Source organism: Jaculus jaculus, chromosome 23 (assembly GCF_020740685.1).
Source record: "Jaculus jaculus isolate mJacJac1 chromosome 23, mJacJac1.mat.Y.cur, whole genome shotgun sequence".
NCBI lineage: Eukaryota > Metazoa > Chordata > Mammalia > Rodentia > Dipodidae > Jaculus > Jaculus jaculus.
Genome location: NC_059124.1, coordinates 5,032,391 through 5,104,479, shown reverse-complemented (window position 1 = coordinate 5,104,479; position 72,089 = coordinate 5,032,391). Strand labels below are relative to the sequence as shown.

Sequence of the window (72,089 nt, the reverse complement as noted above, 5' to 3'; positions counted from 1 at the left end):
GCCCCTGTGCTAATATTTTTGATTAATACTGTATAACTTCTAGGAATAAATTTATCCACCCACATGGATGGGGGTCTTCCATTTAAACACGTGTGTGTGTGTGTGTGTGTGTGTGTGTGTGTGTGTGTGTGTGTGTGTTAATGTGCATGTGCCACAGCTCTGTGCACAGGTCAGAGGATGACATCCGGGTCCATCCTTGCAGATCCACACCGTTCTGCTCTCCTTCTCTGGCTGCTGGTCTTTTTGCTTTACTAGCTGAGAACCTCTGGGACATTCTGTCTCTACCTCCAATCTCACCTTCAGAGTGCTGGGCTTAAAGAAGCCTACCAGGGCTTCTGGCTTTTTCTGTGGGATCTGCAGATTGAAAAATACTCAAGCTTGACTTCCGGTTAAGATGGTGGCGTAGGTACCACGCCAAAGCAGCCTAGGGGGGGGAAAGACCAAAAAAAACTCAGCAAAATACACACTTTTACTAAAAAGTGAGGTGTATAGGAAGTTGAGGCAGCAGCGGAGAAGTGGAAGAGTTATAGAGCATCCAGAGCCTGCACAGGCGGGAACAGCGGCTCCGGGGCGGCTCGGCTACCCGCCGCAACCGCGGAGCGGCAGAAAGCCGCCGGACTCTCGGCTCGAGCCGCAGGACAAGCCAGGTGCGGGATTTTCCCCTCACACCGCGCTCTCCGCAACTCGGGAAACGTGAGGGGAGAGCGGCAGCGAGCAACGGAGGGAGGAGCAGACCGCGAGGTAAAAGCACACGTGGAGAAGCGATACAACCAGAGCAGCCGCGGCTCCCTCCCCTCCCCCACTGCCTGAACCCAGCTCCAGCCAACACAGCAGCGGCCCAGGACCCGGCCACGCCAACTTGGGCTGACGGCGGGACCCAAGCAGGAGCAGAATTCGGCAGCAACTTCAGCGGCTCCAGCACCGGTACCAGTGGCCCCAGCAGCAGCGGACCCAGGAGCGGCAGCGGTGGCAGATCCCGCAGCAGCGGCTTCGGGGGAGCAGCGGCGGTGGACACGGCAGCGGCAGCTTCAGCAGCAGTGGGGGCTCGGGGGGTGGCAGCTACAACAGCTGCAGAGGCGGCAGCAGCGGCTCAGTTTGCCCCGTAGGAAAAGCAAGTGCCCAGCTCCAGAAATCAGAACAGCAGCCCGACGACCCAGGCAGCAACTTGACTGAGACCACAATCACCCAAGGTAACTGGGATTGCACCAGGGAAGGGTCTCACTTGGTCACAAGCTGACTTGGATCCCTCAACAGACCAGAAATCTAAACCTCTTCGTTGATAGAGGATCTGGTCATTATAATAACTACTCTTGCATACATACTCGGGGCTGTTTTTGATGGAATGGGTACAGTGTTTAGTTAAATTTTAGAATCTACCAGTATATTATTCCACTCAGCCTGCTTGAATACTCCTATAGCAGGGAAACTCAACCCCTAAGAACATCTTTGTAGATACTCTGAGAGTCTTAAGAGCCACACCTAATACCTTAAGGTCCTACCCTGAAAATATATTACATCAAATCAATTGATACAGCTAAGAATACACAGCTAGCTAGAAAATCCAAGCATTAACTTAATCCAAGATGCAAAAATATATACATTATAACACAAGAAACACTAAAAAGCAAGAAGATATAAATCCACCTAAAAGTATTAATGCATCAGAAATGTCCTCCAGTGAGAAAGAGTTAGAGGAAATGCCTGAGAAAGAGTTCAAAAGAATAATTATAAATATGTTCAAAGAGGTCAAAGAACACATGAAAACAATCAAAGAAGAAATCAAAGAGGAAATCAAAGAGGAAATCAAAGGAATCAAAGAAGAGGCAGGACACCAATTTAATGAAATAAAGAAGGCAATACAAGACATAAATAGAGAAATAGAAATAATAAAGAAAAACCAGTCAGAATTACTAGCAATGAAGAACACAGTTAATGAAATAAAAAACTCTGTAGAAAATCTCACCAGTAGGATGGATGAGGGAGAGGACAGAATATCTAAGCTAGAAGATCAGGTGGCAGACCTAATGCAGTCCAACAAAGAGAAAGACAAACTTATAGAAAAGTATGAGTGGGAATTTCAAGATATTCGGGACACTATGAAAAGATCCAATATAAGAATTCAGGGCATAGTAGAAGGAGTAGAACTCCACTCCAGAGGCATAGTAGGCATCTTCAACAAAATCATAGAGGAAAATTTTCCCCAAATTGGGAAAGAGGTGCCAATACAGATACAGGAAGCCTTTAGAACCCCAGCCAGACAAAACCCAGAAAGAAACTCTCCTCGCCACATTATACTCAAACTTCCAAACACACAAACCAAAGAAAAAATATTGAAAGCAGTTAGAGAGAAAAATCAAGTTACCTACAAAAGCAAGCCCATCAGGATTACAGCAGATTATTCAACACAAACTTTTAAAGCCAGAAGGGCCTGGAGTGATATATTCCAAGTTCTGAAAGATAACAACTGTCAACCAAGGTTACTTTATCCTGCAAAGTTATCCATCCAAATAGATGGAGAAATAAAGACATTCCATGACAAAAGCAGGTTAAAGGAATATCTGAAGACAAAACCAGCTCTACAGAAAATACTTGATAGAATCCTCCATGCTGAACAAAAGGAAAAGCACACATATAAGGAACCTAGGAAAAACCAGCCATACTCAAATACCAGTTAACAGAAGAGAGCACAGGTAGAACAAGTAACACACACACACACACACACAAATGGCAAACATAAATACACACCTTTCAATAATATCTCTTAATATCAACGGTCTCAATGCCCCAACGAAAAGACATAGATTTGCAGACTGGGTTAAAAAGCAGGATCCTACAATTTGTTGTCTTCAAGAAACTCACCTTTCTACAAAGGATAGACATTATCTTAGGGTGAAAGGTTGGAAGATGGTATTTCAAGCAAATGGGCCTAGAAAGCAAGCAGGGGTTGCTATCCTAATATCAGACAGGGTGGACTTTAGTCCGAAGTTAGTCAAAAAAGATAAGGAAGGTCACTTTATATTGATTAAGGGCACACTCCAACAGGAGGACATTACAATCCTAAACATATATGCACCTAACATGGGGGCTCCCAAATTCGTCAAACAAACACTATTAGAACTAAGGTCACAGATAACACCAAACACGGTGGTGGTGGGTGACTTTAACACCCCACTCTCATCAATTGACAGGTCATCCAGGGAAAGAATAAACAGAGAGGCATCTGGACTAAATGAGGTCATAGAAGGAATGGACCTAACAGATATATACAGGACATTTCATCCAAAGGCTGCAGAATATACATTCTTTTCAGCAGCACATGGAACATTCTCTAAAATAGACCATATATTAGGACACAAAGCAAATCTTAACAAATTCAGGAAAATTGAAATAATTCCTTGCATTCTATCTGACCACAATGGAATTAAACTACAAATCAGTAGCAAGAAAGGCTATAGAGCATACACAAAATCATGGAAACTAAACAATACACTACTAAATGATGAGTGGGTCAATGAAGAAATCAAAAAGGAAATCAAAAAATTTATAGAGTCAAATGATAATGAGAACACAACATACCAAAATCTCTGGGACACAATGAAGGCAGTTCTAAGAGGTAAATTTATAGCCTTAAGTGCCTATATTAAGAAATTAGAAAGGTCGCAAGTAAACGACCTAATGCTTCGCCTTAAAGCCTTGGAAAAAGAAGAACAAGGCAAACCAAAAAGTAGTAGACGGGAAGAAATAATAAAGATTAGGGCAGAAATTAATGAAATAGAAACAAAAAGAACAATCCACAGAATTAATGAAACAAAGAGTTGGTTCTTTGAAAGGATAAACAAGATTGATAAACCCTTAGCAAATCTGACCAAAAGAAAGAGAGAAGAGACACAAATTAATAAAATCAGAGATGAACAAGGTAACATCACAACAGATTCCAGAGAAATTCAAAAAATTATAGGGACATACTATAAAAGCATATACTCCACAAAGTATGAAAATCTGAAAGAAATGGATGATTTCCTTGATCTATATGACCTACCTAAATTAAATCAAAATGAGATTAATCACTTAAATAGACCTATAACAAACATGGAGATCCGAGCAGTTATCAATAATCTCCCAACTAAAAAAAGCCCAGGCCCGGATGGATTCACTGCTGAATTTTACCAGACTTTTAAGGAAGAGCTAACACCATTGCTTCTTAAGCTTTTCCAGGAAATAGAAAAAGAAGGAATCCTACCAAACTCCTTCTATGAGGCCAGCATCACCCTGATACCAAAACCAGGCAAAGATAGAACAAAAAAAGAAAATTACAGACCAATCTCCCTCATGAACATAGATGCAAAAATTCTCAACAAAATATTGGCAAACAGAATACAAGAGTATATCAAAAAGATCATTCACCCTGACCAAGTAGGCTTTATCCCAGAGATGCAGGGATGGTTCAACATACGCAAATCTATAAATGTAATACATTACATAAATGGGTTGAAGGACAAAAACCACATGATCATCTCATTAGATGCAGAGAAAGCATTTGACAAAATCCAACATCCCTTCATGATAAAAGTCCTACAGAGACTGGGAATAGAAGGAACATATCTCAATATAATAAGGGCTATTCATGACAAGCCTACAGCCAACATATTACTAAATGGGGAAAAACTGGAAGCTTTTCCACTAAAATCAGGAACAAGACAAGGGTGTCCACTGTCTCCACTTCTATTTAATATAGTTTTGGAAGTCTTAGCCATAGCAATAAGGCAAGAGACACACATAAAAGGGATACAAATTGGAAAGGAAGAAATCAAGTTATCATTATTTGCAGATGACATGATTCTATACATAAAGGACCCTAAAGACTCTACTAGCAAGCTGTTAGAGCTGATCAAAACCTATAGCAATGTAGCAGGATACAAAATAAATACACAGAAATCAGTAGCCTTCGTATATGCTAACAACAAACACACAGAGGATGAAATCAGAGAATCACTCCCATTCACAATTGCATCAAGAAAAATAAAATACCTTGGAATAAACCTAACTAAGGAAGTAAAGAATCTATACAATGAGAACTTTAAGACACTCAAGCGAGAAATTGCAGAAGACACTAGAAAGTGGAGAAACATCCCTTGTTCCTGGCTTGGAAGAATCAATATCGTGAAAATGGCAATCTTACCTAAAGCAATCTACACATTTAATGCAATCCCTATCAAAATTCCAAAGGCTTTCTTCATGGAAATAGAAAAAACAATCCAAAAATTCATTTGGAATCATAAAAAACCTCGAATATCTAAAATAATACTGAGCAACAAAAAAGAGGCTGGTGGTATCACCATACCTGATTTTAACCTATACTACAGAGCCATAGTAACAAAAACAGCATGGTACTGGCACAAAAACAGACATGTAGATCAGTGGAACAGAATAGAGGACCCAGATGTAAGCCCAAGTAGCTATAGCCACCTGATATTCGATAAAAATGCCAAAAATACTCATTGGAGAAGAGACAGCCTCTTCAGCAAATGGTGTTTTGAAAACTGGATAAATATCTGAAGAAGGATGAAAATAGATTCTTCTCTCTCGCCATGCACAAGAATTAAGTCCAAATGGATTAAAGACCTTAACATCAGACCGGAAACTTTGAAACGGCTAGAGGAAAAAGTAGGGGAAACCCTTCAACATATTGGTCTTGGCAAAGACTTTCTGAATACAACCCCAATTGCTCAGGCAATAAAACCACAGATTAACCACTGGGACCTAATGAAATTACAAAGATTTTGCACCGCAAAGGACACAGTGAAAAAAGCAAAGAGGCAACCTACAGAATGGGAAAAAATCTTCGCCAGCTATATATCTGATAGAGGATTAATATCTAGGATATACAAAGAACTCAAAAAGTTAACTAATAAGGAATCAAACAAGCCAATCAAAAAATGGGCTAAGGAGCTAAATAGAGAGTTCTCAAAGGAAGAAATACGAATGGCATATAAGCACCTAAAAAAATGTTCTACGTCACTAGTCATCAGGGAAATGCAGATTAAAACTACATTGAGATTCCATCTCACTCCTGTCAGATTGGCCACCATCATGAAAACAAATGATCATAAATGTTGGCGGGGATGTGGAAAAAAAGGAACCCTTCTGCACTGCTGGTGGGAATGCAATCTGGTCCAGCCATTGTGGAAAATAGTGTGGAGGTTCCTAAAGCAGCTAGAGATTGATCTACCATATGACCCAGCTATAGCACTCCTAGGCATATATCCAAAGGACTCATCTCACTTCCTTAGAAGTACATGCTCAACCATGTTTATTGCTGCTCAATTTATAATAGCTGGGAAATGGAACCAGCCTAGATGTCCCTCAACAGATGAGTGGATAATGAAGATGTGGTACATTTATACAATGGAGTTCTACTCAGCGGTAAAGAAAAATGAAGTTATGAAATTTGCAGAAAAATGGATGGACCTGGAAAGTATTATACTAAGTCAGGTAACCCAGGCCCAGAAAGCCAAGTGCCACATGTTCTCCCTCATATGGGGATCCTAGCTACAGATGACTGGGCTTCTGTGTGAGAATGAAAATACTTAGTAGCAGAGGCCAGTAAGTTGAAAAGGAGACATAAAGGGTGGAGAAAGGAAGGGAGGAGGATACTTAATAGGTTGATATTGTATATATGTAATTACAATGATTGTAATGGGGAGGTAATATGATTGAGAATGGAATTTCAAACGGGAAAGTGTGGGGGTGGGGAGGGAGGGAATTACCATGGGATATATTTTATAATCATGGAAAATGTTAATAAAAATTAAAAAAAAAAAAAAAAAGAAAAATACTCAAGCTTGAGTGCAGAGTGCCTTATCCATGGAGTCATTTCTCCAACCCTAAACACTGCTTAAAATTTATATTTTAGGGCTAGAGACATGGCTTAGTGGTTCAGGCTGTTGCCTGCGGAGCCTAAGGACCCATGTTCCATTCTCTAGGTCCTACGTAAGCCAGATGCACTTGGCGGCACATGCGTCTGGAGTTTGTTTGCAGTGGCTAGAGGCCCTGGCATGCCCATTTTTTCTCAGCACATTCTAATAAATGAATAAAAATGATATTTTAAGTTGGCTTATTAAATAATAGATTTCCATATGACTTATTCACATTTTCATGTTTTTGGTTCATTTTCCAAACATCCACTTCTCTACCCCATTCCCCACCACTAACCCTGCTTAAACCTTTCCCCCACACTGTGACTCCCCTGTAAAAAGGGTGAAGGGATGGGGACAGTAGTGGAACAGATGGGAGAAGAAAGAAGAGGGACATTTTTTGTATGTGTTCCAAAAACGGGTGTCTTCACCTCCATGAGTTAATGTAACAGTGGTTCCCAGCAGAGGGCGCAATAATCTGCATCTTACGCCTATGCACCTGTGTGCCCAAATTAGAAAGTGAAAGTTATTGGTAAACCATTTAATTTCATGTTCGTGCTCAGTTCATTTCATTTCACTTTCCAGTCCCCGTATCAGCTAAGGATCATTTCCTTGTCAGTGAGTAGAGCTGCATCCCACAGTATCACGGGTCGTCACAGCTGCCGCCACAGCAAGAGAGGTAGAGGAGTCAGTGAAGTTGGCTAAACCTGAGCCTTGAAAGTCAGATGTCCTTCTGGTTACGTGCTCGGCTAAGTTCACTTAGCCCAAAACGGTGCTCCTGGGCTGGAGCGATGGCTTAGCGGTTATGGCGCTTGCCTGCGAAGCCTAAGGAGCCAGGTTCAATTCTCCAGGTCCCACGTCAGCCAGATGCACAAGGTGGCACATGTGTCTGGAGTTCGTTTGCAGTGGCTGGAGGCCCTGGAGCACCCATTCTCTTTCTCTCTCTGTCTCTCTCTCTAATAAATAAATAAATAAAAATAAAATCTTAAAAAAGAAACCCGTGTTCCTTACGTTGCTAAGAAGTTGTTTAGCTCTTCTAGTACAAAATTCAATTTGTAGCGCTTAGATTTTGAAACGTTGAGTAAAATTCTTCTTCATATTTTTGGCCAGAAGCATAACTTATTATTATTTTTTTGCAGACGTTTTTGGTGCATATGTGCGCAGTATGTGTAGTGTGTGCTCTTGTGGGTGTGCTTTCTCATGCCTTTGGAAGTCACCCCACCCCTGAACTTAAGGTGGTGAACAGCTGGGGCAGCTCTCCTTCCTGCCAGCCTGTCTCCTCGGCTCCTGTTGGCAAGCGCGGGCATCGTCCTGCATGCCTATCCGTGTCTAGCCTTCCGCAGACTGCTGCAGCCCCACACCTGGACCGAGGCCCTCTCCTGCCCTCTCCAGGTGAATCAGACGTCTCTTTCACGATGGGGGTGTCTTGCCCTGCCACAGTGGAATCAAGCCTTTCTTCCTACTCAGTCACCCCGTGTCGCTTGTCTGTGATGGTGGCCTGCATTCTTGCACGCACAGAGGTGTTCAGTCTCGGTTACTCTTGGCACCATGCACATTCATTATGGCTTTTTTTTTTGGTTTCTTGAGGTAGGGTCTCACTCTAGCCCAGGCTTACCTGGAATTCACTCTGTATTCTCAGGGTAGCTTAGAACTCATGGCGATCCTCCTACCTCTGTCTCCTGAGTGCTGGGATTAAAGGCGTGCACCACCACGCCCGGCTTTCTTTTTCTTTTTTTTTTCTCCCCGAGGTAGAATCTCACTCTAGCACATGCTGACCTGGAATTCACTATGTCGTCTCAGGGTGGCCTCGAACTCATGGAGATCCTCCTACCTCTGCCTCCCGAGTGCTGGGATGAAAGGTGTGCTCCACAACGCCTGGCTGATTTTGGGTTTTTAAATGACTTTGTAAATTTATTTACATGAGGCAGAGAAAGAGGGAGAGAGAGGGGAGAGAATGGGTATGCCAGGGACATGCGTCACCTTGTGCATCTGGCTTTATGTGGGTCCTGGGGAATTGAACCTGGGTCCTTTGGCTTTATAGGTAACTTCCTTAACTGCTAAGTCATCTCTCCAGCCCTCATCATGTTTTTTTTTTTTTTTTTTTTTTTTTGTGTTAGGGTCTCACTCTGGCCCAGGCTGGCCTGGAATTCACTATGGAGTCTCAGGGTGGCCTTGAACTCATGGCGATCCTTCTACCTCTGCCTCCTGAGTGCTGGGATTAAAGGTGTATGCCACCACGCCCGGCTTCATTATGGCTTTTTAATGGAAGGTGAGGAGTATATTGGGAAGTGTACATATTCCCTCCTATACTTGGGCACACAGAAGAGGAAAGCCCTGAACAAAGAGGTCATGTTCAATGCTCTCTCCTGTCTTCCCCAGGGCCTGCAAACGCTGCTGTTCTTTCCACTGTTAGGGACACTGACTCTGTTCTTCATTGTGAACATCACTTCAGTTCTATTTTTGGGTGCTGTTGCCTATGTAGCATCTCTCTAGTGCAGGGAAAAGATTTTATTTTTAGGCATTACCGTGTGAGTAAACTTCATTGAAATGCTCATTCTAATGCTGGCAGCCTCTTCAGTCCTCACAATGATGAGATGAAGTTGACATAGATATCGGTAACCATCTTACTAATGAAAAATTAGTGGTTGGTAACTTTAATCACTGTTTCCTAATTGTTATATGGATACTGATCAGTAGCCCTGGCTCAGCACTTAAAGACACTTGCTTGCAAAGCCTGACAGCCTGGGTTCTGCTTCCCAGCCACCGGCCTAAAGCCAGAGAGGCATCCATTTATTGGGGGAAGAGGCCTTGGACTGTGCCCTTCTATAGCACACACAGACGTGCAAATAAATAAATAAAGAAACATTTCAAATTATTTCTAGTTCTGATTTATTCACCACCTTGCTGTATGGTTCATCCTCAGTGTCAATCAAGTGTAATTTGCTCCAGAGTTCTGCTGGAACTTGGTGGAATTTGCAGAGTAAAGCTTCACCCCCAAATCATAAAGCTTATGAAGCTCATAAAAGGAACTCTTGATTACAGTGTCTAAATATCTATGAGAATGGTACCAATAAACTGAGGCCTCTCAGACATTCCAGAACGCAGGGGCAGTGCATCACCCTGCAATGGTTACAACACTGTACCAAGCAATGTCGTTGCCTCCCCTCGACGGGCATCTTCCTCTTCTCTCCTCCCTTCTCTTCCTCACTCCTCTCTTCTCTATGTTTTCTTGTCTTCTCCTGTTTTTCCTATCATCTCTTCTCTCTCAACTATAAACAAAGCAGGAAAAGTGCCTGCTTCCTTAGAACTCTTACCCTGGCTGTTAAGAAAGAAATAATAAATCAGTAATAGAGTGGATGTCATCTCAGGTAGCACTGAGAACTGGGTGGGGTAGAATTCTGGAAAATAGCGTTAGCTTGTTGCTCAGGAACAAAGTCCTTAAGAATGTGAAGACTATAAAGAGAAGTGTTTACCGGGCAGTTTGATGAGCATAGTATAAACATTTAGCCAGACAGCAGCAGACGTTATACCCCTAGGGCTCATGACTACCCCTGTTTTAAGTTTTCAGTATCAGGGATGTATTCCCTCCCATGGAGCTGGGTTCCAGTCCAATTAGAGGGCAGTTGGTTTTCACCATGACAGACGTGCCACTATTGCATCTATTGGCTCATTTGGCCTGGCTGGCCAATTATAAGGCTTTCAGTGTCCACTGTTGAGTATTTTCACTGGTGATTTCTCTCTCCCATTGAACTACATGTAGAATGGCTTCTTCCAACTTTCTGTCAGCTGGTCTACATGGCTTTGGGTAGAGAATCTTCTCTTTTCAGATGGCAGTGACCTTGGGACAACTCAGAAGGTATCATGGTGTTGGAAAGAAGTGACTGGAGTACTGAGTAATATCTCCACCACACCTTCCAAAGCTCAAGGTCTAATGTGGAAGAGGTGGTGGAAAAAATGTAAGAGCCAAAGGAAGGGTAGGACTCCTTACAACATGCTCCCTCCAGACATAAAATGGCCTGGCCATCCACGACCTCACAGTGCCTGACACTACCTACACAAGACCATCATAATAGGAGGAAAAGATGATGACATCAAAATAAAAGAGAGACTGATTGAGAGGGGGAGGGGATATGATGGAGAATGGAGTTTCAAAGGAGAAAGTTGGGGGAGGGAGAGTATTATCATGGGATATATTTTATAATCATGGAAGATGTTAATAAATATTGAGAAAAAAATAAAATAAATTAAAAAGAATGTGAAGACTGAGTGTGTGTGTGGGGGGGGAGGAGAGGAGATGGCTCAGCAGTGAAAAGTGTTTGCTGAGTTGAATTCACCCACAAAACTATGTAAAGCTAGATGGGTGTTCATTTGCACTAGCAAGAGGCCATGGGAACCCTCCCCACCACAACTATATGCAGAAATAAATATTAAAAAAGTAATGCGAAGGCTGAAGTGATGGCTAAGTGGTTAAGGCATTTGCCTACAAAGCCTAATGACCCAGCTTAGACTCCCATTACTCATGAGTCCATATGCACAAAGTGGCAGTTGCATCTGGAGTTTATTGGCAATGGCTGGAGGCCTTAGCACACCCATCCTTTCTCTGCTTACAAAGAAATGAAAGAAAATGTTTTCCCTAATCTATCACTGCTGTTATTTTTATAAAGTAAAATAAAATAGTCATTAGAGGAAATATTTTCTTTTCATTTATTTATTTTTAATTTTAGAGAGAGAGAGAGAATCGGCACGCCAGGGCCTCAGCCACTGAAATTGAACTCCAGATGCTTATGCCACCTAGTGGACACGTGCAATTTGCACGGGCCTCACCTTTGTGAGCCTGGCTTATGTGGGATCTGGAGAGCTGAACACAGATTCTTAGGCTTCACAGGCAAGAACTTTAGCCACTAAGCTATCTCTCCAGCCTGGAAATATATTCTTTAAAAAAGCAAAATCATAAAAGCAGACATCCAGCCTCACAGTAGATGCTGGCCTGATGCCAGGGTGAACCAGGGGCCGCAGAGGACTTCATGGTGATCTCAGAGGACAGGAGCTCCATGAAGTCTGGGTAAGCCCTCCTGGGGCCCGGAAGAGACCCTGTGGTGCCTTGTCCCCATCTGCGGCCCTCTGTACTGCTATCATGAAGACAAAGGGCTAGGAATATCTCCTAAGTCTGAGACTGGCGTAAGGCTGATCTGAAAGCAATTACAGCAGGACTCTGCAGAGAAATAATTTTTATGAAGATATAGACGCCCAGTTCCCTGAGCTGGGTTCCCTGTGCCGAGGGTGTGCAGGTGAGTGTCGAGTGACTAGGCCATATCCCTGCTTCTGGGCTCCTCTCAACTCCCTGGTCCGGGTAGGTGGGCAGGTGGACAGGTGTGGCATGGAGTAAGTAGGCTAGACCCCTGTTTCCCAGCTCCTCCCAGTTCCCTGGCCCAGCTTCCCTGGCTGGACCAGATCCCTGTTCCCTGGCTCCCTCCTGGTAGGTCCCATTGTGTCTTGTTTGGGGAGGTCTGGTCCCTGTGTGGGCTGTGGAATCAGGCCTTTTGCTCTGGCATCCTGACTGGCCACTTGGGTACCAACATCACTGTTCACCTGAGTCAGAGGGTGAATGGGCCAAAGGACAAAAACTTGCTTCCTCCTCAATAAAATAAGAAGTATCCCTTGGCTTAGCAGTTAAGCACTTGCCTATGAAGCCTAAGGACCCTGGTTCGAGGAGGCTCAATTCCCCAGGGCCCACATTGGCCAGATGCACAAGGGGGCGTATGCGTCTGGAGTTCGTTTCCAGAGGCTGGAAGCCCTGGCGCACCAATTCTCTCTCTCTTTCTTTCTCTCTTTCTCTCTCTCTCTCTCTCATGCTAGATTGACAGACGTTGCTCAGACTTCATAGTAACAGCGGAGTCTATAGTCAGTTAAAACAAAATAATTTGAGATGACACCTTCTAATTTCTCCACGGAGAACTGGAAATGAGTGTGTCTGCTAAGCCTGCATGCCACACTGCACCCTGTTGCCATCCATACAGGAAGCTGTAGGGCAGTAAGACTGATGCCAGGAGACCCATGGGTTCTATGACAGAAGTTTCTGAGATTCAAGGGCACCTCTGACCACCGGATTGGACTGCACAGAGAGTCGTCAGCACATGCTTGGAGGTGGACAGACAATTCTGACTATACCAGCGTGTATGTTTCTCGATCTCTTTCCTTCTGCTCTGCTCCTGTGTGTGTGTGCGTGCGTGCGTGCGTGTGTGTGTGTGTGTGTGTGTGTGTGTGAAAGGTGCTATCAAGGGAAACTCCCTGGACCCGAAAGGAAAAAACCACAACTCCCTGGGCTGGAGGCGTAGTTCAGAGGTGGTGTGTGCCTCTAATCAGTCCCAACAAACTCATATGCCAACAGATTTTAGTCCTGTGTATATTCTGCCATGTACGGTTGTGATTTTGGAAACTTTACCTATTATGCGGATTCTGTGAGCCCGAGAAGCAGCTGCAAACTTCCACAATGGGGAGTCACCCAGAGACATCCGCAGAGGCCTCCTGCAGCGTAGTTCTTAGCCTCAAGCATGATCATTTGAATGCAACTGTTTCATTGGAAAGGTGATCCAGAGGGTCTTCTCATTTCACCCATCCTAGCTGAGCCCAGCCACCTATCTCTCTCTCTATATATATTTTGGTTTTTTGAGGTAGGGTCTCAGTCTGGCCCAGGCTGACCTGGAATTCTCTACGTAGTCTCAGGGTGGTCTCGAACTCATGGCGATCCTCCTACCTCTGCCTCCTGAGTGCTGGGATTAAAGGCTTGTGCCATCGTAACTATCTCTCTTCGTAATATTTTTATTTCACTTTCATACATGTGTGAGACATTCCAAGTCTAAAATCAGCCTCCCGTGAAGCCACCCGTGACAACAGGTCATTGGAATACTATAGCAGACATCAGTTAAATACCTTGGCACCACCTCACCCTCACCGTGTTTGTCCTGAGTGGGTGACGAAGGTTTGGTATTTGAATGAAATCTTGAGAACTTGTGAGAGATGACGTATACCAAAAGAGTGTATATAGTTTCTGACATCCTTTGGCCTATTATTCATAGCTTTATACATAGGGCGTGGAAGGGAGGAGGCTAATTTGGTATAGTGATGGCCTAGCCCTCACGAAGCCCAGGTCTGATCCCATAAACCAGGCATTGCATGTCTGGAATCCTAGCACTTGGGAGGTAGAGGCAGGAGGACAGAAGTTCAGGTCATGCCCAGTTTACGGCCTTTCTGGCCTAGACACTCTGTGTCAAGAAAGGAAAGGCCGGGCATGGTGGCACACGCCTTTAATCCCAGCACTCGGGAGGCAGAGGTAGGAGGATCGCCGTGAGTTTGAGGCCACCCTGAGACTCCATAGTGAATTCCAGGTCAGCCTGAGCTAGAGTGAGACCCTACCTCGAGAAACCAAAAAAGAAAGGAAAGGAAAATGCCTGGCTTTGATTATTTTAACTGTAGAAAAATTAGACTAGAGGCACTAATGACTTCAGGGTGGAGAACTGGTAATGCCCAGCCTTGGTGGGATTAATAATTTTGTGTTTGGTTTTTTTTTTCTGGGCTTTCATCCGAGGCGTTGGGGAGTGTGCCTACCTGAATGACAATGGTATCGGCAGTGCCAGGGTCTACACAGACAGAAAATGGATTTGTAGCAAGTCAAACAGCTTTTCCCTCCAGTGCCCAATAGCTTTAAATCCGTTTCAGCGAATCCGCCCAAGTGTGAATGAGAGTGCATTGTAATTTCTTACATAGAGTAGCTCCATGGTTCTCAGTGGACCAAATTTGTCTCGGGATTATTTCAAAGATTTAGGAGGGCAAATATGAATCTAAGTTAAATAGGGAATTCCTTTTTCAGTTTGTTTTTGGGGCAGTGGCCCTAGCTGAGGCTGAGCAGAAATGTAGGCTGGCCTCAAACTTACCACTATCTTCTTATCTCATCCTCCTAGAGAGCTGGTCTTAAAGGCATGTGCCACCACAAACAGTGTTTTTTTGCTGTTGTTTGTTTTTTGAGGTAGGGTCTCACTTCAGTCCAGGCTGTCCTGGAATTTACTATATTCATTATATATTCTCAGGGTGGCCTTGAACTCACAGTGATCCTCCTACCTCTGCCTCCTGAGTGCTGGGATTAAAGGCATGTACCACCATGCCCAGCTATATTGTTATTTTTAAAAAATATTCATCTACTTACTTCAGAGAAAGAGAGAGAGAGAGGAAAAATGAGAAAATGGGTGTTCCAGGGCCTCCAGGAACTACAAATAGGCTCCAGACACATGTGCCACCTTGAACATGTGGCTTACATGGGTACTTGGGAACTGAACCTGGGTCCTTTGACTTCACAGGCAAGTGCCTTAATCGCCAAGCTCTCTCCAGCCCTAACTTGCTGTTTTGTTATGAGTTGTACTCCCAGAGTATAATCAAACCAATGTTGCTGAAATCCACTACTATAACCATTTAAAAAATGTGGGCTGGAGAGATGGCTTAGTGGTTAAGCACTTGCCTGTGAAGCCTAAGGACCCCGGTTCAAGGCTTGATTCCCCAGAACCCACGTTAGCCAGATGCACAAGGGGGCGCTTGCGTCTGGAATTAGTTTGCAGTGGCTGGAGGTCCTGGCGCGCCTATTCTCTCTCTTTTTCTCTACCTGCCTCTTCCTCTCTCTGTCTGTCACTCTCAAATAAATAAATAAAAATGAACAAAAATTTTTTTTTAAAGTTTCTTATATACTCTTTCCTTGTTTAAATGCATTGGACCATAAAAATGAGTGAGTATTGAAATCATTTCAAAATTCAACAAGAAAGACCGACTGTAATTGGCTGTGGTCTTTAAACCCTTTTGTGAACCCTGATTCGAGATTCTTTTACAAAAGCCAATTACCAGCAAGAGGGGAAAAGCTGACAGTATTGAAGCTAATATTCACTTTGTGCTCCGTAATTTAAAACATTACGAACATTGTCAAACTGCTTTTTGTTTTTTAGCTCTCAGTTTTCATGCTTCAGTTACAGAGTACTGAGTGCTGGTGAACATGTTAATCTGTCCTCTACTGGGTTATTTCAGATCAGACAACCACTCATTACTTATAGGTCTTTTCAGAGTTTGATTTCTAATCTATCAGTAAATTATGCATTGTTGGGGTTTAAAAACCAAAATATTGAACATTTTTATACCAAAATCTTTATTGCATTTGCTACACTTCAGTGATGAGTCCCCAAAAGGATGAAATAATGAGTTAGAATGCATCTCTTTTCCTGTCTTCTTCCATTTTCTTCCTTTATTGACGTATTTGTCCATTTTCTTTGAGTAAATCTTCTGTTTCATTTTTCTGTTATTTCGCTAGAGGGTTGAACCCACAGCCTCATGCTTGCTGGACAAGCATTGTAATATACTGCCCCGGCCAGCGGGGAGTTGAACAAGGACTCGGGGAGAAGCCAACCTGAATGGGGGAGGCAAACAGACACAGAAGGAGACCAAGCTAGGTATTTGTCAAGGTCTCGAAGTTTATTTTATTTTATTTTATTTTATTTATTTATTTATTTATTTGAGAGTGACAGACACAGAGAGAAAGACAGGTAGAGGGAGAGAGAGAGAATGGGCGCGCCAGGGCCTCCAGCCTCTGCAAACGAACTCCAGACGCGTGCGCCCCCTTGTGCATCTGGCTAACGTGGGACCTGGGGAACTGAGCCTCGAACCGGGGTCCTTAGGCTTCACAGGCAAGTGCTTAACTGCTACGCCATCTCTCCAGTCCTCGAAGTTTATTTTTTACATATAGATTTTTATAGGGTTGTAGGGGGAAGGAGTCATAACCAGGCCAGAGATCACAGGGTTAGTGGTTAAATGTAATTTCTTTGTTTCTTCATCAATTACCGGCAGCACCAGGAGAGGCTATCACCCAGGCGTAACGGCTCCTTCATTTCTGGTAATAGATCATTAGATGAGGAAATAGAAACTTAACTTGCTATATGGCGGTTTCTGTCAACATGGCCGAGGTTTGGTTCATAGCTCCCAACAATATACGCAATTTCCTCAGCCCCCATTGTAACTTTTCTTCCATGGGGCTTGTCATGTGACCCTCCAGGCTCAGAAACTGTGGTCTTTCTGTGTCGGTGGCTGGGTGTGTGGGATTATCAGTGTGTCACCAAAGTCTATGTGTGGTTTTGGCCACATGATTTTGTATTGTCAGAAACTCATAGGGTATGGTTTGTACAATAATAAAAAAAAAATTTAAAGAATAACCACTTTCTTTTTTAAAAGTTTCCATTGGCAAACCAATGAGTTTATTGGTGTTTCTTACTGAGTATGGGTGAGGGCTTTCTTACAGGAGCATGGAGAACCCCCAAACAACCACACTGAAGGACCTCATTGCAACATGGACAGCAACCTCCCCATGGCTGAATAAGGGGGTGCTCACCATCGCCTGATCCCTCAACCTCTATGCACTTTATCTTCTCCTTTAGGTCTACCCTGGCAACTGTATCATTTTCATGTTGAAGGCAATTGTTCAAGAGTGTGAGGTGGTCTTGACATAGGACCTTCAAGTGAGGCATGGTGCACTTTAGGCAAATGGCTTATTCATACTTAAGCCCACCTAGGGAGTGCAAATATGTTCTGTTCACATCCCTTGTAAAGGAATAGGGAAGAGGAAATATTGTTCCATAGGGCTGGGGATATGGCTTAGTGGTTAAGGCACTTGCCTGTGAAACCAAAGATTCTAGGTTCAATTCCCCAGGACGCACATAAGCCAGATACAAAAGGTGGCTCATGCATCTGGAGTTCATTTGCAGTGGCGGGAGGCCATAGCATGCCTCTCTTTCTCTATTAAATAAATTATATATTAAAAATCACCAAAATGTTTACACAGTGGCTATATCATATTACATCTCCACCAGCAATGCACAAGAATTCATATTTCTTCGTTTTCTCCTTTTAAAAATTTTTTTTATCTTATGTTTATTTATTTATTTGAAAGTGACACAGAGAGAGAAAGAGGCAGAGAGAGAGAGAGAGGACACACACAGAGAGAGAGAGAGAGAGAGAGAGAATGGGCGCGCCAGGGCCTCTAGCCACTGCACATGAACTGCAGACGCATGCGCCCCCTTGTGCATCTGGCTAACGTCGGTCCTGGGGAATTGAGCCTGGAACGAGGGTCCTTAGGTTTCACAGGCAAGCGCTTAACTGCTAAGCCATCTCTCCAGCCCCGCTTTCTCCTTTTTTTTCTTTCTTTTTTTTTTTTTTTTTTTTTTTTGTTTTTCGAGGTAGGGTCTAGCCCAGGCTGACCTGGAATTAACTATGGAGTCTCAGGGTGGCCTCGAACCCATGGTGATCCTCCTACCTCTGCCTCCCGAGTGCTGGGATTAAAGGCGTGCGCCACCACGCCTGGCCCGCTTTCTCCTTTTGTAAAGCTCTGGCTCGCATTTCCCTCGTGATCACACATCTTTTTATGTACTTCTCTGCTATTTCCGCACTTTCTCTGTGGGACTCATTAGTCATGTCTTTGCCCACCCATTTTAGTTTTATTTTCCCCTCAGGCTGGCAGTGAGGCACAGCATTCACCTTCAGTCCACCACTTCTGCAGTATCTTCTGGGTGCTGGCAGATGTGATAGAAATGAGTGAGTCATCTTGGGCCAGGCAATTGGTATCTTGTTTATCTTTTAAAATGAAAACTCAGAAAGCTGCAATAAGAAACACTCTTGAAATGAAAATTTAGGAGGACAGAAAGCATGCATTTTAAAATTTATTTTTATTTATTTGAGAGAGAGAAAAAGAGATAGAGAGAGAGAGATGAGAGAGAGAGAGAGAGGGAGAGAGAGAGAGAGAGAGGGAGAGAGAATGGGTGTGCCAGAGCATCCAGTCACTGCAAAGGAACTCCAGATGCATGTGCCAACTTATGCCTTATGCCATTTCTTCATCCCAATTTAATCTTATTAACTTTATTTATTTATTATTTATGAGAGAGAGAGAGAGAAGAGAAAGAGACATATTGGGAGAATGGGTATGTCAGGGCCTCCAGCCACTGCTAATGGAGCGCCAACTTGTGCCTTAAGCCATCTCTTCAGCCCAAATTAATCTATCTAATAAAGAGTAAGCACTTAGAATATTTTGGTTAAAAAATGTGATCAAGAATGGGGTGTTGTGGTTCACGCCTTTAATCCCAGCACTCGGGAGGCAGAGGTAGGAGAATTGCCATGAGGTTGAGGCTACCCTGAGACTACATAGTGAATTCCAGGTCAGCCTGGGCTAGGGTGAGACCCGACCTCAAAAAACCAAAAAAAAAAAAAAAAAAGTAATCAAGGCAGACTAGTCTTGGCATCTATGTTTTAAAACCTTTTTGATTAACCTATACATCTATAAGGGCTAGCATAATCATTCACTAAAGGAAGCCTGTAAACAGAGATCAATCATTGTCTCAGTCTTTGGATTGTGGGAATTGTGAGAGGTCTTGAGGACCACCCCAATGAGGGCGATTGCTGATAAGAGAGAGACGGCGGGTGGTCTCTTGGGAAGGAGACTTCAAGTCCTCAGAACCCATCTAAGCAATAGGGACTCTTTGTGAAATTAAAATGGATACATTGAATTATGAAATACAATTCAATCAAGCTTTTTAATTAAGTAGTCTTAAAGGTACGACTCTCAAGTGGAGTGGAGCAGAAGCTGGCCATTAAATAAGTCATGAGATGGACAAGGTATGGACCTTGACAAATCTGCGTTGAAATAGAGGAGCACAGGTAGACAACCAATATGCTTCAGACACAATATGGAAAGGAAATTCGATATAAATATCTTCAGCAAGTACATACAATAAAAGCTTAGAGGCTGACAAAATGGCCCAGTAGGTAAGGCACTTGCCCACAAAGCCTAATGACCCAGGTTTGATTTCCTCACACCCACATAAAGCCAGATGCATAAAGTGGGGTGTGCATCTGCAGTTTGTTTGCAGTGGCTAGAGGCCATGATGTGACCATTCTCTCTCTCTTTCCTTGCAAATAAACAAAAATAATATAAAAATAAAAACCTTATATTTGGTATACTGATCAAGGTTATTTAAAAGAAGGATTTGAATTTAGTATTTTTGTTTATCCTTAAGATATCTCTTTACTGTTGCAGTTAGGATAGACCAGCATTTTTTTTCTCTTAATGCCAAAAGCAGAGTTGAATTATTTCCAGTGAATTATAAACATGCTTGTAGCAATTTAACATCTTCTTAGGATACATCTATGTATATGTGTACATTCTCGAATCATAGATTTAGGCATGAAGTTTTTGGAGATAAAACAAATATGAAAACCTACAGGAAAAGAACATGGACACGTGGCAGTGGGTGGCCAGTGTGTATGACAGAGAGCATGTAATACCATTGAAGGTAAAAGATGCATTTTTTTCTTTACATCTTAGTTATAGTATCTCATTAAAGGGGTAACTATCTCACCCACTTCTGCAGCATGTCGTTAGGTGACAAGTGCTCCCTTGAGCAGGTGAGAGATTGACTGACAAACTCCCAGGAATAATTCGTAGTCTTTGTCTTATTCATAGTAACTGAGATGGAATGGAAGGGGTGTGGCCCAGTTGGCAGGGTGATGGTTTCGTCTTCATGAAGCTCTGGTTTGATGCCCACGCCCCGTAAAGCAGGCAGGGTGCCATGCCTGCCTTCCCAGCACTTGCAAGATAGAGAGGCAGGGTGCTTTCTCAATCAAGGTCATTCTTAGCTTCAGGCCACCCTGGGCAGGAAAACTTGTGCGGTAAAGGGAAAAAAGGGAGTAAATGTATGCATGTTGTGTCCTGGGATGGAGCATGTAGCTCACTTGACAGAGTGCTTACCTAGCACGGTGGATGAGGAGTTCAAAGTCACTCTTGGCTACATTGGGTCTTGAGGCCAACTTGGGATATATGAGACCCTATCTCAAGAAAAGGGCTATTTGGGGCTAGAGAGATGGCTTAGTGGTTAAGAGCTTGCTTATGAAGCTTAAGGACCCTGTTCTGAGGCTCCATTCCCCAGGACCCACGATAGCCAGATGCACAAGGGGGCGCATGAGTCTGGAGTTCGTTTGAAGTGGCTGGAGGCCCTGGTGTGCCCATTCTCTCTCTCTCTCTCTCTTTCTGCCTCTTTCACGCCTGTGAGTAAGGTCTTATGTGTCTCAGCTTTTTTTTTTTTCTGAGAGAGAGAGATAATGGCGGGCCTGGGGCCTCCAGCCACTGCAATCAGACTCCAGACTTACAGGCGTGTGCAAACGTGCGTGCTTATGTCACCTCGTGTGTCTGGCTTACATGGGACCTGGGGAATCGAACAAGGGACCTTAGGCTTCACGGACAAGTGCCTTAACCGCCAAGCCATCTCTCCAGCCCCCATTTTACTCGCTTGTTGCTGTGACAAAGCACTGAAAGGCCCAAGAATTCAGAAGCCCAGAAATACTATCACGCTCCTAAGGGAGCTTAAGCGGGCTCCCTGCCTTCCTCAAACTCCAGGCTTTATTCTCTGTTGAAAGCAAGTGAAGAATCCCTCTTCTCATTATATCAGAGCCCGCTCCTAATATAAAACTAGGTTAAAAGGGCATGAGATAGCCCTCAAGGATGGGAAATGAGCGCACGTTTTTAATCCCAGCACTTCGTGTGTCTGGCAGCGTGCACTTCGTGTGTCTGTTTTTTCTTTCCTTTTTTGGTTTTTTGAGGTTGGGTCTCGCTCTAGCCCAGGCTGATGTGGGATTCACTATGTAGTCTCAGGGAGGCCTCGAACTCACAGCGATCCTCCTACTTCTGCCTCCCAAGTGCTGGGACTAAAGGCGGGCGCCACCACGCCTGGCCTTCGTGTGTCTGGACAAATGGAAGGTGACTTTGTTGTGCCAAGACCCCTGACCAGGAGCCAAGTCCCCCGGTCACCCAGAGAACCGCCACAGAAGCCGAGACACTGGAATGGAAAAGCAGCAGGTTTCTTTATTGCAAGCCTCGGCCTGGGCTCCGTCCCCACAGTCTGGCACGGCGGTAGTGAGGAAGAGAGCCCCTTTTTTGGGGGGGAAAGGGTTCATATAGGAATTCGAACAAAGAAGTAGGGGATAGATACATGATTGGTTGATTTAAACAGTTCTGATTGGCTTGGGGTTTCAGCGGGCAAAGTTGGGAGCAGGAGCTAGGGGCATTCCAGGCAGATGAAGTCATCTCCATTGTCCTTGAAGTGGAGGTTCCTCAGGAACTTTAGGGGGAAAAGGCAGCAATTAAGCAAGCAAAGTTTACAGAAGCAAAAGGTCAGCACATTAGCTGGCTGGTTCTCTATCTGTCAGGCCTGGGCTTTTTACTTAAAATGGTTATATTTGGTTTCTCAACTTGTGTGTCCTTAACTTTGCCACACAGAGGGCCCCCACTGTGTAAAGCTCCCCCAGACTCACTGTTCATTTCTCCAGGGCAGACTGCAGCTAGGTCTCTACCTCTCCTCCATTCCCGATGCCCAGTCTTCCCCAGGGTCTGCTACAGGCCTAGGACCCAGGCTCCCAACCACCGGGTCCTTGGTTCCTGTGGTGGTTTGAATAGATGGCCCCCAATATATTCATTTTTAAAGTTTATTTGTAGTTTGCATCTGTAGCCACCTGGAGGTGGAGGCCTTGGATCTTAAGGTGTGGTGGTGGGTATGAGATTTCAATCTAAAGATATGCAAAGTGTGCCTAGCTGGAGTTCCCGAAGAGTGCTGTGCTGTGTGGCTTTTGGCCAGTGCTCCTCTCTCTCTCTGCTTGGTCCAGTGAAGGCAGGCCAGCTTCTTATGCCATTATGGAACTTCCCCTGGATCTGTAAGCTTCTGTTAATATCCCTTCCTCCATCACTATGCCTGGTCTGGAAGTTCATCTCAGTGAACCTGAAGCTGTCTGCTACAGTTTCCCAATCACCGTTCAGGGGTTCAGGGTGACTTGTGTTGGAAGGAATTGGCCCTGTCCTCTAATCAACTAAGGTCAGTTTAAGCTTCTGTTTCTCCGAAGTCACAGCTCTGGGAGGAACAGGCAACAATCGAAACTGCAAGTCACTCCCCCTCAAGCCGGAAGCGCTCTTACCAGGACTGTGGTGCAGTGGGCGAGGGGTGGGCGAGGGGTGGGCGAGGGGTGGCCTTCAACCCCGGAGCTAAAGAGCCTGGCAGGAGCGCTCGGGGCCAGCTGCAGAGCATCTGGGTCTCTGGTAGGCCCCCACCGCTTCTCAGCCTTGCTGCCTGCTTTGACTGAACAAATTAAAAAAAAAAAAAAAAATCCTAATCTGGAGAGATGGCTTAACTGTGAAGGCACTTGCCTGCAAAGCCTAACACCTGGGTCTGACTCCCCAGTATCCACGCAAAGGCTGTTGTACGAAGCAGCACATGTATCTGGAGTGCTGGGGGTGCTGACATGACCATTCGCTCTCTTTCTCTCTCTCTCATCTATCTCCTTGTACATAAACTATATATATATATAAATGTATTTGAAGTGTCCTAAAATATAGTATTTCTCCAGGGCCTTGACTGTGGACTGGCTAAGCACTTTGGGGAAAAACAATAAATGTAGGAATAATAAATAATAATAAAAGAAATAAATAAGTAAAAAAAAAATAAAAATGACAAGTAAATATAAAAAATAATAAAATAATACTTGTCCAGATGTCTACTCTGATGTCTAGATGTTTTTGGGTCTCTTGAACCAACCTTTTTCTGTGTACAGGACTTTTTTAAAAAAATTATTTATTTATTTGAGAGTGACAAACACAGACAGAGAGGCAGAGATAGATAGAGAGAGAGAGAGAGAGAGAGAGAGAGAGAGAATCTTTAAGATCTATTCTGTAGGGTCTCATTTTTGTTTTTTTTTGTGAATATTCATTTCCTACTCATATTCCATACTCATATTTCCAACTGCTATTTAGTGCTGTTTACTGTTCAGTATCTTTTGCATTTCTCCAGTCACAGCTCAGAGAGAAAAATGAAACAGCAAAGTTCTTATCTGGTGAATCTAAAGGGATGAAAGGTGGGTGCCACCATGCCCAGCCTGGTTCATACTGTTTTTGAACTTTGATCCAGTCCTTTCAGTGGTTGTTCTGGGCCTGGGCGGGGCTGAAAGTTTAAGATTTCCTGTCACATCCCCTAGCCGCATTTGGTACACTGTAGGTGGTTGGGACACTGGCAACAGTTTTTGTGCTCTGCGCAAAGCTGGTCCCCCCAGCACTGGTTTGCGGGGTTCAAGGGCTGAATGCGTCAGTGACAGCCAGGCCTGGCAGCTGTCATCGAGACACCAGGCAGTCGTTGGCTGCAGGAGGTGCTCGAAGCCTTCCACCTAAGAGGCTCCTCACCCTGCCTGTCTGCGCGCAGAGCTCTTGTCTGAGGCGGAGGTGAGTCCAGCAGAGCTCCAGCCAAGCCTCTGCCCTCTCTGGCTCCTCGGCTCCCCGGCTCACTCTCTCTCCTCTGATCCTGGTGGAGCCTTTGCTCCCCTAAATAAGCCTGTGCTTGCCCCTTTGGGGCTGCAAGAGAAATACTAAAATACTATTCATAGCTCACCAATTAGAAGTAAATAGGCAATAATATAGTATAATATGATATAATTAATACAATATAATATAAAAGAGGCATATTATTTAAAATTTAAAAAAGATATAGAGCTGGGCGTGGTGACACACGCCTTTGATCCTAGCACTCAGGAGGCAGAGGTAGGAGGATCACTGAGAGTTCGAGGCCACCCTGAGACTACAGAGTGACTTCCAGGTCAGCCTGGGCTTAAGAGTGAGACCCTACCTCGAAAAACCAAAATATAAATGAATAAATAAATAAAAATAAAATAAAAAAGATATAGCTATAACTACAAAATCAATGAAATCCAGATTTATAACAAGTTTGGTTCTTGTTTCTCCCCCTGTGACTAAAAATTCTTGGTACATGAGAAAAGATAATTCTGTAAACAAGAAATTTAAAATGGTGCTCTATTCCTTCTGCGATGTGAACATTCATATTCTCTCATAAACTGAAATAGCAAGTGTCATACAAAAATGATCTGACATAATACCACACTAACAGGACAGATAGAATTATTAGCTATAAATAAGTGCTACAGAAACTTAGATATTAAAGACCAACCTTGGGCTGGAGAGATGGCTTAGTAGTTAAGGCACTTGCCTGTGAAGCCTAAGGACCCAGGTTTGATTCCCCAGTACCCATGTAGGCCAGATGCACTAGGTGGCACAGGCTTCTCTGGAGTTTGTTTGCAGTGAGTAGAAGGCACTGGCATGCTCATTCTCTCTCTCTCTCTCTCTCTCTCTATATATATATATATATATATATACATACATATATATACATATACATACATATATACATATATATACACATACATGTACATATATATATATATATGTATCTCTCATATAAATAAATAATATATAAAAAAAGACCAGCCTTTCCTAAAACTGTAACTAACCACTTCATACAATGTGATTGCTCTGAAATTAAAGTGTACAAAGAAGAAACTAGAATTGCAACCTAAGTTATTTCAAACATCACATAAAATATTTCATAGGATACATGGGCTAGAGAGATGGCTTAGCAGTTAAGGCTGAGGATCCAGATGCACATGGTGGCACATGTGTCTGGAGTTGATTTGCATTGGCTGGAGGCCCTGGTGCACCCATTCTCACTCTCTTTCTGACTCTCATAAAAAAAAAAAAATCTTAAAAAAAATCTATAGGATACAAATGTATGTGGACACAGGGTTTGGTTAGAGTATTATGATCATTTCATCTGGGGGTAGAGACAAGTGTATCAAATGGATTTTCTAATCTAAAATCCTTCAAATTCAAGTCTGATTGTTTTATATTTCCTGCTTTTTCTGTTAGACACAGATGACTGGCAGTGTTGAGATCTTTCTCCACTAGAGGCTGGAGGCGGTTACTGAGTCAAGAGATTGGACTTTTGCCCAGGAGAACTGGAAATTTTACACAGGCTTTGGTTCCTCTCCGTGGTTTCTGCTTTCAGCCCCTCACGAATATATCCGCGCTGAAAAAAATGAGTGCTGAGAAGTTCTCGGCGGCAATGCTAGAGACTTGGCTGGAGTCCAAGGAAGAAACTGGTAATGTACTTCATGAAATGTGAAGAAAATTCAGTGTGCAGGGACCCAAAGGAGAAGCTGGACTTGCCACAGGTTACCTTTTCATAGTGAGTCTCTAGAGGAGGGGACGTGCTTAGGAACCTCAGGGTGGGTGTTTAGAAATGCAATTATTTTATAAGTTATCCTAAGACAGTGTATGTTGCTGAGGTATTTCTGGGACAAGAGGATTAAACAGTGAGTTATGAGACTACGAAGCAGATTTTCTCTTTCTTTGTGTTCCAGCTGGGAGTCCTGTCTTTCCCCAGGTGCCTGGCAGTGTGAATGCTCTGATAAATTTGATTAAGCTGTTCTATAGAATATGTGACTTGTAGCCCACAGTGATGGCAAACTCAAATATCAAGAGTTGTATTATTTGCATGCTAACAAAAGATACCCATGGGACCCGTGCTTGAAGATCCACCGTAGTAAAAGAGAGAAATGGAGACATTCGTGGGGAGCGTGGGGTTCTGAGGCTGAGGGCCGTCGCCAGCAAACCCTTCGGCATTTTTCAGGAATGATGAATTATGGAAAAAGAACAATAGCTAGGGACTTCCTATGTAGCCTTCAGAAACAGAATGAAACTTATCTTTTTTTATTTTGAAAAATGTGTGCATGACATTAAAAAATTCCTCTCTTTCTTTCTTTCTTTCTTTCTTTCTTTCTTTCTTTCTTTCTTTCTTTCTCTTTCTCTTTCTCTTTCTTTCTTTCTTTCTTTCTTTCTTTCTTTCTTTCTTTCTTTCTTTCTTTCTTCCTTCCTTCCTTCTTTCCTTTATTTGGTTAAGGAAACAATATTGCATAACTGGAGAAGCAGGAAATATATGAGGAATGTTAATTTTAAATAGCTTTGTATCAACTAAACCAGCATTCTTTTAGCTAAAATGTTCTCGTTTTCTCTCTCTTTCTCTCTGTTTCTTTTTACAGCCTGCCTTGTATAGGCAGGCCCACAGCACACCTAATCCTACTCCTTAGACACAGAATGCTGAAAACAAGCCACTTGGACTTAGTTCTTGGTTCCCGGGGCCACTATTCTGTACCTGGGGGGTGTCTCATAACTCTACTCTGTCTAAACCATATTTGTTCAAAGTGAAGCAAGACGTTTTGAAATCTGAAACAAAAAATTAGAACCAGGCCAGCAGTCTGTTTCATTTCTTTATTCTTCTGTGAGAAAAATCTCTCTCTGTTTGTAACCAGGAATGGAAGGTTATTGTGTTCTAAGAGTGTTTCAAGAGGGTGGTAATTTAGAGAGGCTTGACGCATGCACAATAACAGAAATGTGTAGTCAAAAGGCCTGTGAGCAAGTGTTTTGTGCAATTAAAATAAAAAGCCAAGGCATGGGGAGATTTCTCAGTGGTAAAAGCCACTTGCTTTGATTCCACAGCCCCCGTGTAAAGCTGGCCACAGAGTGGCATAAGTGGGTGGCATTTATTTTCACTGGCAAGAGACCTTGCTGTTCCCATCCATGCACACCCCAATAAGTAAATAATCAGTTAACTAACCAACTAAAAGAAATAAAAGACAGCTCCAAATATGAACATCAGCTGGTCTCAGGCACAACTCATTAATGTGACCCCAACCTTTCCACTTTGGTTTTTTTTTTTTTTAAACATAAAAATATTGCTTACAGAGACCTTCTCTCCCCCACCTCAATTCTGTGGAGGGTTTTTGGTGAGTTATTGGTATTTATTGTGGGAGCCACGCTGCTTCATGAGTCTCTGCAGGGATGTGGGAAATATGATTTCTCAGGCTATTCCCACCCACCCTGAGGCTATTATAATTTTTTTATAATCTTTCTGGCCCCCTCTTCTGCAACACTCCCTGAGCTTTCTCTGCAGATTCTGGATCTGTTTTTTATGAGGTTTGTGTGAACTTATTATTTGGTGAATACATTCACAATCTCCCTTTCTAGATATCTTGAGATATACAATCTATGATTGTCAACTCTGTTCACCCCACTATGACTTTGAATGACAGAACTTGTTCCTCTTATCGAACTGCACATTGTACCTGGTATCTAACTGCTTTGGCCTTCCTTCCCTCTGCCCTGCCTTCTGGTAAGAGACATCACCCTTTAATGTTTACTATCCACAAAAGATAACACAGGGAATCCTCCCAAATGCTCATCAGTGGATGCATGGAAAAAGAAGATTGGATATGTATTCTAGTATATGATGGAATACCACACACCAATAAAAAAGGATGGAGCTATGTGCTTTGTGAGGTCAAGGTTAGATGTGGGCAACCAGTCAAGGGCAGGCAGAGAGAACCCAACACTGCTGATCAGTTGCAGAGAGATGAGCTACAAATAAAACAGTTTGCATTACATTCTTGGAGTGAGAAAGAGCTGTGAATACACTATAAGTACCAGATGTCCTAGCTTATAGTAAAAAACAAACAAACAAAAAACAACTTCAAAACTGAAGGACTTTTGACCTCTCTTGAAGTTCGCTGTTATCCCGGGGTGGGGGTGATTGGGAGACCAGGAAACACGGGGGGAACCAGGCGGCCAATACGCTGACATTAGTTGGGGCTAGGTAAATGAGTTTGTGAGAGTTTAGTATATGGTTTTATTTACTTTTGCATGTGTTTGTGATCTCCATAATAAACCTTTCATTTTTAAAAATTTTTTGTTTCTTATTTTTATTTATTTGAGAGTGACAGACAGAGAAAGAGGCAGACAAAGAGAGGGAGAGAGAGAGAATGGGCGCGCCAGGGCTTCCAGCCACTGCAAACGAACTCCAGAGGCGTGCACCCCCTTGTGCATCTGGCTAACGTGGGTCCTGGGGAATCGAGTCTTGAACTGGGGTCCTTAGGCTTCACAGGCGAGCGCTTAACTGCTAAGCCATCTCTCCAGCCCGAAACCTTTCATTTTTTTCTATTTATTTACTTGTTTATATATGTGCTATTATTAACAACATGTTTCATATGGGTACATCTTGTGTTAGTACCCTCTTTTCCCTCGTCCCTGTCCCCATTCTGCTGGAGACATGCCTCAGTGAGGTCACAGGTATTCCCCATGGGGTTGTGGTTTATGTGTCATGGGAGCTGTAATCAGCTATTCTGGGGGAGGCAAAGCCCCTGGGCATGATGTCTCAACCTGTGGCTCTTACAATCTTTCTGCCCCCTCTTTCGCAAAATTCTGTATGAGCCTTGGTGGGTGAGTTTGAAGTCTACTTCAGGGATGATCTGTTAGGAGCCTCTGGATCTTTGGTGGGTGTTGAGTGTCCTCAGGGTCTGTCTCCTTCACCCCGGTGCTGATTATCAGGTTCAGCGTGGAAGCAGCGCACTTGCTCATCTCCCCAGTGCCTCTATGGTTTAGCTGTGGCTTGGCTGAATTGTGAGGGGTAGTTTATCTCCTCAGGTCTTGCTACCTTCTGAAAAAGAACAGACTCTCCAGTGGAAAGTGAAGTCAGTATCGTTTAAGTGGGATAAGCATTATTAATTTAGGGAGAATTTGATGTATGTAACCCCTCTTTTAGCCAAAGACTAGTGAGAGCTTGAAACTGGAGAACATAATCTTCATCTGCCCCTAGGATTCTGATCTGGTTCCCAATTCCAGATATGGGTTCCTTCACACCGAGCAGATCGCTTAGCCAGTCAGGAAGCGATTGGTTACCCACCTAGGCTGTGTGCCAGTATTGCATTGGTGTGTACATCCTGTCAGGGGGTTTGCTTCTGAGTAGGATAGGCTTCTGTTTTTGTTTTTGTTTTGAACCTTTTAGTCTACAGAGATAAAGGTGTCTATGATACCAGTTCATTCTGAGTTTTTATGTTACTCCCACCAAGCCCATCCCTCCCTGTTGTCTAGGCCTTGAGCTGCCTGTCAGGGAGGTCAGCACCTTGGGGTGATGCAGGTCAGGAAGCACAGATGAGTGAGACCCTGTGGTCTCACTGAGTATGATCTGCTCCAAGTTTGACCATTTTTCTACAAATTTCAGTGTGTCAGTTTTCCTTACTGCTGTGTAGAATTCCATCATGTAGATATACCACAGTTGGTTATATCCGTTCATGCAATGGTGGGCACCTGGCTTGATTCCAGTTCTTACCTATTGTGAGCTGAGCAGCTGCAAACACTGCGGAGCAAATATCTCTGTAGTGAAGCAGGGAGCATTTAAGGTAAAATTTAGGGTAAAATCCCAGTAAGGGAATAACTATGTCTGTTGGCTGCTCCATATTCATACTCAGGTTTTAAATGCCGGAAAATAGCAAGGAAGGAAAAATCAAGAGGCACTCCATCTAGGGAAGAAGGAAGAGAGATTATGGAACAAAACTTGAAGGACACTGGTGCTTGGAGCTGTCCACTTCAGCAGTCCCCTTCCCTGTTAGTTGAAGCAGATGTTCCCTCTCAGCTCTCTGAGACGTGAGACGTGAGGGAACTCAGTGTTTAAAGACACAAGGGCGTTTGTTGTTTTGTTTTGGGTTTTCGAGGTAAGGTCTCACGCTGGCTCAGTCTGACCTGCGTTTCACTATGTAGTCTCAGGATGGCCTTGAACTTACGGTGATCCTCCTACCTTTGCCTCCCGGGTGCTGGGATGAAGGCGTGCGCCACCACGCCCAGCTAGCAAGGGCATTTTGTTAAAGCACTAGCGAAGCTCATGTCGTTGGTTTCTGTTGCCATGTGCTCTGAAGACACACGCAGTCATGAAGTCACCATCACGGCCCACGTATAGACCCACACCCTCCCAGGTTCCCGCATAGACACACCCTCCTCCCTCTGTGCCAGCCCATGCCCACCCCGGCCCAGTCTTCCGCCTTACACTGGCTTTGCCGCAGACCCATACAAATGCATCTCTGGGACAGGGAACTGTGCAGTGTGACTGTGTCACCGAGCAGCGGTGCACCTGACACCCATCCACAGGGCAGCCTGCCCCAGCGGGGTCCAACGCAGACACAGTTAGACTTTGATCAGCAGATAGTTTCCGTAGCGCTGCTGGCGCTGGTGCGCCTTGGCATGGTCACCAAAACAAAGTCTTTGTCTGTTTTGCTTCAAATATTATAATTCCAGACTTCAAGTTTGGCTGTGTTCCATTTTATGTTAGGCATTGGGCGGGGGGTCAGCATTCATTCCTCACCACTCAGAGGGAGGGTTGGTACCACATGGGTTTTATTTATTTATTTTTTTTAATGTCTCATGATATATACCTTCAGTCAGGTTGTGAGAACGCCTCCAACTTTCTAATGTTATTGCGAGTCATATTAAAATCTTCTCATACTTCTGCAGAATTATAAAAATGTACTTGCTTCTTCTCTCCTGAAACGAGGCTTGAGATTGAGATTCTGCTACTTCTTTTCCACAGGTGCAAAGCTCCAGGGAGAATGTCCAGCAGTGATCTCTCCAGTCACTCTCAAGAAGGTTCACTTCTGCCTTCTGGGGCTTCTCTTCATTCTCTCTACGACTGTGGTGGCTCTCTCTGTAGCATTGGCAGGTGAGATAGATATTGTTGGAAATGCGCAGTACTCTGACCTGTATTGCCTGTAAATCTTTTTTTGTTTGTTTTGTTTTTTGAGGTAGGGTCTCACTCTGGCCCAGGTTGACCCAGAATTCACTCTGTCTTCTCAGGGTGGCCTCGAACTCACGGCGATCCTCCTACCTCTGCCTCCTGAAAGCTGGGATTAAAGGCTTGCGGCACCACGCCTGGACGCCAGTAAATCTTTATAGAGTGCCATCGTGTGCTAGGCACTGGGCAAATTGCTTCAGAACACACACGCTCACACACACACACACACACACACACACACACACACACACACACACGCACACGCACACGCACATGCCCACACCCCTACCTTCTAGTCTCTGGGAGCTTGAATTCTGTCAGGATGACGTAGGCACAACAGATCGCAGAATGTCCGAGGTGGCCGCGGTCAGCCCCCTCAGGAAGGTACCACGTCACCAAACTCTAGAAGCAGATGCAGGAGTCATATGTCTACCTGGGGAACCATATTTAACAGAGAGCAAGGAGACAGCTCAAGGAGGCTGCATGGGAGTCAGGGCAGAGGAGAAGAGAAGAGTGCCATGGTGTGGAAGGTGCATTCCTCCATGACCCGGAGCCTTGGGCACCATGGTTGACCCGGGTCTGATGATGTCAGGTGGAAAGTTCCTGAAATACGCATTTCATGGGTCGTTACTCTGGACTGTTCTGAAGAGGGTTTTAAAATCTCTCGCTTCTTGCTCCACCTTTCCCAGTGAACTGTCCCTCTGTGCAAATGTATCCACCTCATATACACTACCTGCTCAGTTGCCACCTGGAGTTGTCTCAGGTGACAGATCCGTTGTCACAGTAAAAGTCATTGACTTACCACCGACTCAAAGCACAGATGCAGTAATGCTGCTAGTTCAGGAATGCCAAGCCATCAAGTATGCCCACCAGTGGGTGAGACTTCGTTTTCCATATGCATAAGGAGAAAACATAGCATAGGTACGGTTGGGACGATCTGTGCTTTTAGCACCCATGGAGACCCTCGGAATGTGACCCTGGGGAAAGATGGGTGGGGCAGGGGGGTCACACTGTGACAGCCTTGCAGGTCATTTTATACCGTTGCTTTAAAACTTTTATTTTTATTTACTTATTTATTAGAGACAGAGAGAAGGAGAGAGAGAAAGAGTGAGAATGGGCGCCAGGGCCTCTAACCACTGCAAACAAACTCCAGATGCACATTCCACCATGTGAATTTGGCTTCCGTGGGACCTGGAGAGTCAAACTGGGGGCCTTAGGCTTCACAGGCATGTGCCTTAACCACTAAGCCATCTCTCCAGCCCTGCCTTTTACTTTGAATGCAACGAGAAGATGATGGAGAGAGAAGTTGAGAGCTGGAAATTTCATTGCTGGTCAATCACTTGACTGCTCCATTGAGAATAAATTGCTAGGGGATAAGGGTAAGGGAAGATCTATTTTGGGAAACCTTACAATTGAAGGGTCCACATGAAAGATCATGATGATGGCTTTGGCTTGGTCTACACTTATATGATATGACCAGAAAGATTCTGAATAATTAACTTTTCTCCCGTGGCAGTGTTGTGTTATTAGGGAAATAAGACGTGCAGAGCTCCTGCCCAGTGTGTTTGCTTACCAGCTTTGGGGAGCTAAACCACCTACTGCACAGAAATAAAGTTTGCTTTGTCAAAACTCCTTCAGTTGAGTGGCAGTTTCTTGATATGCAACCACCTTACTCCCTGTAGCAATGCTCACCAAAAGTTATATGACCAAACTCTCTAATCTTAAAATTTTCTACTTGTATCATTTTCTTTAAGTATCTAGTTTATGTTGTATTAATAGTTTTAAATTTATTTATTTGTTTAAGAGAGAAGGCGGCAGATAGATGGAGGAGAGAGGGAGAGAATGGGCGCCCCAGGGCCCCCAGCCACTGCAAACAAACTCCAGATGCGTGCGGCCCCTTGTGCATCTGACTTCATGTGGGTCCCGGGGAATTGAACCTGGGTCATTAGGCTTTGCAGTGGTTAAGTGCCTTAACCCTAGGTGTCTGAGCTATGAAAGCCTCTCTCATCCCTCACATATAATTGGCCCCAGACATTAGCATGCACTTACATTTTCTGTTAGTGGAAGAACATATTCAACACTTTATATGAAGTAAATAAAATGAGAATTGATTGTAGTTTGAGTGTTTCATGATATTATTTTACAAAATTAACTTTAAGTTCTTCATTGAATAATATACAGATGTCACAGTGAGTTTGAGATCAGCCTGAGACTAAATAGTGAATTCCAGGTCAGTCTGGGCTACAGCAAGACCCTACATCAACCAACAAATATATATTATATATATATATATATATATATATATATATATATATATATATATATATATATAATTTGTGTATATATATATGCATATATATATACAAAAATTTTAATAGTTTTACAAAATATCTGCAAATCTATAAAAAACTGTGTAAACATTTTTTCCAAGTCAACATGAAAAGTGAAAAGTGTTCAGTCAGCCTGAAAGAAGCAGTGACAAAGACATTCACAGCTATTTGCTTCTGTTTCCTAAATGCACATTATGTTACATGCTGGTATGAAAAGTGGGAATATCTGTTTAAAATTGCCTACTTTGGGCTGGAGAGATGGCTTAGTGGTTAAGGCACTTGTCTGTCAAGCCTAAGAACCTATGTTGGACCTCCAGATCCCATGTAAACCAGATGCATAAAGGTGAGGCAAGCTCAGAGTCATACATGCCCACTAGGTTAGTTCAGTTGCAGTGGCTGAGGCCCTAGGGTGCCAATTCTCTCTCTCTCTCTGCCTCTTTCTGCCTTGCTCGCTCTCTTGCTCTCACTCTCTCCAAAAAAAATACATAATAAAAAAATAAATAAATTGCCTACTTTTTTTTTCTATCTGTTATTTCCTGTCACATACCTATTGCTGAGCACTCAGTACGTTTTCCAAAGAGCAATGTGCTCTTAGTTATTAAATGAAGAAAAAAGTGAAGTTATTAGGATTCCAAGTCTCCCCACACCTGGCTTCCTGTTACTGTCCTAATCCCCAGCAGTAAATATACTTCATTTAGCATATATGCTGTCTTCATATGTTCTCCGCTGCTCTGATTTCTTCTAAAGCTGATATGTCAGTCTCCTTACCAATAGTCAGCATTCTGCCAAAACTGCCCATACTATCAGCAATTCTAACTCTAATCTTCTCTGCTCTTCCCCTACATAGGATAAGCTCTCTTTCATGTGTAAACTTTTGATAAATAGCTTATATAAACAATTGACAGATGTGCTCTGTTATGTTCCTTAACCAGTTACCTCCTAGTTGAACCTTTTGCCTATAACCTTGGCAATAAAGAGATGTACTTAATCTAATTAAAAAAACGAGCTTCCCTTTCAGCGATGGGCTTCTCTAGTCAACAGTTTGCCTTGTACGGTTGCTCAGTACAAACTTTGTTTCAGATCTTATTTTTTTAATTAATTAATTTATTGATTTATTTGAGAGAGACAGACACAGAAAGAAAGACAGATAGAGGGAGAGAGAGAGAATGGGCGCGCCAGGGCCTCCAGCCTCTGCAAACGAACTCCAGACGCGTGCGCCCCCTTGTGCATCTGGCTAACGTGGGACCTGGGGAACCGAGCCTCGAACCGGGGTCCTTAGGCTTCACAGGCAAGTGCTTAACAGCTAAGCCATCTCTCCAGCCCCAGATCTTACTTTTGTGTCACCATCCTATTACTCACTCCCTAGAGTCCTTCTTTGACATGGCAGAAAACTTTATATTGTTGTTATAAAGTATTCTGGGAAATCTTCTGGTTTCCAAATTTCTAACAAAAGCCAAAGTAATTTTTATGAACATGTTTTGTGTATGGATCAGGCTTTCACATCACAAATAATATACATATAAATGGGTTTTTGAGGTAGGTTCTCAGTCTAGTCCAGGCTGACCTGGAATTCACTATGTAGTCTCAGGGCGGCCTTGAATTCATGGTGACCTCCTGCCTCCGCCTCCCAAGTTCTGGGACCAGCTCACAAACAATATTTTTAAGTGTGTCATATTTCGTGCACTGATAGTTTCATGGGAATAAAATACAGGGTAGGTGGTGAGAAGTTTCCTTTATGTCAAGAGGAAGAAAACTAAAGCAAAGAAGGGTTGGGGGGAGAGACCATATGATCCCAGGACACAGCACCACACTCCTGTGGCTCTGTTGTTATAGAAATGCATTTCTGGAACGCCTTTCCAGCAGATATCACCTCAGAGAGGAAGGGGGTCAGCCCCCCCCCCACCAGGAAGCGCACTGGAGGGAGGGAGGACCAGCATGCACAGGAGAAGACTTCTGTTGATGAGTTATGAACACCACAGTCCAAATGCATACTCCAAAACTAAGCTCAAGGTGGGATGCAGAGAAAACACAAGACATGGCAATGTTTACTTATTATACTTCTTTTTATTGTGGAAATTTTAGAGGCAAAAAGAGAGCCTGGCATAGAGAAGACATTGTATGCCACCTGCCCAAAAGACTGGATTGGATTTGGAAGCAAATGCTTTTATTTTTCTGAAGACACTAGAAACTGGACTTTCAGCCAGACCTCCTGCCTGTCACTAGAAGCCCAGCTCGCCCAGTTTGACAGCCTGGAGGAACTGGTAAGGCATGTGTGGATCCTTTTCTGGTGAACACATAGTGCCCTGAGGTGGGGAGCTTGAAGCTGAGACAGAGGAAGGATCCCATCTGGGGCAGAATGGGGACACGGGCGCCACCTGCTGCTGGCGTCATTTCTGCCCTGAGTCCCGACACATTCCAGACACATTCTCTAACCTACTGGTCATAGCCAGCCTGGAAGTTGAGCCATCCTGTTCCCATCTGACTAAGGCATGCAGGGATCATACAAATTGTCACGTGTGACACTATTAATATCATGCTCGAGTGACAGTACTAGCTGCAACTTCCCAGTCACAAGGGGATTCATTAAAGCAAAATACTTTAGCATTATAGTCTCAACGTCTCCACTGAGAATTGGACATTGCTCTGCCTCCTGGCCTGTGCTCCACATTGCACTCTGTTGCCTCTTGGGAGGCTGTAGAATGGTGAGATTGACTTGAGTCACTGGAAACAAAGGGATAGAAATGTCTACTTTCTGTGTGTTTTAAATAGAATTGTTAACTAGATACCAGGGCACCTCTGACCCCTGGATTGGCCTTCCCATTTGTCTAAGGCATGCGGTAATCATAAAATTGTTTATGTCAGGATGTACGGCCTACTTAAGGTTGATGGACAGACATTGCTGAGACTTTTCAGTCACTGGGAGTTGTATGGTCCTTTTGAATGAAGTATCTTTTGGGGATTATAGACACCAGTGTCTCCATTGAGGACTGGAGACTCCTGTCTCCTAAACCTATGCTCTACATTACACCCTGTTGCCAGCCCTGTAGGAGGCTGTATGGCAGTGAGATTGATTCAAGAGTCACCAGAAACAAAGAAGTACATCTGTCTGCTTTCTGTGTTCTGTAACAGAAGTTTCTGAGGAGATACAAGGGCACCTCTGACCACTGGATCGGCCTGCACAGAGAGTCGTCCCAGCATGCTTGGAGGTGGACAGACAACACTCAATATACCAACGTGTATGTTTATTTTTTGTTTTTAAAAATATTTTTATTTTATTAAAATAAAAGGAGAGAGAGGGGGGGCGGGAATACGCCAGGGCTTCCTGATGCTAAAAATGAATTCCTGAAACATGGGCCACTCCATGCATCTGGCTTTATGTGGGTACTGGGGAACTGAACCTGGGCCTTTAGGCTTTGCATATAAGCACCTTACATGATGAGCCATCCTCCATCCCAGCATGTACATTTGTAAGGCCTCTTTCCTTCTTCTGTGCTCATGTGCCATTATGTGTGTGAGCCATGGGTATGTAATGAGAAAGGTACTGTCATGGCAAGCACCCTGGGCTGGAAAGATGAAATAACAACCCTTGGACTGTCTGGAGGTGTAGCTCCGAGGTAAGCTTGTGTGCTGAGAATGCATGAGTCAGTCCCAGCAAACTCACATTCCCTACAAAACTAAATCCTTCTTAAGTTCTATGATTCATTTGCTGTGATTTTGGTAATCCTTACTTAATTATGAGGATCCATTCTCCAATCCCAAGAAGTCACTGCTGCTTCTATTCACAGAGGGGGAACTGGGGACTCATCTAAAGACATGGCAGAGGGTACCCGCAGCATCTCCTGGACTGAAAACATTATAGCCATTTACTGCAAATGGAACATCGGGGGCCCATGGACTCGTTGACTCAGGCTTTACATAGGTGGAAGAGGGACTGAAACCAGACCAGCAGGCTTTGCAGGAAAGTCTTTAACCTCTGACCCATCTTTCCAGTATTGAATGGAGCCATTTCATTGGGTAACTTTTGAGTAATTTCTGAGCCAGGGTTTTATTTCACAAGCTTAAGTGTTTAAGACATTTCAAGACTTAAAACAATGTTCATTGAGGCCACCAAAGATAGCAGTTTATCTGGATATGGCAACAAGCACCAGTTAGATATCTTGTCAACATCTCACTGGGTTTGGACTGGGTGGATGACAAAAGTGTGGCATTCAAATAAAACCTTGAGAATGTGAAAGAAACAAAGTATACCTGAAGAGCTTACATAGTTATTGATTGCCTTCTGTCTGTCTCTGATCCATATTAATAAATATGAAGTGGAAGGGCTGTTGTTGCACCAGTTGGTAGAGTGATTGCCTAGCATTCAGGAAGCCAGATTTGATTCATAGCAACTCATAAACCGGGCGTGGGAATCCTAGTAATCCTGTAATCCTAGCGCTCGGGAGGTGGAGATGGGAAGAATAGAAATTCAAGGTCAGTCTCAATTTCAGGTCACTGACCTTGAGAGTCTGTGTCAAATAGGGGGAAAAAAATTGAGTCACTGTAGAAATGTGTCCTGGGGCTGGGACGCAGCTCAGGTAGCACAGTGCTTTTATAGCATGCTGGGTTTGAACACCTGCTGTAGCAGACAGCTTCAGGTTCGCTGAGATGAACTTCCAGACCAGGCACAGTGATGGAGGAAGGGGTTTATTGAAGCTTACAGATGCAGGGGGAGTTCCATAATGGCAGAAGAAGCTGGCCTGCCTTCACAGGACCAAGCAGGCACACAGAGAGAAGCACATGCCAAAAAGCCAAAGCCATGTAGCACGCTTCGGGAACTCCAGCTAGGCACACTTTGCATATCTTTAGATTGAAATCCGAAACTCATGACCACACCTTAAGGTCCACCCATTGACCCTGCCTCCAGCCAGGTGGCTGCAGATGCAAACTACAAACAAATAAAAAGATGAATCTATTGTGAGCCATCTATTCAAACCACCACACCTGCACTACATAAACCAGATGTGGTGGCATATTCCTATAACCCTAGTACTCAGGAGTAGGCAGGAGGATTAGAAGTTCAAGGTCATCCTTGGCTACATGTGGAGCCTGAGGACAGCCTGGGATCATGAGAGGCGCTATCTCATAAGCAGATGATTTTAACTGTAGGAAAAGGAAGATGGAGGGGATATGCTAGAGATTTCAGGGTAGCAGGGATAGATACTCAGTTCATGCATGTTTCATAATTTTGTATTTGATTTTCTTTCTCAGGACTTTCATCCGAGGTGCTGGGGAGTGTGCCTACCTGAATGACAACGGTATCAGCAGTGCCAGGGTCTACACAGACAGAAAATGGATTTGTAGCAAGTCAAACAGCTTTCCCCTCCAGGGACCAAGAGTTTTAAATCCTTTTTAGAGAATCTGCCAAAGAGATGCTTTGTAATTTGTAATATACAGTTGCTGCTCTGCTCTTGGCTGACCAAAATTGTCACCTCAAATGCCTTCATAATAATTGCCAACAGCCAAGTTGAAAACCATTTTAAGGGGTTATTTAGGAGTCTTATGAGGCAAGGCATGAGTCTAAATTAAATAGGAGTTTTGATAAGAGTAGTGCTCATATTTTAAACAGACCATGGTCAAATCTATATTATTGAGCCCCATTTCTGTTCACAGATTTACAGGATTTCTTATACAATCAGTACTTGTTTTGAATACATGGGGCCATGAAAATGAGTGGATACTGAAATCATGGAAGTAATTTCAATAATCAGTAAGAAAGATTATGATTGGTTGTGACCTCTAAAACATTTTGAGAACACATTCAATGTTCTTTTACAAATTCCATTATTGGGACTTCCGGTTAAGATGGCGGCGTAAGTACCACGCCAAAGCAGCCTGGGGGGAAAAAAGACCAAAAAACCTCAGCAAAATACACACTTTTACTAAAAAGTGAGGTGTATAGGAAACTGAAGCGGCAGCAGAGAAGTAGGAGAGATCCAGAGCATCCAGTGCCCGCACACAGGCTGGCAAAAGTGGCTCCGGCAGCTCTGCCAACCGTGGCCGTGGCGCACCAGAAAGCCGCCAGGCTCGGCTCGAGCCGCAGGAAAAGCCAGGTGCGGGATCTTCCCCTCACACCGCGCTCTCCGCAACTCAGGAAACATGAGGGGAGAGCGGCAGCGAGCAGCGGAGGAGCAGACCGCGAGGTAGAAGAACACGTGGAGCAGCGAGAGAACCGGAGCAGCCGCGGCTCCCTCCCCCCCCGCCACCGCCTGAGCCCAGCTCCGGCGAACAGAGCAGCGGCCCGGGACCGGCCATGCCAACTTGGGCTGACAGCGGGACCCAAGCAGGAGCAGAGTTCGGCAGCAACTTCAGCGGCTCCAGCACCAGTACCAGTGGCCCCAGCAGCAGCGGACCCAGGAGCGGCAGCGGCGGCAGATCCCGCAGCAGCGGCAGATCCCGCAGCAGCGGCAGATCCCGCAGCAGCGGCTTCGGGGGGAGCAGCAGTGGTGGACATGGCAGCGGCAGCTTCAGCAGCGGTGGTGGCTCTGGTGGTGGCAGCTACGGCAGCAGCAGAGGCAGCAGCAGCGGCTCGGTTTGCCCCATAGGAAAAGCAAGTGCCCAGCTCCAGAAATCAGAACAGCAGCCCGACGACCCAGACAGCAACTTGACTGAGACCAAACTCATCCAAGGTAACTGGGTTTGCACCACGGAAGGGTCTCACTTGGTCACAAGCTCACTGGGATCCCTCAAACAGACCAGAAATCTTAACCTCTGTGTTGATAGAGGATCTGGTTGTTATAATAACTACTCTGGCATACATACTTGGGGCTGTTTTTGACTGAATGGGTACAGTGTTTAGTTAACTTTTAGAATGTACCTGTGTTTTATTCCACTCAGCCTGCTTGAATACTCCCATAGCAGGGAAACTCAACCCCTAGGAGCACCTTTGTAGATACTCTCAGAGTCTTAAGAGCCACATCTAACACCTTAAACTCCTACCCTGAAAATATATAACATCAAACCAATTGATACAGCTAAGAATACCCAGCTAGCTAGAAAATCCAAGCATTAACTTAATCCAAGATGCAAAAATACATACATTATAACACAAGAAACACTAAAAAGCAAGACAATATAAATCCTCCTAAAAATATTAATGCATCAGAGATGACCTCCAGTGAGAACGAGTTAGAGGAAATGCCTGAGAAAGATTTCAAAAGAATGATTGTAAATATGTTCAAAGAAGTCAGAGAACAAGTCAAAGGAGTCAAAGAGGAACTTAAAGAGGAAATCAAAGGAATCAAAGAAGATGCAGTACACAAATTTCATGAAATAAAGAAGGCAATACAAGACATAAATAAGGAAATAGAAATAATAAAGAAAAACCAGTCAGAATTACTAGCAATGAAGAACACAGTTAATGAAATAAAAAACTCTGCAGAAAATCTCACCAGTAGGATGGATGAGGGAGAGGACAGAATATCTAAGCTAGAAGACCAGGTGGCAGATCTAATACAGGCCAACAAAGAGAAAGACAAACTTATAGAAAAGTATGAGTGGGAATTTCAAGATATTCGGGACACTATGAAAAGATCAAATATTAGAATTCAGGGCATAGTAGAAGGAGAAGAATTTCACTCAAAAGGCATAGTAGGTGTCTTCAACAAAATCATAGAAGAAAATTTCCCCCAAATTGGGAAAGAGGTGCCAATACAGATACAGGAAGCCTTTAGAACCCCAGCCAGACAAAAGCTGGAAAGAACCTCTCCTCGCCATATTATAATCAAACTTCCAAACACACACACCAAAGAAAAAATATTGAGGGATGGAGAGATGGCTTAGGGGTTAAGTGCTTGCCTCTGAAGCCTAAGGACCCCAGTTCAAGGCTCAATTCCCCAGGACCCACGTTAGCCAGATGCACAAGGTGGCAGAAGCATCTGGAGTTTGTTTGCAGTGGCTGGAGGCCCTGGCGTGCCCATTCTCTCTCTCTCTCTCTCTCTCTCTTTCTCTCTCTCTCTCTCTCTCTGCCTCACTCTCTCTCTGTCTGTCCCTCTCAAATAAATAAATAAAACAGAAAAAAATTTAAAAAAATATTGAAAGCAGTTAGAGAGAAAAATCAAGTTACCTACAAAAGTAAGCCCATCAGGATTACAGCAGATTATTCAACACAAACTTTTAAAGCCAGAAGGGCTTGGGGTGATATATTCCAAGTTCTGAAAGATAACAACTGTCAACCAAAGTTACTTTATCCTGCAAAGTTATCCATTCAAATAGACGGAGAAATAAGGACATTCCATGACAAAATCAGGTTAAAGGAGTATTTGAAGACAAAACCAGCTCTACAGAAAATACTTGATAGAATCCTCCATGCTGAAGAAAAGGAAAAGCACACATATAAGGAACCTAGAAAAAACAAGCAATACTCAAATACTAGTTAACAGAAGAGAGTACAGGTAGAACCAGAACCACAAAAAAAAAAAATAAATAAAGGCAAACATAAATACACACCTTTCAATAATATCTCTTAATATCAACGGCCTCAATGCCCCAACGAAAAGACATAGATTCACAGACTGGGTTAAAAAGCAGGATCCTACAATTTGTTGTCTCCAAGAAACTCACCTTTCTACAAAGGATAGACATTACCTTAGGGTGAAAGGTTGGAAGATGGTGTTTCAAGCAAATGGGCCTAGAAAACAAGCAGGGGTTGCTATCCTAATATCAGACAGGGTAGACTTTAGTCCAACAAATTCCATTATTGACATCAGAGAAACATAAAAAAGCACTAAAGTTGCTATTTATTTTATACTTGGTAGTTCATTTGGAACATTTTCAAAATAATTTTTACACATTCCATCTAGATGTTCATGTTTCACTTATAGTGTACCAAGTCCATATTTACACAAATACCAATTTAGTTTTATTTTTTTAAACTGGCTTTATTTCAGATCAGATGAGAGCTAATTACTTAAGATCTCTTAAGAATCTGATATCTCAAAATTGAAAGAAAGACTGATTGAAATGGGGAGGGGATATGGTGGAGACGGGAGTTTCAAAGGGGAAAGTGGGGGGAGGGAGGGCATTACCATGGGGTATTTTTTACAATCATGGAAGTTGTTAATAAAAATTTGGAAGAAAAAAAAAGAATCTGATATCCAATTTTGCAGTAAATTATGCTATATTGGGTTTTAAAAACAAAATGTTTGAAATTTTTATAGCATTTGCTACACTGTACTGATGAGTCCCAAAAAGGACGAAATAACAAGTTACAATGCATCTCTTCTCCTGTCTTCTTCCATTTGCTTACTTCACTGACATACTTGTCCATTTCTCCATGTAATTCTTCTGTTTTATTTTTTATTTCATTTCACTGTAGGGTTGAACCATAGCCTCACACATGCTAGGCAATCATTGTTGTAATAAGCTATCTCCTTCAGCCCTTGTAAATTTTATTTTCAGGTGGTCTTGCTATGTAACCTAAGCTGGCTCAGCACCTGTGGTCCAGTTGCTTCAAACACCAGGTGGCTGGGATTTCCAGCATGCATAACTATTATGAATATAAAATTCTTCATAATTAAAGTATGTGGCCATGTTTATAATGTGTTGGTTTGTCTGTTTTTCAATATTTAGAGACTCACAGTGTGGTGATGTTCTCAGGAGTGTGACCGAGACTGCCCTACTAGGCCAGTCTCAATGAACTTTCTTACAAATAAAAGTACATTTATACAAAAATTCAGGAAAAAAAATAAATGAGACATCATATTATTTTACACTGTGAAGGACCAACTCACAAAAGAAATTTGATTCAAATTGTGACTCTAACTGACGTGGCAGTCTTGCATAAAGTGGATGTGGAGTCATATAGCGACAGTGAGGATTATCCAGTGAGTCAGCTCAGACCTGGATAAACTATGGAGCCCCTCAGGCAGAGTTCCTTCCTATGAAACAGTGGTCTGAGAATCCAGGTTCTCAGATTCCTTTGAGATTAGTTATGTGAGTGAGTAGCTGGCTGATATGTGGACCTGATGCACAGGGTAGCCCTGTAAGGTTTTCCTTCATTTTCCTCTGTGGAAATAAAGGTTAAAGGAACAGCAAGTGTGCATTAGCACTGGAACTTCCAAGTGACCTCGCTGTCACCAGAAGAAGTCAGTGAGGTGTCTGGGCCAGGTTCTGGTAGTCACATATATTCTTCACTGGCTGAAGGAATTATTTAAACAGCATGTGTGAAATAGACCTCTAGATGTGCAAGACTGGAAAAGTGTATGATTCATAACCTTTTAGGGGAACAGTCTAATTTGGGATTTCTCACTTCATTCAAATGTGTCTACATCCTCCCTGAGCTGACCACTCCAGTTCAACATTCTGTCAAGTTATTCCCAGCATGCACCCTTTCACTGGCTCCCATTTTGTTCTCAGTAGGCAATCCAAATTCCTTCTAGTAATCCAGGTCCTATAATGTGCCAGCTTTTCTTCTCCTAGGCCTTATCTTCATCATCTCTGCCCTCCTGGTTTGACACCAAATGCATACACATATATTGATTTGTATTTTACATTTATATATCACTCATATGTATTTCTTTTGTTCATGTATATGTGTACATTAATGTATGTATGATATATATATATGTATAAATATAAATAAAATTATATATCAAGTAATTTTCCTACTAGTGGGGAGCTCCCTTGCTTTGTCAGGGTCCCAGAAGCTGTAAGTGGTGAAGCAGGACTGCAGTGGAGCTGTATTCATGGATCACAGTGTTACTTTTCCTCTTGTTGTCATAGCAATTTGGTGCACAGCCCTACAGGAGTCACTGTGTTTAAAGGCACATTGGCAGCTACATTTCTGGGTCCTCATTCCAGGGTGGATGGTGAAGACAGAAGGGAGGATGGGCTTTGGGTCTTGAACATGGGTCAACATCTGCACCTAGGGTAGGAAGTCTGGTGTGATAACATTTGGTTTTAATCTCTGTTCCTATAGAGGGAAGGCACATGCTGCACAATCTCTATGTTAGATTCCATTGCCTATCCCTAAGTTACTTCCCTGTCCTATACTGCATATCTTAAAATAAAATAAAAAAAAAAGCAACTCTTGTTTTCGGGGCTGGAGAGATGGCTTAGCCCTTAGCCTTTAAGGCATTTGCTTGCAAAGCCAAAGGACCTCGGTTCAATTCCTCAGGACCCACGTAAGCCAGATGCACAAGGTGGCACATGTGTCTGGAGTTCGTTTGCAGTGGCCAGGTGGCCCTGGCATGCCCATTCTCTCTCTCTCTCTGCTGCTTTCTCTCTTGCTCTCTCAAATAAATAATTAAATAAAAAAATTATTTTTAATTTAATTTATTTATTTGAGAGAGAAAGAGAGAGAGAGAGAGAGAGAGAGATAATCGGCATACCAAGGCCTCTAACTATTGCAAATGAACTCCAGACACATGCACTACCTTGTGCATCTGGCTTATTTAGGGACTGGGGAATCGAACCTGGGTCCTTAGGCTTCACAGGCAAGTGCCTTAACCACTAAGCCATCTCTCCAGCCCTGTCTCATTATCTCATGTTGTCTAACTTCCTAGTCAGAGTGTACATATGCTCAAAATGAGGCTTGTATGGCTTTTCCTTTGTCACTTTCAAAGTACTTCGTGTCACTTCCTATTCCGTTAATGGCCAAAGCACTACTATGTCTGAATATATTTCTCTCTTGTGTATGTGTAAAAATCATCTGCAGTTTTGATAATTTGTGGCTAGCTTGCTTAAAAAACATGAGTCAGTCTCCTGTGTCATGGACTACCCCTAATATACTTCAAAGTCATTGCTTTGTGTCAGGCAAGTGTAGCATTGACACCAAGTTCCCCAAATACCCAGGACCATTAAGATAAAGGGTGTTGGGCTGGAGAGATGGCTTAGCGGTTAAGCGCTTGCCTGTGAAGCCTAAGGACCCCGTTCGAGGCTCGATTCCCCAGGACCCACGTTGGCCAGATGCACAAGGGGGCGCACGCATCTGGAGTTCACTTGCGGTGGCCGGAAGCCCTGGCGCGCCCATTCATTTTCTCTCTCTCTCTCTCTCTCTCTCCCTCTCTCTCTGTCTGTCACTCTCAAATAAATAAATATAAAAATATTAAAAAAAAGATAAATGGTGTCTATTCTTGGTGAGGGAACATTTGCAAGGACAGAGGGGAATAAAAATGAATGAGATATAAGTATAATGACATATATATGAAGATTCCACGTTGAAACCCATTACTTTGTGCAGTAATCTAAAACAATTAATAAAAATTTAAAAACATTAAAATATTCTGGAACATAGATGATACAGATTATATAATTCATAGATCTAGCATTCATTGACTTTCTAATTGTGAAATAGTCTAGAAGTATGTTTGATGGTTGTTCCATGGAAATAGATATAAAATGTATTTATACAGGTTGTTTTTCAGTGTGCACTATGTATTTAGTGTAATTATCTAAACTTTTAGTAGGAATTCAATGCAAGTTGTTTAATTTGCAAAGTGGGTGGTGAATACCCAGAAGCCAGACTGGCACCATGACAGGCTTAAACAAGGCGTTGCCCTGGCTAGGCCTGAGTGTCAGATTCCCGCTTAGGCAGAGGCCCTGAGTCAGCCCCTAGACGTGTCCAGGGATGCCCAAGACTTGTCCCTTCCGCCTCTTTGCCTCAGCCAATCAAAAGAATACAAGTACAGCCCGGCCTGGTGGCGCACGCCTTTAATCCCAGCACTCGGGAGGCAGAGGTAGGAGGATTGCCATAAGTTCAAGGCCACCGTGAGATGACAGAGTTAATTCCAGGTCAGCCTGGACCAGAGTGAGACCCTACCTCGAAAAACCAAAAAAAAAAAAAAAAAGAATACAAGTACAGTTACTGTTTAAACCAACCAATCATGTAACCGCCCCCTCCTTCTTTGTTCAAATCCCTATTAAAAACCCTGCCCTCCCGCCACTCGGGGCTCTTGCATGGATCCGCTGTGCTGGTGAAGTCAAGAGTCTGAGTTTAAGCTGCAAATAAAGCTCCTTGGTTTGGTTCTCCTTGGTGGTCACTGGGGGCTCCGAGAACTGGGCATAACAGTGGTTTTAATAACCTGGTCAGAGCTAGCATTGAAATCCTAGATTCCCATAGAATGGAATGTAATTACTGAAGAGAGCACAGAGTCCTCAAGAATGGAGGTAACCAAAGAGTGGGGGAGGTGGGGGAGAAAGAAACAAAAGGCACCAGGTAATGAGATGGAAAAAGGGCAAAAGCAATGCGCATAGAAGTGAGCCAGGAAGTTCTGTTAGATTTATTGCAAGATGAATTTAGATGAAAACTGTGAATGGGACCACAAGTTACCATCAGGATAAGATGGTGACTTACCTTTTTTTTTTAAAAAAAATAAGATTTATTTATTTATTAGAAACAAAGAGGAAAAGAGAGAGAGTGAGAGAGAGAGAAAATGGGTGCACCAGGGCCTCTAGCCACTGTAAACTAATTCCAAATGCACATTCCACTATGTGCATCTGGCTTACATGGGACCTGGAGAATTAAGCCTGGGTCCTTAGGCTTTGCAGGCATGCACCTTAACCACTAAGCCGTCTCTACAGCCTGACTCACCTTTTCCTGACCCTTGGTAATATTGATATAAAAACCAAGATTTATGTGGTAATGGGATAGTTTATATTTTGACTATGTCAATAGTTAGACTTTAGAGATGGGGGCAGTATGGGGTTTATGAGAGGCATGGCATTGGATCATTCTTTTTTTTTTTAATGACAACTTCTAGAATATAGAAAATAAATCATGATAATTCCCTCTCCAACTCACTTTCCTCTTCACAGCTCCACACTCCATCACATCCCCTCTTCCTCTCAATCAGTCTCGCTTTTATTTTGATGTCATCATCTTTTCCTCCTATTGTGATGGTCTTGTGTAGGTAGTGCCAGGCACTGTGAGGTCACGGATATCCAGGCCATTTGTGTCTGGAAGAGCACATTGTAAGGAGTCCTGTCCTTCCTTTGGCTCTTAACATTTTTTTCTGCCACCTCTTCTGCAGTGGATCCTGAGCTGTAGAGGTGTGTCAGAAATGCTTCAATGTTGGACACTCCTCTTCTTCTCAGCACCATGGTGCCTTCTAAGTCATCCCAAGGTCACTGCCATCTGAAAAGAGAAGCTTCTCTAACCAAAAATGAGAGTAGCATTCATATATGGGTGTGAACATTAAGAGAAGTGCTTACTGGGGGCTTGGTGAGCAAAATATATGCATTTAGCCAGACAGCAGCAGGCGTTACACTCTTAGGGCTCATGATCTCCTCCATCACAGGTTTTCAGTATCAGGCACATATTCCCTCCCATGGAGCAGGCCTCCAGTCCAATTAGAGGGTGGTTGATTTCCCCCATAACAGACATGCCACTATTGCATCTGTTGGTTCATTTGGCCTGGCTGGCCAAACTTAAGGTTTATAGTGTCTACTGTTATTTATGTCCACCGGTGATTTCTCTTTTTCTCATGGAGCTGTATGTATGCATAGCTTTTTTTTTTTTTTTTTTTTTTTTTTTAACCAGGTTTCAGTTAGCTAGTTTATAGGAAGAAAACTTTCAGCTCAGCTTCAGCAAGAATTCTCAGGGACATGGAAGCCCAAGCATGTGGAGTCTTCAGCAATAGGGTCTTACCATCTATTCCTGGTGGGAAACCAAGAGCCTTGGCAATGGCCTGTCATGTTTTGGGGTTTTTAGGGATGTTGGATCTTGTCAAATGCTTTTTCTGCATCTATTAAAATGATCATGTAAATTTTGTCCTTCAGTCCATATATATAGTGTATTACATTTATCAATTTGCCTATGTTGAACCAACCCTGCATCTCTGGGATGAAGCCTACTTGGTCGGAGTGAATGATCTTTCTGATATATTCTTGTATTCTGTTTGCCAATATTTTGTTGAGAATTTTTGCATCTATGTTCCTGAGGGAGGTTGGTCTGTAATTTTCTTTTTTTGTTGTTGTTCTGTCTTTGGTTTTGGTATCGGGATAATGCTGGCTTCATAGAAGGAGTTTGGTGGCAGTCCTTGTATTTCTATTTTGTGGAAAAGTTTGAGAAACATTAATGTTAGTTTCTCTGTGAAGATCTATAAAATTCACCATTGAATCCATCTGAGCCTGAACATGTTTTAGTTGGAAGTACTTTTATTTTTATAACTGCTTGAATCTCTGTTCTTATTATAGGTCTATTTAAGTGGTTTATCTCATCTTGATTTGATTTCGGTAGGTCATATATATCAAGAAAATCAGCCATTTCAGATTTTCAAACTAAGTGGCATAGACGTTCTTAAAATATACCCTTATAATTTTCTGAATTTCTTTGGTATTGGTTCTCATGGTGCCTTTTTCAACTCTAATTTTATTGATTTGTGCCTCTTCTCTCTTTTGGGGGCCACGTTTGCTAAGGGTTTATCAATTTTTGCTCATCCTTTCAAAGAACTCTTTTTTTAATTGATTCTTTTTTCTTTTTTTTAGTTTCTATTTCATTTATTTCTGTCTTAAACTTTGTTATTTCTTCCTGTCTACTGATTTTTGGTTTGCTTTATTCTTCTTTTTCCAAGGCTTTAAGATGAAGCATTTAGTTGACTTTACTTTCAACCTTTCCAATTTCTTAGTATAGGCACTTAAAACTATAGATTTCCCTCTTAGAACTACCTTCATTGTGTCCCAAAGGTTTTGGTCTCAAAGTTGCGTTTTCATTAGCATTTGATTCTATGAATTTTGATTTCCTTCTTGATGTCTTTATTGACCTATTCGTCATTTAGTAGTGTGTTGTTTAATTTCCATGTTTTGTGTATGCTGTATAGCTTTTCTTGCTGTTGATTTGTAGTTTAATCCCATTGTGATTAGATACAGTGCAAGGAATTATCTCAGTTTTCCTGTACTTGTTAGAGTTTGCTTTGTATCCTAATATATTGTCTATTTTAGAGAATATTCCATGTGCTGCTGAAAAGAATGTGTATTCGGCAGCATTTGGATGAAATGTTCTGTAGATATCTGTTAAATCCATGTGTTCTATGACCTCATTTAATCCAGATGCATCTCTATTTTTTTTTTTCCCCTGGGATGACCTGTTAATTGATGAGTGGGGTATTGAAGTCACCCACTATAATTGTGGTTGGTGTTATCTGTAAACTTAATTATAGCAGTGTTTGTTTGATGGGATTGTGAGCCCCCATGTTAGGTGCATATACGTTTAGAATGTAATGTCCTCCTGTTGAAGTGTTCCTTCTTTATCTTTCCTAACTCATATTGGTCTGAAGTCTACCCTGTCAGATATTAGGGTAGTGACCCCTGCTTGTTTTCTAGGCCCACTTGCTTGAAATAACATTTTTCATCCTTTCACCCTAAGATAGTGCTCATCTTTTATGGAAAGGTGAGTTGCTGTACATTGGCCTCTTTTCCTTCCAGGGCTGTGTAGTCTTTTCTGATTCATGTTCAGCCTCTCTACCACCCATCTGGCTGTCAAAGGCAGAGAGGGACTAAGGGTACTGAGAGGCAGAGGAAAACTAGGGTAAATAACTTTCATCAGATTTTGTTTTGTTTTTCTAGGTAGGGTCTCACTCTGGCCCAGGCTGACCTGGAATTCACTATGTAGTCTCAGGGTGGCCTAGAACTCATGGCGATCCTCCTACCTCTGCCTCCCGAGTGCTGGGATTAGAGGCGTGCGCCACCATGCCAGGCTCATCAATTTTTGTTGTTGGGTTTTTCTTGTTCTATTTATTTATTTGAGAGGGACAGACAGAGAAAGAGGGAGAGAGAGCGAGAGAGAGAATGTGTGTGCCGGTACCTCCAGCCACTGCAAACAAACTCCAGATGTGTGTACCCCTCTGTGCATCTGGATCACATGGGTCCTGGGGAATCGAGCCTCAAACTGGGATCCTTAGGCTTCATAGGCAAGCACTTAACCACTAAGCCATCTCTCCAGCCCTGCTGTAGTTTTTGTAAACCTTTTTGTTGTCCAACTGTTGCAATAAAACAATTATGGCAACACTGCTTTAATGTTTGTCAGCCGGGTTGATCACCTCTATGGGGTGACCATGGCCACCTAGCAGGGGCTTTTCCTTTTCCTTTCATGTCCAGTCACCAATTTGAAAAGAAAAATATTTTATTTATTTACTTGACAGGCAGAGAGACAGAGAGATGCAGGCAGACAGACAGACAGACAGACAGAGAGAGAGAGAATGGGCATGCCAGGGCCTCCTGCCTCTACAAATGAACTCCAGACTCATGAACCCCCTTGTGCATCTGGCTAACGTGGGTCCTGGGGAATTGCACCTGAGTCCTTTGGCTTTGCAGGCAAACGCCTTAATCGTTAAGCCAACCCTCCAGCCCCAACTCACCAAATTTTGCCTCCTAAGTATAGCATCAATTCAAAGATTGGAAGGGCAAAACAAATCCTAAGTGAAGCTAAGCTCACTCCCTCTGAGGACTTGCTCTCTGAAGCTGCCTGGGGACCGCTGTGACTCCGTCATAGGAGCTCACAGGTGGTGGTGGCTCGGACGCATATGGTGCAGTGGCAGAGCATGTGCCTAGCATGTGCATCATGCTGGCTTCATTGATAGCAGTGAAAAATATTCTCTGAAAGTGGTAGACATAAAGGGAGCATGCAGGCTGCCTGAAAATATGAAAGCTAATTGTATAGATGTTGTGAACATTGGATTTTGTTACTTCCTTCTTTTCATAAGCTTGTGTTGGATTTCAGGGGGTTTTCCAAGCACACTGTGTACTTAACTTCTCCCTGAACCAACTTCCTTCTACTGGAAAATGTGTACTTCCTCTTCCTCATGCTCAGAAGACATTTACTTCTGTCCCAATGGCCTTGCTTTCTCATTAGCTAACTTTTACACACCTTTCAGCTCCAAATTTTGGCAGCATTTCCTTGGGAAATTTTTTTCTGCCTTAGGGTCCGGCTGTTACTGCTCTTAAAAGAGGCACAGGTGGTTTTCAGTTTTACATGGAACTTACACTGTTATCGTTGTGACCTCAGCACACACCTGGCGTGTGGCTCATGGATGACTGATTTGAGCTAACTGAAAATTTAACTTTATGACTGCGAACCTGTTTTCGGTTGTGTTTTCTCATAGGAACTATACTGCAATATAGAGCCTGAGAGGTTTCATATCAGTAGAATGTATGACTCATAGATCCTGTGTGTTATATCATTTCACTTTTGACATTCACTTTTTGATTCATCTAAAATTTATTTTTATTTATTTATTGAGAGAGAGGGGCAGAGAAAGAATGAGAGACGGGGGTGGGGTGGGGGGAGAATGGGTGTGGCAGGGCCTCCAGCCACTGCAAACAAACTCCAGACGTGTGTGCCCCCTTGTGCATCTGGCTAAAGTGGGTCCTGGGGAATCGAACCTGGGAACTGGCTTTGCAGGCAAGCACCTTAATCACTAAGCCATCTCTCCAGCCCTCATCCAAACTTTAATTTTACTGACGTTTCCAAAGCTGATCGCTCAGGCATGGCCTTTGTCACTCACAGTGAGTATGAGCATAGTATTTAGTCTCTTGCCCAAGAACTCATCTGAAAATAAATAAATTGCTCTGATCTTCACCTGCTAAATTGTACCAATCCAAAGAGAACGCCTACTTAAATCTGTAGGAAGACATAACCACTGCACTTTCATGTCACCAATCATGGTAATAGTAGTGAAGTGACAAGTGTGGTATTCCTCCAGCCACCAGTGTGGGAAATCCACCACGAGATGAAGTTTATCAAGATTTACTTTCTGCCCTTTTTTTTTTTTTTTTTTTTTTGCACTGGGAATAAAAACAATGTAAAGATAATAACCCTGGGTCATATCCATTCTTTATGTGATGATTAACTTGAGAGACAAACTAAGCATGCTAAAAATATCAAGAACCACATTCATTTTTTTGTTGTTGTTGTTTGGTTTTTCAAGTTAGGGTTTTACTCTAGCTCAGACTGACCTGGAATTCACTCTCTTGTCTCAGGGTGGCCTTGAACTCACAGTGATCCTCCTGCCTTTGCCTCCCAAGTGCTGGGATTAGAGGCATGTGTCACCACAATTGCCTGCATTAGATTTTTTAAATTAATTTTTATTTGGCATGCAAATGGGTTTTAGTATGACATTTTCATAAAACACATCATTAATCTTTGCTTATATTCCTCCCTCTGCTATTCTTTTTTTTTCTTCCAAATTTTTATTACCAACTTCCATGATTATAAAAAATACTTCATGGTAATAACTTCCTTCCCCCTACTTTCCCCTTTGAAACTCCATTCTCCATCAAATCCCCTCCCCATCTCAATCAGTCTCTCTTTTACTTTTGATGTCATGATGTTTTCCTCCTATTATGATGGTCTTGTGTAGGTAGTGTCAGGCACTGTGAGGTCATGGGTATCCAGGCCATTTTGTGTCTGGAGGGAGCACATTGTAAGGAGTCCTACCCTTCCTTTGGCTCTTACATTCTTTCTGCCACCTCTTCCTCATTAGACCCTGAGCCTTAGAAGGTGTGATAGAGATATTGCAGTACTGAGCACTGCGGTCATTTCTTTCCATCACCATGATACCTTCTGAGTCGTCCCAAGGTCACTGCCATCTGAAAGAGAAGATTCTCTACCCAAAGTGACAGTAGCATTAATATAAGGGTATGGACATTAACATAAGTGCTTAATGGGCAGTTTTATAAGCATAGTATATACATTCAGCCAGACAATAGCAGATGTTACACCCCTAGGGCTCATAACTACCCCTGTTTTAAGTTTTCAGTATCAGGGATGTATTCCTTCCCATGGAGTGGGCCTCCAGTCCAATTAGAGGGCAGTTGGTTTCCACCATGACAGACATGCCACTATTGCCCCACTGGCTCATTTGGCCTGGCTGGCAAAATATAACGCTTGCAGTGTCCACTGTTGAGTGTCTTCACTGTTGATTTCTCTTTCTCCCATTGAACTGCATGCAGAATGGCTTCTTCCAGCTTTCTGTCAGCTGGTCTACATGGAGGAGGTTATCAGCTCAGTTTCAGCAGGATTTCTCAGTGGCCTTGCTGTCCAGGTATATGGAGTCTTCAGCAATAGGGTCTTACCATTTATTCCTGGTGGGAATCCAAGAGCCTTGGCAATGGCCTATGATGTTTTGGGGGGCACCAGGGACCTCCCTGGCCAACAACTCATTGGAAGGTATCCCATCCCTGGCACTGAAAGTTTTCTAGCAACAATATATGGCTCCTGAGTGTTCCATTGTACACTCCTGCTTGGGTGCCTCTTTGGTGCCCTGTGGGTTCAAGTAGGCTGGCTGGGTTGCTGGACCACTGTTCTGTTTTCTGGAGCTGGGCACTGGCTTTTCCTGAAGCTCAAGGTGAGCCTGGCAGCTGTGGCCCCACAGACCTGACACCATTGCTGCTGGAGCTGCCACTGCAGGAGCCACTTCTGCCTGCCTATGTGGGCTCTGGATGCCCTGGATCTCTCCTACTTCTCTGCTGCAGTTTTAATTTCTTATACACCTCACTTTTTAGTAAAAATGTGTATTTTGCTGGTTTTTTTTTTTTTTTTTTGGCTTTTTCTCCCCTAGGCTGCTTTGGCGTGGTTCCTATGCCGCCATCTTAACTGGAAGTCCTCTCTGCCATTCTTCCTGTTCCTCTTTTTGGTCTCCTTCCTCTCTAAATCGTTCTCCTTCTACTTTTATGTTACAGTGTATATACTCCATCATATATTTACATACAAATACGTAGCTATGTGTAACTATATAATTAAATATAGATCCACATGCGTCACAGTAGCTTTTCTTATCGCTGTGATTGAATTCCTGACAAAACTCAACTTATGAGGAGAAGGATTCCCTCTAGGTCGTGGATCCGGTATATAGTCCACTGTCCTGGGGGCTGGACTGACTCTTGTCCACAGCAGTGGGAATGCAAGGCTGCTGAGAATTCACATGTTTATTTTTGTGCATAAGGAATGAGAGCCTGAGTGGAAACCAGACACTCTGTGATCTTCAAGTTCTGCCTGTCTGGTTCTACCTTAGCCAGCTAAGTCCCATGTGCAGAAGATTCCACAGCCTCCCAAAAGAGCATCACCAAAGTGGGACAGAGTGCAGAAACACACACACACACACACACACACACACACACACACACTCAACCAAGATGCCTCTAGGAGAGAATCTTCTAGAACACGGGCTGCTTCTCTGTGATCTCTTTCTGAAACTTTGTTCTTCCTCTAGTTTCCTTGATCATTCTTCAATACCACAAGATAGTATTTTGTTTGTTTGTTTATTTTCATGTTCTCAGAATAAAGTTGTCTTCCTCAAATGCTATTACAGACATACCATACAGAGTACACACACTTAGAACACACACACACACGCACACACACACACACACACACACACACACACACACACACACACATATATATATATATATATGAAATTTTGAGTAAATATTTTATAATACGACTATGAATCCTATTTCCATCTTTGGTATATGTTTAGTTCTTCTTTGAGTTTATTCTTCTCTCTTTTTTTTAAAAAAATATTTTTTTGACAGAGAAAGAGGGAGAGAGAGAGGAGAGAGAAAATGAATGGGTGTGCCAGGACCTCCCACCACTGCAAACGAATGTGTGCGCCCCCTTGTGCGTCTGGCTAATGTGGGACCTGGGGAATCAAACCTGGGTCCTATAGCTTTGCAGGCAAATGCCTTAACTGCTAAGCCATCCCTCCAGACCCTGAGTTTGTTTTCCCATGTTTAGCCTTTCCAGGTAGGGCTCTTGTGTGTATTATTCAAGTTATTCAAGGAACAAGTATCTAATCTAATTAGTATCTAATCTAATTAGTATGTAAGATACTAATATACTTGGTATCTGTTTGATTTTCAAATTTTACTCGTTCATAGCTATGTGTAGGTATGTTATTAACTTTTGGATATTTAGCACATGTCCCGCAAGATTGCTGAAATTGTGTCACCTCCCAGAGTTCTTTTGTCTTTTTAATTTTTTTTGTTTATTTTTATTTATTTATTTGAGAGTGACAGGGAGAGAGAGAGAAAGAGGGAGGGAGGGAGAGAGAGAGAGAGAGAATGGGCGCGCCAGGGCCTCCATCCACTGTAAATGAACTCCAGAAGCGTGTGCCCCCTTGTGCATCTGGCTAACGTGGGTCCTGGGGAATCGAGTCTTGAACCAGGATCCTTAGGCTTCACAGGCAAGCGCTTAACCACTAAGCCATCTCTCCAGCCCTTCTTTTGTCTTTTATGTGGAATTTTTAAGTACAACAGCATGTGATGGATGATTTTTTTACTCCATATCTGTATACTCTGCTTTTTTATCTGTAGTCCCAGGCTGGCCTCCAACCCACAGGGTATCTAATATCACCGCCTCTGAGGGCTGGGATTAAGTGTGCGTGTCACCGTGCCTGGTTGCAAACAACATAATTGCCTGCAATGGACTTGATAGGTTCTGGACTTTAGCTTTATTTTGCAACTTGTTGTTCAGGTGAAGCAGGTGAAAGTACAGAGTGCTGTAGTCGAGAAAGGTCTGTTTTGTAGGATTCTGAGTTGTGAAAGCCCAAAGAACATACTCTTAGCTTTATAGTGGAAAAAGGGAATGAAAAAAAGTAATTATAAATTTAGTGTACTGAGATTCTATGGGGATTAAATAATCTCAGTGTTGGGGTCATGTCTCATGCAGACAAAGCCGTGACAGCTGCTTACTTTATTACCCCTTACCCCCCCCCCCCAGTATTAAGACCATTTTCATTCTGAGCTGACAGATTAATTGAGGTACAAGGGTAATGATTAACCATCATAATCAACTGGCGCTTAAATATGGAGACTTGGAACACAAACAAAACCAACCTATGCAAACATTTTCCCTTTGCTAAACAGATTCGAAGAAGGAAGAACTCTGTTTACATTTAAGTAATGCTCCGGCTTGGGACATGTGTTCATACTAAGCGCTGCCTGAATAAACACCGGGCAGATGGCTAATGCATAATGTTATTGCAAATAAAAATTACCAGGAAACATTACTCTGCAGACACAGATGCACCATGGCCTGCTTTTCCGGTATCCTATCGTATCCCAGTCTGGTTTGGAGCAAATGGAGTCAGTCTTCTTAGAACAAAAAGAAAGTTTTTCTTGGTGTGCACATGTTGGAAGCCCTGAGAACTATCCTCATAGGTCAAACTACGAGGTGGCCGGGCATCTAACACAATGTTGATGGTGTCATGGAACACTATGAGACCTTCTCTCCAGCTCCTATGCCTAGGAGAACAGTTTCTCATCACCCAGGCCACTGACTGTCTCACTTCCACAGCTGACTTGAGCAGAGAGAGCAAAGAATCAGTGAACTTGGAGAGGAGAGACTGAAACAACCCCAACTGAGAAAAAAGAACTGAAGGTAAAGGAACGCACGCTCAGGGACTGGCGGGGTACCATCAAGGAAAGAGAAGAGAAAGGACAGAAAACAATATTTAATGAAATGAAAAATGTGAGGAAAGGCATAAACCTGTTCTGAAGCATCCCCAACTCTGGATCCTCCTCTTACTCCCTGAAGGACTTATGATTGTAAACAAATGCTTGCAAGTGTGTGTGCTGCTGGCAAAAAGAATATTTTCTCCTGCCCTAATTAAAAACAACAGCAACCACAAACATTCCTGCTGCCTCGCCTGCTTTTAGTTTTCTCTTCCTCTTTTTTTTTTTAAATTTATTTATGTATTTGCGAGAGAGAAAGAGGCACAGAGAGATAGAAAGAGAGAATGGTGCACCAGAGCCTCCAGCTACTGCAAATGAACTCCAGATGCGTGCGCCACCTTGTACATCTGACTTACATGGGTCCTGGGAAATTGAACCCGGGTCCTTTGGCTTTGCAGGTAAGTGCTGAAACCGCTACGCCATCTCTCCAGACCTTCACGTCCTCTTTCTACAGGAATAAGACACCCACTGGCTCCCACTTTATAAAGGCTGCTGGCCTCATCATCTTCTCTAATTGCTGCCTTGATCCTAAGCTATAGCATTGACATTCCTGCGATGTCTCCAAACAGTACAGAGGAAGTGGCCCACCTGTGGGTTTTCAGTATATATAGAATAGTTTTTATGGAACTGATTCATGTTATCTTAGGTGATATGTAATTCCCCTCCCCACTCCTAAGCCTTCAATACCCTCCCGCCCTGAATATTCTGTCCCTCACCTGGCCTGTTAAGTATTTCTCTTCTTCTCCTTTCCTATTTCCTCTTTTTCCAGGTTTCCTTCTACTTGTATGCCCATGATTCTGATGCTTACTACTGATTACCCTCATCTCCAATTGATCCTAGTTAGGAACCAGATATGAGAGAGAACTCATTATCCAAGGCTCACAAGAAATTGCATAGGAAGTGGTGACACCAGTGTTGCTCCCACTGCTAGCTTGACAACCAGCTCCAGGTGAATGGCGACAGACACTGTAGTCAATCCAAACACATGGAATCAGAAACCCAGAGGCTACAGAGAAGTCAACATCAAACCAGGCTGTTAATAGGCCCACCAAGGCTCAGGGACCATTGCAGAAGAGGGGGTGGGGGCTGGAGGGATGGCTTAGTGGATAAGGCACTTGCCTGCAGAGCCAAAGGACCCAGGTTCAATTCCCCAGGACCCACGTAAGCCAGATGCAAAAGGTGGTACATACTTCTGGAGTTTGTTTGTAATAGCTGAAGGCCCTGGGGTGCACATTCTCTCTCATCTTCCTCTTTTTCTCTCTCAAAGAAATAAAATAAAATATTTTTAAAATGATGCAGGAGTGGGAAGATTGTAAGAGACACAGAGTGGGTAGAAATATCCTGAGGCACCCCTCCCCCAAAGACTTATGCCTTAATTACTCAACAAACCAGGCTGACATGAAAAAAAAAAATAAAACAGTTGAGTTTTTGGTTTTCAAAACATTTTGATGGAGGCCGGGCGTGGTGGCGCACGCCTTTAATCCCAGCACTCGGGAGGCAGAGGTAGGAGGATCGCCGTGAGTTCAAGGCCACCCTGAGACTACAGAGTTAATTCCAGGTCAGCCTGGACCAGAGTGAGACCCTACCTCAAAAAAAAAAAAAACAAAAAAAACAAACAAAAAAAAAACATTTTGATGGAAAAGACTCATTCACAGAGATTGCGAACATCTTCTTATGAAATTCCAGTGTGCAAATTTGTAAGGGAAGAAGGGTCACACTGGGAGACCCAGGACGGTGAGCTCTCTGTGTAAATGCCGTGTCCTCACTTGTCCTGTATGCTGGTGACAGGACCTTTGTTGTCTTGATAACCATTCTAGGTCCGCCTTACTAATCAATAGTATTGAGGAAAAGTCCTTTTGTGTACCTCTGCCAAAGTAATGGCTTAATGATACTATAGGATCATAGCGAAGAGTACACAAGGCGTTTCTCACAGGTCAGCTTACCCACCCTTGTTTCCTAGAATGTGGCCTGACAAGCCATCCATAACAGAGCCTCCTCTCTTCTGCTATGCATAGACTCCTTTCTTGGAAACTGCCTCTCTTCTGCTGGGCTTTGGGAAGCGTGGGACCTTTCTACCTCACTCTGAAACTTTCCCATATCTACTCTTCAGAAACGTATGTCGGTACAAGGTGAAATTACTGCTGTAAGCTTATAGGACAACAGATATTTCTTTTTGTATGGAATTATTATAATGTCATTATATTATTATAATTATTATAATGTCATTATTTTCTGTCTGGCCCCAGAAATGGCAAGGTGGGTGGGGGTGCAAGCTATGAAGGTATAGAGCAGAGAGACCTCCCAAACTTCTCTGTGTATTACCAAATTGATTCTTTCTTGAGACATTGGTGTTATACTTTCTCCAAAGGGGGGGGGAGGAAGGTAGGGCAGAGGGCTGGAGAGATGGCTTAGTGGTTAAGGCGCTTGCCTTCAAAGCCAAAGTACCCAGGTTCAATTCCCCAGGACTCACGTAAGCCAGATGTACAAGGGGGCACATGCATCTGGAGTTCATTTGCAGTGGCTGGAGGCCCTGGCACACCCATTCTCTCTCTCTTTCTCTGCTTCTTTCTCTGTCTGTTGCTCTCAATGAATAAAAATAAACAAAAATATTTTGAAAAACAAAGCAGGGGAGGGGGGACGGAGAGGTTGCTTTGAGACTACCAACCCTTTTTGTTTAGCATCTTAGCTACTGACAACCCAATTGAGGCTTCCTTGTTATACTTGGACGGCAATTGCAGTGGGCTCTCACGACTTTGCAGTGCCGAGGCCAGGCGTTAAGACTGACCTCTCTAACCTTAATATTTCCATAGGCTGGAACAAACCCTTCCGCATGCTCTAACCCAAGTTCTGTGTTCTAATCTAGGGTTGTCAGTAGCTAAGATGCCAAACAAAAAGGGCTATGGACCAGAGTCAGATATTCAAAGTTAGGATCCACATATGAGCGAGAAAGCAGCCAGTGTTTGTCTTTCTGGGCGAGATCTGGCTCCATCACTCACTGTAACATTTTCCAAATCCATTCATTTTTTTCTGTTAATTTTATGATTTCACTTGTCTTTACAGATGAATAAAACTCCATTGTGTATATAAGCCATATCTTCAATATCAATATCATTCATTAGTAATGGACGTCGGGGCTGATTCCATTGCCTAGCTATTGTGAATAGAGCAGCAATAAACACGGATAAGCAAGGCTCTCTGTGATAGAGTGTACCGTTCCTTAGGTGGTATCCCAAGAAGTTGTGAGGCTGGGTCATATGGTAGATCTATCATTAGCTTTTTTTTTTTTAATTTTTTTTTATTATTATTTTTATTTATTTGAGAGTGACAGACAGAGAAAGAGGCAGATAGATAGATAGAGAGAGAGAGAGAGAGAGAGAGAGAGAGATAGAGAGAATGGGCGCGCCAGGGCCTCCAGCCACTGCAGACGAACTCCAGATGCGTGCGCCCCCTTGTGCATCTGGCTAACGTGGTTCCTGGGGAATCAAGCCTCGAACCGGGGTCCTTAGGCTTCACAGGCAAGCGCTTAACCGCTAAGCCATCTCTCCAGCCCATCATTAGCTTTTTTGAGCACCTCCACTGATTTCCAAGGTGTTAGAGTATCAGAGCTCCCTGCCCATCCCCCACTCTCTCCACTACCACCTGGTCATGCTGGGCTTGGGTCTGTGAGGCCACCTCCTGGGTGATAACTGAGGGTGCCTCTGGGCTAAGAGGAGGGAAGGCCGCCCAGTCCTCTCCGCTCTTACCTCTGCACTCCTCCTGAGGCAATGCTGCGCACTGCTGTGGACTTTATCAACACTACACGATGGCAAAACTTACAATAAAATATTTTTGTGTGTTCATAAGAAATTAACCATTACTTTCTGCAATTTGTGCTTTATTATAAAAGAGTCAATAAACATTTTCTTCCATGTGTAGTTTTCCTAGTATGTGTGAAAACATCAAAACTGTGAATGCCTGGGATAAGAGAAACCAGAAAGCCAGTGTCCTATGATTTCTGGGAGTCTGTGACAGGGTTTCTAGAAGGGATTGTCATTTGAAAACTGTAGAATGGGCGAGATGATTGTCCTCCCACGAGGTTGTAATGGAACAGAGAGGCAGGGGAGGGGCCCTCATTCTCTGCTTCAAGTGGGACAGGAATCTCCTGGCTTCCCCCATGGGGATTTCCAGTCCTTTGAAACTTCAGACTGAGGCTTGCACCAACAATGGCCCAGCTGCCCACAGCCAACAGCCTTCCAGTTTGTTTTGCTTTCAGGAAGAATTCTGTTAGCATGCATAGCTTCTGTACTTGAAAGAAAAGCCTGGGCAGGCCAGACAGGATATAGCAAGGCTGGAGTTACTGCAAGTTACAGGAGGCACAATGACAGCTTAAATCTCATTTATATGAACTGTGCCTCTGGCTAGAATGAGTCTCATTGTGGAGTACAGATGACTTTGAGGGGGCGTGATTGGTGAGGAGGCCCAGGGAGTGCAACGACTCAGGAAGCCCTTGCCCACTATGCTAAACCCAAGACAGGGCCTTGGGTGAGACTGCATCAGATTGGTGTTCTAGTGCCACCAGGGAATGGTGGCATCTGTGCTTCTTGGGGCCAGTCCCTAGCTGATTATCTATTAAAACAAACAAATGAACAACCACCATGTTTCTAGTCTGTTTCAGCAAGAGACTCACATCACACAGTCTTTTTCCAAAGTCGCATCCTGATCCTCCAGTTTCTCCCACTTCCCTACTGGTTCTCACAGGCTGGGGACCAGTGTTTTAGCACATAGACCTTTGAGGAATTTAAAAATAAATATAATTTATTTACTTATTTGAGAGAGGGAGAGGCAGAGAATGGGTATTCTAGGACCTCGAGCCGCTGCAAATGAACTTCATATGTATGTGCCACCTTGCGCATCTGGCTTTACGTGGGTACTGGGGAATCGAACCTGGGTCCTTTGGCTTTGCAGGCAAGTGCCTTAACCACTAAACCACCTCTCCAGTCCCCTTTGGTGTGGGGACGTATTTAAGATCCAGGCTATAATGGAGATTATTTGGAAAATACTTGACTCTCCCTAAAAAAGAAAAGAGAAAGACTCCAATTTTGACACTGTTTTGTTTCAAGAACTCTGTTTTTGTTTTTGTTTTTTTTTTCCAGAAACCAAGAGTAATAAACCGATGCCATCTAGGAGTGTTTTATTTATTTATTTTCTCTGCCAATTAAATGACTCAAAGGCAGGGCAGTGTTTGGAACAAGGAAGTCTATTTTCTTTGAGTATTTTCGAGGGAAGGAAAGCAGAGAGAACAGGATCTCCCCGGGAGGGCTGCAGAATCCACCGTCCCAGTGGGAACTGAACTTTCTCTGGACTGGGGAAGCCCGCCCATCCTGAGTCCTGATTGGTCAGTTTGAATGAAGGCGAAGGCGCTGATTGGTCCACAATGCATTCAGTCCTGGGCCCATGCCAGAAAGCTCCCCAGGCCCGCGCAGGCCAGGAAGGAGGAGGAGGAGCTGCAGTGACCCCCTTGTCCAGCTTGGGAGGGGGTCACCTACCAAGGGCTCCTCTTCTCTGCATGTCTGCCTCTTCAAGGAAACTGTCTAGTACTTGTAATGTTTCACAATCCTGTAAAAGGTCTCAGGAACGAGTCAGTCCTGTCTCAGAAAACCCTGAGTTTCCAGGAGAGCAAGTCGCCTCAGGTGCAAGGTGTCTTGTGTCAACAGAATAGGCGCTTGGCAGAGGGTGACCCCCAAATTAACGTACAGGAGGTGATGGCAACGGCAAGAGCAGAAACCTTCCTGATGCTGGCTGCCAGAGACAGCGAGGCTGCGTGCAGAAGAGCCTCCCCATGCACATGTGGGCGAGGTGGCAGTCCATGTGAGCCCAGGTCTGTGAAGCTCGGGACTGTTTGTCGTTTTCAACCCCCACTCCCATTCTCGGGAGAGCCCGTCTCTGTTTCTATCACCTTACTGTGTGTCTCTGGTACGGTTCACTGTCTACTCTCAGGGTGGCCTCGAACTCTCAACAATCCTCCTACCTCTGCCTCCTGAGTGCTGAGATTAAAGGCTTGTGGCACCATGCCCGGCTTCCCTCCCCCCAGTTTTACCTGGCTTAGCCAGCCAGGAGTGACAAGTGAGCACAAAAAGCATTTGAGTTTCTTTTTTCCTTCCTTCCTTCCTTCTTTCTTTCCTTCTTCTTCCTTCCTTCCCTCCCTCCCTCCCTCTTTCCTTCCTTCCTTCCCTCCTTCCTTCCTTCCTTCCTTCCTCCCTCCCTCCCTCCCTCCCTCCCTCCCTCCCTCCCTCCCTCCCTCCCTCCCTCCCTCCCTCCCTCCCTCTCTCTCTCTCTCTCTCTCTCTCTTTCTTTCTTTCTCTTTGAGGCAAACCTAAAGATTGGACCTTTAAAAAAAATGAAAGAGGGAGAGAGATAGAGAGAGATACAGAGAGAATGAATGGGCACACCAGGGCTTCAGCCACTGCAAACGAACTCTATGTGCATGTGTCACTGAGTTTTGTTTACGGGGACCCGGAGAGTTGAACATGGGTCCTTAGTCTTCACAGACAAGCACCTTTACCACTAGGCCATCTCTCCAGCTGGCATTTGAGATCTGCCCCCCCATATTCACTAACAAGGAATCAGTGTATTCCTTCCCCAAATCTTGGATATGGTGGGCTATAATAAGCAGTTATTTTTTTTAAAACTACTTATCAGGCCTCAAATCCCCAGCAGAAAAGTATAGACAAAAAATACCATGATTGGTACTAATACAAAACAGAAACAACTAGACTAAGTTTTAAAAAGGGACAGTGATTCAGTCCTTATAGACCTTGGGGGAACCAGCTTAAGTCTTGAGCCTTTCTCATTCTCTTTTTTGTTTTCTGTTCTCTTCCCCTCCTCCTCCTCTCTCTCTCTCTCTCTCTCTTTCTCTCTTTAAGGGGTTCCTATGACATGTCACAGCTGTAATGACAAAGGACAAACTCTTTGAGGCCAGCCTTTTATTAGCTAGTCCGCCCCTGATGAGGATTCTCACACTGACTTGGTCAGTCTAGATTATCTGATGCTCTAGAGACCTACCTAGACAGTCGTTCAGGCGACCAGCTTTAGCCAATTAAAATCAACCCACAGGACACCACTGGCCAACTGGAAAGCACTAACAGTCTATACCTAACTCTGCCTCCTAGCTTGATTTTCTTTTGCCATGTGGGGACTGCCAAACACCCAATTTCCTTACTTCTATATTGCTGTTTGTTTTTAAATTTTATTTACTTGTTAAATTTTTTTATGTAGTGTCTCACTCTAACCAAGGCTGACCTGGAATGCACTACGGAGTCTCAGGGTGGCCTCGAACTCATGGTGATCCTCCTCCCCCTGCCTCCTGAGTGCTGGGGTTTAGGTCGTGTTCTTCTGTATTGCCTCTTGTCTTCTGCTTCCTCCCCAAATGAATCAAACCTCCTTCATATCAGACCAATTGCTATTTTCCTTTTGACTATTCATAGAGTTTTCCTGGAACATCCTAATAACTACAGTAGTTCAAGATTTGACAATAATACAGGAACCTTGAGCCTCACAGAACCAGCAATTAGCCTCTAACATGACTGCCCTCCAAGACCAAGAATATCTCACAGAACGATTAAAAACAAAGGCAGCCTAGTAGACCTTGTTATTGATCTTGCTCCCTCCGAAAATTCCCAAGTAGTGACTTTTTGTTAATGGAATTGTGTCGTGTGTCAATTGTGTGATGTGTACCATTCTTATATGAAAACAATACAAAACACCTCAGCCTGCCCCCTAGAATTCCAAAAATAATTGCGTAACAGGGCTGCAGGAGATGATGGGACACCTCTTAAGAGTCCTAGAGCTCTGGTAAGTCACCCGAGAGGTCATGGAGACCCAGTAGTTAGACTCCAACGAGTGTACAGTCATAACAGGGGGTCAAGACAGAGGAAAAAGGAAGCCCAAAGAGTGGTCAGCAACTGTGACCCAACTCAACAGATGACACATGATACAGAAAGGTGAAGGGGCATGGGGCTCCTCTCCGGTCCCTGAAAGCAGCTCTCAGGAGCCACAATGCACTGTAATAAACAGTTTTTATTTTTAACTACTTATGTGGCCTTAAGTCCCCAGCAGGAAAGTATAGCCAAAAGATACTATGACAACTAGACTAAGCTTTAAAAAGGGAGAGTGATTGGGACCTTGTAGACCTTCCCGTTTAACCCTGAGCGTGGCCTACGGACATCTCAGGCAGGGCAATTACAGCCACCCGGGCTCTGTAAGATAAGCTCTATTTTTTTTTTTTTTCAACAACCCAACACTTGGCTCTAACAATCTTTATGCCCCCCTTTCCGCAGATTTCCCTGAGCCACGTTGAGTTCGTTTTAGGTCTACTTCAGTGATGAGGTCTTGGGGGTAAATTAATATTTGGTTAAATTAAAAACAATTCATGTAGATCTCATTTAATAAGAGTCTAATGAAATTCATGTATTTAGAAAAAGATAAGCTGTATTTATAAAGCTGCCAGTGACTCTAGCTTTCTTTAGGGTCTGGTTTTGACACTTTTTCTTTTTGACACTGTTGGCATTCAAGGCTGAAAACCCACTGTTTCCCTGTGGAACTGCTCCATCTTTGGATTTCTTCTCAAAATGGTGTGTTAGGTTTTGCCTCATTCTCGGTACATAGGTTTTTTGTTTGTTTGTTTGTTATTAGATATGGACATTTTAAAACAATTTTTTGTTGATTTTTATTTATTTATTTGAGAGGGAGCGACAGACAGACAGAGGGAGAAAGAGGCAGAGAGAGAGAGAGATTGAGAATGGGCGCGCCAGGGCCTCCAGCCACTGCAAACAAACTCCAGACGCGTGCGCCCCCTTGTGCATCTGGCTTATATGGATACTGGGGAATCGAGCCTTGAACTGGGATCCTTAGGCTTCACAGGCAAGCGCTCAACTGCTAAGCCGTCTCTCCAGCCCAATATGGACATATTTTGTATGTAAACCACACATGGTGGTACCATGCTTTGAGTCATCCCTGCCCCTTTTCTGAAGAGGTCTTCCTCGTTGGGGATGCAGGTCAACCCCATGGGGATTGTGGGTCATGCATTGTGGGGGCAGCAGTCAGTCAGGGGGGAGAGGCAATGTCTCTGTGCACGATGTACCAACTTGTGGCTCTAACAATCTTTCTACGCCATCTTGTACAAAATCCCCAGCGCCATGCTGGGAGCATTTTAAGTCAACTTCAGTGATGGGCACTTAGGAGCCTCTGGGCCTCTGGGCCTCTGGATCTGTGTTTTTGTTTTTGTTTTTTTTTGACAGTCCAAGAGATCCACACCGCAGTGGGTCTCCTGGGACAAACATGGCCATGGTTCTCCTGGCTCCCACCCTTTCTGGAGGCATTGTTTGATATCCTTGTGTTACTCTTGCTTAGATCTTATATTTTTAATTTTGTGATTAAAATTTGTGTCTTATGTGATATATGACAATTTAAAACTAAATTCCTATGGTGCAGGGATTCCATCCAACTTCTACTACGGAAAACCCAAAGTCTCCTGCTCAAAGAACAGAGTAAAAGAAAGTCTGGTGACCCCTGTTAGTAAGGGGCTATAGCTTTCACCAGCATGGGGAGACTGTAAAAGATTTTTCACCATTCTTTTGCTCCCTCAAAAGATTTCTGGGGGGCTGGAGAGATGGCTTAGCAGTGAAGGTGTTTGTGTGCAAAGCCAAATGACCCAGGTTCGATTCCCCAGGACCCACATTAGCCAGATGCACAAGGGGGCGCACGCGTCTGGAGTTCATTTGCCGTGGCTGGAGGCTCTGGCATGCCCATTCTCTCTCTCTCTAATAAACAAATACAAATGAAATAATTAATACAAAAAGATTCTGGGAACACAGCTGCCAGTGAGAAGTTGGGGCAAGAGAATCAGGGCTTGCAGAAGGTGACATCAGGATTGACATATACATGGAAAATTGTCCACTACATTGCAATACAAGAGAGGGAGGTGCCATGTAATGACACATAAAGGGTAATGAAGCTCCTGTCTGAGGGGTTTTGGGGGATATTCATTTCCAGCTTACTAGCCCACTCCCTTTCTCCTTTTTAATAAACTGTCTCTATTTCTATCACTTTAGTGTGTGTTCTGGTTCATTTCCTTGTTCTATGTTGCAGGAGCCATTTAACTTTTAACCCACCAGGCAGTGGCCACCTTCCGATTTGGCTCCTTGTCTAGTTTCATTGTGACTGAAGAAAGAGGGTGTTGGACTCATGAGTTCACTAGTAGCAACTTCAAAGGCTACATTAGCAACAAGGACACTGTGCTCCAGTGGTTTTCTTTTTTATTTATTTTTCTTTATTAGTTATGTACACAGTGTGTATACAGTCATATTGGTGCCATTGTTAGCCTCCTCCGTGTCCTCCCCCATCCTGAGGGACCCTCCTTATTGAGGATTGTGGGTCATGCATTGTGGGGCTAGCCATCAGTTATGGGGAACAGGAAGTGTCTCTGTGCATACATGTCCTAACTTGTGCCTCTAACAATCTTTCCACCACATCTTCTGTCAATTTCCCTGAGCCATGTTGGGTTCATTTTAGGTCTACTTCAGTGATGAGGTCTTGGGAGCCTCTGTGTCTCTGAACATCTGGTTTGGTAGAAATTGAGTGTTCTCTGTGTCTATCTCCTTCACCCTTGTGCTGGTACCAGGTTCACCAAGGAAGCAGCACTCTTGCTCATTTCCCCACTTACTCTTGGTTTCTGCTGGGGCCCCGGTGAGGTGCGATGGGCTGATTCTCTCCTCAGGTTCTGTGTCCATCTGAAAAAGAGTAGATTCTCCAATGGAGAGTGAGGTCAGCACCAGATAAATGGAACAACTGTTGTTATTTTAGAGAGAACTTAATAGGTGTAGGCTCTTTTGCAGCCCAAGACTGGTGGGTACTTGATATTGGAGAGCAAACTCATTTTTTGGATATGGTTCTGACTTGTTTCCCCATTCTAGCTATGGGTTCGGTTCCACTGAATGGATTTGTTCGCCAATCCAAGAGCAGTTGGTTTCCCATCATGACTGTGCGCCACTATTGCACTTGTGTGAGCATCAGGTCAGGTTGTTTGTTGCTGAGTAGCTTAGACCATGAGTTGCTTAGTCAGATGTTGGTCATTTTCCCTCAGTCGCTCATGTAGCACCTTCTGGTACTAGATGAGTTAACTGTCTGGGGATTGGCTCTCTTCCAGATTCTATCCAGGTCTCTCTATGTTCTGTATCAACAGCATCTGCTGTCTTTGGCAGTAGGGTCTTACCACTAACCTTTGGTGGGTCATCAAGTCCTCTGACAGAAATCCCTCTTCTTTTGGGAAACCTTGTAGGTCTCTCTGATCAACAGCTCAATGTGGATGTTAACTGCATCCTGGTACTGGGAGTTACAGGCCAGCGCCAAGGGAAAAGAAGGAAGAAAAATATAGGTAACATACAAGAAAGAGAGAGAGAGGGGGGGATAGAGAGAGAGAGGCAGAGAGAGAGACAGACAGAGAACTGAGGCATGGAACTTTTATGGTAAATGCCCAGTAAGGGAATAACTGGGTTTGTTGGTAACTTGATAGTCTACCTTTTTAGGAATCTCCATACTGTTTCCCCTAGTGGGTGTATGAATTTACATTCCCACCAACAGTGGATGAGGGTTCCTATTTCTCCACATCCTCGCCAGCATTTGTTTTCATTTGAATTTATGTTTGCTATCCTTACTGGGGAAAGGTGGAATCTCATAGTTGTTTGAATTTGCATTTCCCCGATCGTTAGGGATGTTGAACATCTTAAGTGTGTATTTTCCATCTGTATTTCTTCCTCTGAGGACTCCCTGTCCAGTTCTCTGCCCCATTTTGTTACTGGGTTTCCAATGCCTTTCTTAATGACTGTTTGCTTATAGGACTTGGCACACATGCCCAGTCAATTGATTGGCGAAATGTCTACTACTATCAAAGATGACTTTTGTTTGCCTAGCTGGTTCCCTACCCTTTCTATAGTGGATTTTTATTAAGTTGCCATTAAAGGGGATAGTATAATGTGAACGAAATTTCTGTCCTAATTAAGTAAATATTATGGACATTTTCAAGCATTTTTTTTAGAATGACCACATAATTTTTAAAAAATTTATTTATTTATTTGACAGACGAACGGGAGAGAGAGAGAGACAATGGGTGTGCCAGGGCCTCCAATGAACTCCAGATACATGAGCCACCCTTGTGTATCTGGCTAATGTGGGTCCTGGGGAATCGCACCAGGGTACTTTGGCATTGCAGGCAAACACCTTAACCACTAAGCCATCTCTCCAGCCCCATACAATTTTTTTTATTATTGACAACTTCCATAATTATAGACAATAAACCATGATAATTCTCCCCCTTCCCCTTCACAACTCTCCATCATATCCCCGCCCCTCAATCAGCCTCTTTTATTTTGATGTCATCTTTTCATCCGATTACAGCAGCACACTTTTCTTTGCTCGCTGTTCTGCCGTCCCTCAGGTTTGATTTCTGTGGAAACCCCTGGCAGGTTTCTTATTTAGGCTTTAATCTGTGATGGGCAAAGTTGAGCTCTACCGCCCTCTGGTGGCAAAATGCAAATAAACTGAGAAGAGCCTCTGGTGCGCTTTGTGCGAAGCGTGAACATCATGTATTTGTACTTTCCGTCTAAGCCACCCCTTCTGTTCACTCCACATCCAAACCCTGATGCTCCCGTCCTGCCTCTGCTGTCCCCCACGAGGGCTATTCTTTTGGAGAACGTTGCATATTGGAATTTTCTCCATTTTTCATTCTACCCAAACCTACCTGTTCCATACCTTATTACCTAAAAGTGTTGCTCTCTGGAAGAAATGAAACAATCAAGGCCATTGGGATACTTTATTTAAATCGAAAATAAGTTAACTGAAGGAAAAGTATTTAGAAAAGTTAAAGAATCCTTTGGTTAAAAATAATAATATAAACTCCCAGCACTCTGGAGGCAGAAGCAGGAGGATCACTATGAGTTCGAGGCCACCCTGAGACTACATAGTGCATTCCAGGCCAAGCCTGGGCCAGAGCGAGACCTTACCTCAAAAAACCAGATAATAATAATAATAATAAGTTAAAGAAAATTAAAGGTCTGGAAAGATGGCTTAGCAGCTAAGGCATTTGCCTTCACAGCCAAAGCATCCATGTTCAATTCCCCAGTACCCACGTAAGCCAGCTGCACACGCTTGCACACTCATCCGGAATGCGGTTGCAGTGGCTAGAGGCCCTGGCATGCCGATTCTCTCTCTCTCTTAAATAAAATAAGTAAGTAAAAATTTTTAAAAGATTCCTTTGGCTAAAGACGCACAGGCACATACTGAACTTGTTCAATCAGTGCCTGCTATAGCTACCTCCTCCTTTCTGGAAGAAAACAACAACAAAAACCCCACATAACCAGAAGCAGCTTTTGGGGGAATAAAAGGGTTTATGCAGCCTACAGTTTCAAGGGGAAGATTCACCATCATGTCATCATGGTGAGGGATAGATGGCTGAGCAGACAGTTGGAAGATCACATCTTGTCGCAGCAGAGAGGCAGTACCAGAGCAGTGGGCTTCGGGCTGGGCTGTATCACACCAGAGCCCCAGTGACACACCTCCTTCAGCAAGAACCCACCTTCCGAAGACCCCATGCTCTGGAGATCAACTACGGACTGCATCACAAACTGGCCTTCTCCGGGTGCCAGGTGCTCTTGCTTGATTATGAATCTTGTACAACTACAGTGCACATGCAAGATGTTCAGGATGTTAGTGAGCCATGGAGACATAAATTTTTGTTTATACCACAGGCAAAGTAGCAAGAAAATTGGAAAATATCAGAGCATACAGGTTCATAGTCTGAAAGCAGAAAATCAACAGGGACATAAGAAATTGGAAACAGTTTCAGAAAGAATGCAGGAAGTCAAACATGAGGCAGCTGTGTTACTGTGATGTTAAAATTATGTGGAAAGATAGCCGGGCGCGGTGGTGCACGCCTTTAATGCCAGCACTTGGGAGGGAGAGGTAGGAGGATACTGTGAGTTCAAGGCCACCCTGAGACCATATAGTGAATCCATGTCAGCCTGAGCTAGAGTGAGACCTTACCTTGAAAAAACTAAACTAAAATAAAATAATGCAGAAAGAGAATAGCACCACAAAATTCTCAACCTTTCTTTTCTTCACTGAAGAAATTTTTATATACACATAATAGTTTCTAGTGTTTTGTTTTGCCTAGGTACATATTCATGTGTGTGTGTGTGTGTGTGTGTGCGCGCGCGCGCATGTGGAGGCCAGAGATTAATGTAGGATGTGTGCCTTTTGATTTTTTAAAACTAGATGATTATAGTCTGATATTCCCTTTCCCCTGTTCCTCTTTCCCTGGGGCCCTCCTCTGTGGGGTCATGATATTCACTATGGGGTCATGAAAGCCTTGGTCAGTCCTACGGGGTGGTGGGGGGAGGCGCTGTGCCTTGGGATATTCACCCCCACTTCACGGCTCTTACGATCTTTCCGCCTCCTCTACTGCAATGTTCCCTGAGCCACAGCAGGCTTACTGGTGGTCTGATTTAATGTTGAGGTTTTTGTAGCCTCTGGACTTGTGCTTTGATAGGTTTTGCTTGATCACTGTGTCTGCCACCATCACCCTGGGGCTGGTTGTCAGGTTAGCAGTGAGAGCCACGTTCCTGGTGCTGCTTCCGCTGCGAATTCTCCTGGGCCCTGACGGATGTGGACAAGGTGGCAAGTCTCACGGTGGGTAGTCTGTTGTCTTCTCAATGGATCTTGGATGTCCTTTTTATTTTGGTTTATCTTTAAAATAAAGCAGATTTTCCAATCAAGAGTGAGAGCGGGTTGGGCTAAAGGGGGTATGTAACATTATTTGAGAG

The 72,089-nt window shown here is 43.6% G+C and overlaps 1 protein-coding gene across 1 annotated transcript; it reads left to right on the top strand.

Moving 5' to 3' along the window:
- The first annotated feature begins 24,027 nt into the window (after positions 1-24,027).
- On the top strand, positions 24,028-39,391 carry LOC101611155 (C-type lectin domain family 2 member E-like). Its single transcript, XM_045139695.1, has 6 exons — positions 24,028-24,240; positions 25,735-25,967; positions 31,280-31,408; positions 35,893-36,071; positions 36,940-37,046; positions 39,058-39,391. Exons 2-6 carry the CDS (start codon positions 25,904-25,906, stop codon positions 39,200-39,202), a joined length of 624 nt encoding a protein of 207 aa, XP_044995630.1. The 5' UTR covers positions 24,028-24,240; positions 25,735-25,903; the 3' UTR covers positions 39,203-39,391.
- Positions 39,392-72,089: the final 32,698 nt, after the last annotated feature.

Coding starts and splice junctions, on each gene's coding strand:
- LOC101611155 (XM_045139695.1), top strand. CDS start 25,904: ATGAGTGCTGAGAAGTTCTCGGCGGCAATGCTAGAGACTTGGCTGGAG. Junction 36,072..36,939: donor TTGACAGCCTGGAGGAACTG/GTAAGGCATGTG, acceptor GTTCTGTAACAG/AAGTTTCTGAGGAGATACAA. Junction 37,047..39,057: donor AACACTCAATATACCAACGT/GTATGTTTATTT, acceptor TTTCTTTCTCAG/GACTTTCATCCGAGGTGCTG.